This window comes from Muscardinus avellanarius, assembly GCF_963383645.1.
Source record: "Muscardinus avellanarius genome assembly, chromosome: 8".
In the NCBI taxonomy this organism is placed as follows: Eukaryota; Metazoa; Chordata; class Mammalia; order Rodentia; family Gliridae; genus Muscardinus; species Muscardinus avellanarius.
Genome location: NC_137794.1, coordinates 53,046,674 through 53,118,762, shown reverse-complemented (window position 1 = coordinate 53,118,762; position 72,089 = coordinate 53,046,674).

The window sequence follows — 72,089 nt, the reverse complement described above, 5'->3', positions numbered from 1 at the left end:
AATTAAAAGCACAAACAACCAATTAGAACACATGGAGAACAGAATCTCGCTCTTAGAAGATGATCATTCCAAAAATGAACGCATAGTTTCTAATCTAGGAAAAAATATCCGACAGCAGGAATCTGATATTGAGGAAATATGGGCCCATTTTAAGAGAGCTAACCTAAGAATAATTGGAATAGAGGAGGGAAAAGAAAGTGAAACCAAAGGGATCAACAATCTCTTCAAGGAAGTAATAGCAGAAAATTTTCCAAACATAGAGCAAGAGGTTGATACACAGGTCCAGGAAACTTATAGAACTCCCTTTAAACAGGATCAGAGAAGAGGATCCCCAAGCCACATAATTGTCAAAATGACCAATGGGGAAGCCAAGCAGAGAATCTTAAGGGCCACAAAAACAAAGGGCCAAGTGACATTCAGAGGCAAACCAATTAGAATCACTCCAGACTTCCCAAACCAAGTCATGAGAGCCAGAAGGGCTTGGAATAACATATTCCAAACTCTGAAAGAAAACAACTTCCAGCCAAAAATTTCCTACCCAGCAAAACTTTCTATCAAATTAGATGGAGAAATAAGAAGCTTCCACGACAAACAGAAACTGAAGGAATTTATGTCTTCAAAACCAGCGCTAGAGAAAATACTCAAAGAGATTAACTACAAAGAAGAAATAGGTAACACACACCAGAACTAGAGAAACAAGATTTTCCATCCAACAGACAACTAAGATTGGTTATCTGTGGAGATTCATTATTTATGTTAGTCTTTTACCTATCTCTAAAGGGTATTGTTTGCCTTTATTGTTGTTAATTTTTAGGATTTCTAGTTGGAATATTAATATACCTTCAGATATAGCATTTGGAAATATTTTATCCCATTCTATTAGAAACTGTTAACTCTGTTTACATTGTCTTTGGATATACAATATGTTTTTTATTTTTTAGGGAGTTTGTATACTCTTCTGTTGCCTGTGCCATTGAAATCATATCCAAGAAATCACTGCCAATTTCAATGTTGTGAGGTTTTATGACCCAGATTTTCTCCTAAAAGTTTATAGTCTTAAGATTTATATTTAGGTCTTTTATCTATTTTGAGTTAATATTTGTATATGGGACTAGGTACGGGTCCAATTTTATTCTTTTCCATGTAATTATTATTTTTCAACAATATTTAGTTAAAAGATTATTATTTCCACCACCAAATGTTCGTGGAAACCTTGTCAAAAATAACTTGACAATATAGGGAAGAATTTAGCTCTAGGCTTTTATTTAACTCCAATGGTTTAAATATCTGCCTTTACAATAGTACTACACTGTTTCAATTATTGTAGCTTTATATGGTTTGAAATCAGAAAATATATATCTTCTAGCTTTGTTCTTTTTCAAGATCGTTGTGGGTACCTAGAGTCCATATTCCTTATTAGAATAGATTTTTTTTCCTGAAAAATAAATATATAAATATATGATAGTTTCACCTAAAAATAGAAAAAATAGATTCTCTGGTAAGAAAGAAAGCAAAAAGAAATATTGAAATGTTATCTTTAAGTCATCAAAAGCTTGGTATCAGACAAATGAAACTGTTATGTGAGATTATTATTTTTAATTTTTGATAAATTGCTATAATACTAGATGTCAATCACTAAGCCAAGCATGGGAGGGAGGGATAGGGAGAGAATGGGGTGGGGATCGGGTGGGGGCTGACTGGGCAATGTGTGCATGTATGTCTACAAAAGTATGTATCCCACTATGATGTATGAATACAGTGCACCAATTAAAAAAAATTATAAGCCATCAAAAAAAAATATTGAAGCCGAACATGGTGGCACACGCTTGTAATCCCTGTGCTTGGGAGGTGGAGACAGAAGGATGGCGCAGGTTCAAAGCCAGCCTCTCTGGCTTAAGAGATCCTGTTTCCAAATAAAAATATAAAAATAGGTCTTGGAGTCTAGCCCAGAGGCAGAAGGGTTCCATCCCCAATACCACCAATATATATATGGCCAAGACGGTTGCGGTGGTGGCGGCCAGTATTCAGGAGATGCAGGTAGATCCTATCTAACCTACCTTGAACTTTTGAAGAAATTTCCCTGAAGGTGGACTGCTCCTGCCGTACATGCTTAGGAGTTTTGGACAACATACTATGTAAGTAAGCGCTCAGGGGAGAACTGGGATGGCAATGGTGGCAGTGGCAGTAGCAGCAGCAGCAGCCAGTGTTTGTGAGAAGCAGAGATATGATCCAATCCACCTTGAACTTTTGAAGAAATCTCCCCAAAGGTAGAATGCTACTGCTGTGCATGTTTGGGAATTCTGGAAAACATGCTGTGAGAAAGGTGTTTGGGAGAGAAACAAGATGGTAGGGGCTGCAATGACCAGTGTTTGAAGGGGTAGACAGATCCAGTCCAAACTACCTTGAACTTTTGAGGAAATCTCCCCGAAAGTAGACTGCTCCTGCCCCACATGCTTGGGAAGTCTGGACGACATACTAAGTGGGAAGTGTTTGGGGCATATCAGAGGGAGCCCCACATAGCCTTGTTGGGCCATCATGATGCATGTTCTGGGAGACACTGGCCCTCATGGCCACCATGTGCCTCTGTGCAGTGCTGGAGACTAGGATGCACTTGGGGCAGCAGAGCTTGTTCTCCATAGTGAAGCTGTGAACCTGTGTCTTTGGAGGGGAGACAAAATTTATTGCCACTAGCTATTCAGGCTCCCAGCTTTTGCAAAAGAAATGTTACGTTTTCCCCTATTAAAAAAAAAAAAATGGGAAGAAAAATGCTCGGGAGGACGGCCAAGATGGCAGTAGCAGCAGTGGCCAGTATCGGGAGAGGCAGGTAGATTCATTCTAATCCACCCTGAACTTTTGAGGAAATCTCACCGAAAGTAGGCTTCACCTGCCCCATATGCTTAGGAACTCTGGACAACATACTATGTAAGACAAATGATCGGAGCACATCAGATGAAGCCCTGCACGGTCAGGTTGGCCAGTGCCACTCGTCCCAGGAGCCAAGGGCGCTCCTGGCCGCCGTGCTCCTCTGTGCAGCACTGGGGCTGGGTGCGCTCGGAGCAGCAGAACCCGTTCTCTGTGGTGAGGCTGTGGTCCTCCGCTCTTGGTGGGGAGATAAAACACAGTACTACTAAGTACTTGGGCCCCCGACTCCTACAAAGCTGTTTTCTTTTATTAAAAAATATTGAGGAGGGAGGAAGATGGCGGTGGCTGAAGCTATGGCTACAGCAGTGACCACAGCCCCAGAGGTGATGGTTAGCAGTGGCCGAATAGGACATGCATCCCCCTGAGGAACCCTGGACAACAGATTTTGATTTAATAGCTGATTGGAATAATACACAGAAACATTTCCAGTCATGACTTTCTAAATGAAATATAGGAGAGAGAGTGGAAAATGGTGGAATTAGAGGCAAGATGCAGCGTGGTACCCGCCACTGCAAGAAAAGGTGTTTTTGGATGGACATCCCAGAAGGGATCAGAAAGCAGACTGCTCCTGCCACACATGCACAGGAATACTTAGCAACAACATACTCTAGGAGAGACCAAGAAGGCAGTGGTGGCAGCCAGTATTCAGGAGAGGCAGACAGATCCAATCCAATCCACCTTGAATTTTTGAAGAAATCTCTCCAAAAGTAGACTGTTCCTGCCCCACATGCTCAGGAACACTGGACAACATACTATGTAAAAAAAAGTTTCACGGAGATGAACCAAGATGGCGGCTGCGGCAGCCACCAGTACTTGGGAGAGGCAGACAGATCCAATCTAATCCACCTTGAATTTTTGAAGAGATCTCCCCCAAAATTGATTTCTTCTGCTGCACATGTGCAGGAATTCTGGACAACATACTGTGTAAGAAAAATGTCTGGGACAAGTTGGAGGGAGCCCCGTCCGTATTGCTGTGCTGGCTTATTGCACTGGGTATTCCAGGAGACCTCAGCTCATGGCTGCTGTGCTCCTCTGTGCTGTACTGGGGGCCAGGGTGTTTTTAGAGCAGCGGATCCCACTCTCCATGGTGAGGCTGTGAGACTCTGCTTTCAGTGGGGAGATAAAATCCATTGCTGCTAGGGAATTGGGCTCTCAGCTTCTGCAAATGACATGTGCTGTTTTCTCCTAAAAAAAAAAAAATATATATATATATATATATATATATATATATATATATATATATATGGGAAATCTATATAATTCATATATATAATTTATATAATTCATATATATATAATTCATATATATATATGAATAAAAATGGGAACCTCTATAAACATCCTGCCCACAGTGACAGGGCCTGGAGCCTGCCACGCAGTGAGGCCGGGTCTGGAGCCAGCAAGGCCTGGCCCGGAGCCTGCTGTGCGGCAGACCTGGAACTGGGGCCTGCTCCACAGCAAAGGGCCAGTGAATTTCTTCAACTGTATGGCCAGAAAGCACTAGAAGCTACCTTTGCCTTACCTTATCTCTCAGCAGATTTCTAGATCCAAGTGACCTCTATTAAAAAAAAAAATTTAGTTGTGAAAAAAGAAAAGTTATCAGCACTACCAAAGTCATCTCTACCTTTTTCTTTGTTATCTTCTAGGAGTTCTAAAGTTTTGTTTTACATCTAGGCCTGTGGTCCATTCTGAGCAAATTTTTTGGTGAAGGATATAAGCCTCATTCCTAGATTCATTGTTTTGCATGTGGATGTCCAATTATTTTAGCACCATTTATTGAAAAGACTGTCTTTGTTCCATTATGTTTCCGATGCTCCTTTGTCAAAGATCGGTTGATTATATTTATGTGGGCCCATTTCTGGGTCCTCTGTTTTGTTCTGTTGATCTGTTTGTCCATTCTCTTGTCAATAACCCACTTGATTATTGTAATTTTATAGTAAGTTTTGAAGTTGAGAAGTGTCAGACTTTCAACTTTGTTTTTTTTGTTTTTTGAATATTGTTATTCTTTCAGTCTTGCTATTCTGAGTCTTTTGCCTCTCTATAATATCAATCCTAGAATCAGGCTGTTTTCATCTGCAAAATACCTTACTTTTTTTATTGGAATTGAATTGAATCTATAGATCAAATTGTGAAGAACTGACATCTCGGCAATATTGAGGTCTTCTATACTAGAACACAAAATAACTCTCCATTTATTTAGTTCTCTAATTTTGTTACTTAGAGCTTTGTTTTCTGCATGTGATTCTCATACATACTTTGTAAAATTTGTGCCAAAACATTTTACAATTCTGGGTGGTAAAACAAATCACATTATGTTTTAAATTTCAAATTTCACTTTCTCATTGCTAGTACAGAAAAGCAATTGATTTTCATATAATAACCTTGGATTCTGCAAACTTGCTACAATCACTTATTAGTTCCAGGAATATTTTTGCTGATTCTTTAAAATATTCTACATGGATCATCTTATCATTGTGAACAACGACAGTTTAATATTTTTCTTCCCAATCTGCATAATTTTTTCTTCCTTCTGTTTTTGTCTTATCACATTAGCTAGTAACTCGGTACTATGTTATAACGGATGGGCGAGAGAGAACTTTCTTTCCTTGTTCCTGATCTTCTGGGAAAACTGCATTTCTCACTATTAAGTATGATGTTTGCTGTAGGTTTTTTATATTCATTATTTCTTGGGAAATTCCTTCTATCCTTAGTTCACTAAGAATGTTTTAAATCATAAATAGATGTGGAAGTTTTGAAATGTTTTTTCTTCATCCATTGACATAAGTGATTTTTCTTTTTTACTTATTGATGTGATAGATACTTTAATTGATTTTTAAATGTTGAACCAAGCTTATATGCCTGAAATTAATCTCCTTTATTTATTATTCATGATTCTCTTTATACATTGTTGAATTCTATTGGCTAATAATATGAATCTTTTAGTATCCCCCAAACCAAATTAAATGTTTGTTTTCCCCTACTCATTTTTGTATAGCATTCATGCTTTATAGACTATTTTATTTAATTTTAAAAAAGCTATCAAGTACCTGTTAAAATGATATAACTTTATTTTGGTTTTGACTGGCTAATTCATTTGTTGAAATCATATTATTAAGTTAAAATTTCCTTATAATAGAGCATTTAAACTCACTGAGATAAAAATGTAGTTTTTTGCTCACAGAGTTTATTTCTAGCCCTATATCTACATTCTTACTAGGGCTTTACACAGGGGTTTTGGGTGGTTTGCCACCACAGCCTTCACCACTGCTCACAGTGGCTAACTTGTGAGGTCTCAGGTGTGTGTGTGTGTGTGTGTGTGTGTGTGTGTGTGTGTGTGTGTGTGCGCGCTGACCGTAAGCTTTTAGTCACAGAAAATGATTTGAAAGTACCAAAGCTGCTCTTTGAGTTCTGAACAGTGAGCTGCTAACTTGATTGATTCTTACCAGATTTCATGTCTGAACTTTCCTTTAAGATCCAACTTTTGGGAAAAAATACAGAATAACAAGAGTGAGAAAATAAATCCTTATAAGTTCAGGATTACAAAAGGAAAATAATAACTGAATTTATTCAGCTACCCAACACAGTTAAATTTATCAATTGAACTTTACTATTAATAATTGAATTTAGTAAGCAAATTCAAATACAGTGTGTCTATAAATGACCCAGTGCCAAATTCTGGCATGATGGTGTTCATAATTACATCTTTTTTCTTTCTTATTTATTTTTATCTTTCATTCTTTTCTTTCCTTTTTTCTAACTTGGTTTTGAACCTGGGGCTCTTTACCACTGGGCTACATCCCCAGCTCATCTCATCTTTTATTTTGAGACAGAGTCTCCCTACTTGCCCAGGCTGTTCTTGAATTTGCCATCTTCCTGCCTAACCTTCCTGAGTAGCTAGCATGCACCACGGTGCCTGGCACATCATCCTGTTTTTTAAACACAGTGTTGTGCATGTGGCACAAAGTAGAAATTGATTTATTGAATAACTAAATGGTTGAGAAGCAAAATTTTCATTCAAGTTAGGGATTAGGCATTTATAATTATTCAATATTTGACATAAAGAAATAAAAAGCAAATCGAATACGATCAAAATGCTCTTCATCAGTAACCTATTTGCGTTTATTTCACAAAGGTTGGAAATGGAAATTTCCCATGATTATCTAAAATTATCTTCCATTTTTGAAGTTGAAAAGTCAATGTCGACTTTAATTATCAACTATATTTGCTGCCTTAAGTGAAGGTATTAATATTTTAGTCTATTTTGAAAGAATTTGTAATTAGTGCATGCTAAGTGTTATATATTAGTAAAGCTATATAATTTAGAAGACTGTAGATATGATTTTATCTTACTTAAGTGACCTTCTCTAAGATCTGGTCTATACATGGTTTGTTCAGAAGTCTGATCAGTTATTTTTCACTTAGGTGAAGTTTGGTTATTTCTGGAAGTTTTTTTTTTTTTTTTTGCAGAAATTTGGTCATTTTGTTCTTTTTAAATACTGTCCTGTCATGGTACTTGTCATTGTTGACATCACAAGAGGTGAGCACAAAAAGTGCAACCCTTATTCATCATTTTAAGCTTTCTCAGTAGACTAGCTTGCACTATTTATTAATTAATTTATTTAGTAGTACTGGGGATGGAACCCAGGGGCATTCTACCTCTGAGCTACACTCCAGCCCTCCCCTATTTTTTATTCTTTATCTTGAAACAAGGTGTCACTAAGTTGCAGAGGACCTCACTAGCACAATTTATTAAAATCCATTCTCTGATAGTTATATCTATATATGGAGGAAATCATTAAAACTTTGAATTTTGCAAATCGGCTTCCTCCACCTGCAGTTGATTCTTTATGTAAAGATTTCTCTTGAGATATACACTGATCATGTCTCCTATCATAATTCAGGATCAGTGTCACCTGAGTCTTCTTAACCAGTGATTTAGACTTGGGTAATTCTTGTGGTAAAGGACCACTTGTTCGCCCCAGTGTAGATGATATCACTCTAGTTCTTTGGGAACAATTCTAAATAACGCGATTTAAATATGAATATCAGAAGATGGCAGGCAAAAACATGCACATCAAATTTAGTGTCTTTTACCCAGTGGTTCTTTTGGAAATCAAAACTAACATTCTTCTTTGGAGGGAGAGGGTGGGCACAATTCTTACCAAACATAATAAAGATTGATTCCCTTTGTAACATTTTCTGTTATAACGGTTTGTTGGAATAATGGCCTCTGATGAATCGGGCCACTCTGCATCTATGACCCTCTGTGTTGCTGCTGCTCCTACTGCCAAGAGATAGAGTTTATTTTTTCACTCTGTTGAATCTGGCTGGCCTTGTGACGTGCTTTGTCCAACAGAATTTAGCAAAAGTGACAGTCGCATAAGTTCCAGAACTCAAGATACTTTGAAATTTCCACCTGTACCTCCTTGGGATTCCAAGACCAGCATGCTGTATAGAACCTTGCAATGAAAATTACCATGGTAAAGGGGTATTTCAGGTCTTCCCAGCCAGCAGGCAACACTAACTGGTAGATGTGAGATTGAAGCCACTTTACAGTTTCCCGCCCAGACTAGCTGCTATCTGGTTGTCACTGCCAAGTGAGCCCAGCTAAGATCAGCAGAAGAGCTATCTAATCAATTCACAGAACAATGCAAAAATAACAGAGCATTTCAGTGTTAAGATACTAAGTGTAGGGGTTTAAAAGACACCTGAAAAAAACAACAAAATGCTAAGTTTTGTCACATCAGAAACCTCAAAACATACATGCAATGTTTTCTAAGCCATATTGAACCTTTTTTTCCAATCACTTTTAGCTAATCTTACCCCAAACAATATAGCTGACTAGAGGCCTTCAATAGCTCATGAAGGATCCCTGAAGTTTAATTTGTTATACAGACCATCCCAGGACTCATTGCTTTATTGGGTCTTGGCTGCAGAGTGAAATGTGCTTTGATTGAACTGCTTTTCATATCCAAGGTAACCCAAATTACTTCACAAAGGAATGTACCAGAGGGCAGTGTCTCTGCAGGCCATAAAAGAACAATTATGTAATAGCTCATGCACCACTTAGAAATTTAGAACTTGTCTTACTAACAAGAATGAAAAGAGAAAGTAATGAATGAGTATTAGACCACAAATATAGAGAGGAAGCAATATGTTAATTAGACTAGCACCTAGGCTTTTCATGTAATCTTTATACTTTTATAATTCACAAATTAACATCAATGAAACGATAGTTAAGTGAGTCATAATTTACTTCTAGGAGTGTCCTGAATAATTACATGTACTCCTTATTTCCAAGTAGCAGACAAAAAATTATATATAATTTATTTTAAATTAATTCATGCCAATATCCTTTAATTTCTTAAATTTATTTAGAGTGACATTTACCTACATTTGAAGTACCTTCTGATACACTCTACATTTATTGGTGCCATAGAAAATAATTATCTGAGTCATACATATATATAATTCATACCACAATAAAATCACAAAAATGTGATTACTGAATTATATTTTCTCCTCAATCCTACCTCTTAAAATAAATTCCACAAAAATGAAGAAAAATAATAGAATGTATAAAGATTCCTAGCAGGATTCAAATGGAGAGGAATCCTAGCAAAAAAAGCTCTAGGATTCTATTGCCTTCCAAGGAACTGAGGAAGGAGAGAAATTCTGCCTCAGCTGATCTAGTTAGTTCTAGACTCCAACACCGAGAAACACTGCTACATTAGACTAGTTAGGGGTCAAAATTTCATTTTTTTTTTTTTTACAGTCTCATATTTTCTCCTGCTTTGCTTAAATAACACTCTTCCAAACAGACATGGTTTTCTTAATGTCACTTTTCACTTTACTGTGCCTGCACATGGAAGATTTAGGCTGCCAACCAGAAAGTTGGGTAAATATCTTTTCTGCAAGACCAGGGATTCAGCATTCTATATTAGTCAAATCAGAGAATCCGAATGTGCCAAATAGGCTCATTTCTGACTATCCTTCAAAAGAATTATGTTCCACAATCCTTGGAACATAACCCTTCATGCTAGGCTTCCTCTTCAAATGTTTCTGTATGCTGGGTGTGATGGCACTCAGTATTTGGAAGGCTAAGAGAAGAGGCATGCAGGTTCAAGGACAGCCTCAGCAACTTAGCGAGACTCTGATTTAAAATAAAAAAATGAAAAAAGCTGAGACCATAGAGGGAGAATGTCCCCGGGTTCAATCCCCAGTACCAAAAAAAATTTTTTTTTCATCAAAGCCTCAAAGTTTATTATAAGTTGGAACCCTTTAATGTGATCACAATGAAGTAGAGAACGGGGAATTAAACAGTAGTATGTTTCAGCAGGTTGCAGCTATATGGGCTAAGTGCTAAAGGGGTAGAAAAAGGCATCAAGCTAAGGCGGGTAGAATATTCCAAGCTGAAAGGATAACACTTGCCAAACCAGCTAAACATTAGCATGAATTGTTTAGGATATAGAAATTCCTGAGGATAGGAAGTTGACAAGATATCAGGCCTAGGGGCAGATCAGAGCTGTATTCTGAGGGGACTTTTGTGTTATAACAAGAAAGAAAAAGTTGTTTCGAATGGGACTTGTTGATGGTTGTGTGACAAGAACTTGACTTCTGAGTATTATGCTGGTTTAGTCCTTTTTTAAAAAATTCTGCTTTATTATGCATAAGAATCAAGTGATACACATGCGACTCATTGACATAAAGTTACTTATTGTCCAATTATGTGAAGTTAGGATGGTGAGTATTCAAGAGTTTGGCTTTTTAAAAACTGAAACCTGAATAGTTAGAATGATATATAACATATGGAAGCAAATTAGAAAGTCATAACTAATAGATCTAGCACTCATATTAATTAAGGATAATTAAAGAACAGGGTCTCTCTATTGAAATGATGAACTGAGATAAGAATCTGAATAATTGACAACTGGTATCCTCACTGACCTGAATCACCTGGAATATTTGGCTTTAATGATGTAATTAATCGCCTCCAATTCTTCCATTTTGCTTTGCTAGTATACCTCTGTACAATATCAGAACCAAATTGGCCAGAAAAAGAATAAAGTTCTTAGCAATGATGATCAGAAATGACTTCAAGGTACACCTGACATACAAGGGAATACTAGTCATGGGATAAATTCCAAAAGAAAAGTATTACTTTATTTTTAATGCATTCAACTTTAGATAAAACTACTCCTTATTTTAAGACAAATCAGCCATTGAAGTTATGCTTAAATTGCTGTAAAACTGTAAATTACCTCACACCAAATGAGGACAGTTTCCTTTTTCCTCATATATATTTTCTCATATTCCAGTTTCCTAATATAGCTTCCTCTGTGGATACTTCTACCTATGAAAGGATTCTTTACTTAGACATTTTATTTCTGCAGTGTTTTCTGGAGGGGCCTCATGTTTTTGTGAAGTCTGCTGAGAACACTGATCAAAAAAATCTTACTCCAGTACTTGCTTCCAGATAGAACTATTTAGAACAACTATCAGACATTGCCAATTTAGAGCAGAGACAGACTTAAAAAAATACATGTTGTATGTGTGTTTGCGTGTATGTGGTACTTTAAAAAGCTGGGTTAGAAGCCAGCCTCAGCAACTTAATGAGACTTCGTTTCAAAATAAAAAGTAGAACCGGGTGAGGTGGCGCACGTTTGTAATCCCAGCATTTGGGAGGCTGAGACAGAAGAATCGCGGCTAGTGGACAGCCTCAGCTACTTAGCGAGGTCCTTTGCAACTCAGTGAGACCCTGTTTCAAAATAACGAATAAAAAATAGGGCTGGAAGTATAGCACAGATGTAGAATGACCCTGGGTTCCACCCTCAGTACTGAAAAAAAAAAAAAAGTAATATAGGGCTGGGGGTTTATTTCAGAAGTAAAATGCCCTCGGGTTCAATCCCCAGTATTTCAAAAACAAAACAAAACAAAACAAAAATCAAGTTAACTCTCAAAATGTGTAGATAAAATAACCTCTTTTTTTTCACTGTGGCACTTAAAATTTAAAAAAGGGTATCAGTGTCATTTCAGTGGCATGTGGACATCAGCAGAGTAATGAAGAAGCCAATGAGTTTATGTGGTAAGATGTAATTTAGCCACAGTCAGTGGTTGCTTCCAAGAAATCTATTTACACCCAAGTATCCTCAGGCGAGTGTGAAGTGATTGAGTTTTAGTTATCCTTGTATGTAGCAAATTTCAATTATGATTCTTACTGTAAATTGTTTGAGTATCACTGTGCTAAAGTTCTTCAAGCTTATAGGGACCAGAGATTTAAGAAGAAAGAATTTCAGTCTTACTGATTCTAAAATCCTCACTTTACAGACCCCCCCCCATTGGCTGGAAATTGCTTGATTCAACTAAGAATTCCTGCTGTTTCTGAAGCTTAGATGGGGTGCCCGCTTAAGAAACAATTTGTAGAAAACAACAATTAACAATCTAAGTTTTTTCATACGGTGTACCCAGATTCTCTTGGGAGTCTTTCACCCACAATTTAATACCTAATGAGATCTTGCTACCTACTCACTACTTTTATGTCACACATCAGAAAGACCGAGGTGTGCATGGCAGCATAGGAGTTGGAAAATAGGTTTCAGCTCAAGTGCCAGTCCCAGTAGACTGTTAGCAGGGCCTTGGTTGCAACAATCAACAGGAAAAAGTGGCACAACTCATCAGCACTGTCTTACACACATGTAGGAATGGAGGACACCGCAGACATCTTTGCCCGGCTCATTAGAATAGGCTCTTAGGAAAGCATTTGCAAAGTGAGCCCAGACATTCACATCATTTGGTCTTTCTTCCTCGGTTTTAAGAGCCAAGTTCTTCTACTTCACCTACAATGCTTCTTTGAACACGAATACATGTAGCAAACATTCCTTTGATTACTTCAAAGTCCCCAAGTAGGAAGCAATATATTCGCTATTGATTTGCCATAAAGGCCCCAGGCTTTAGCTAAGTATTATCTGTAATGTTAAATTAAATCCTTTTATTTCAAAATGTCTATATTTTATGACAGGAATGTTCAGTATAGTTATGTTTCTGAAGAAAACATTTTCCCGAGTGTAAAGTGATTGTAATCACACTTTATATTTTAATTTCCTGTGCTTTATATATAAAGAATAGTTTAATATTCATCTGTCAAAACCTACAAAACCATTAGTATCTTTTGGAAAATTTTTAATTAGCTAATTTGCTTTACCACCCTCTACAAAAGAAGGGGAAAACCCACATTTGTCATTTTAGTTTAGAAAGAGAGGAGTATTAATGGAAGGATACACTGTGTAAGTAAGTGATAGAGTAAGTTTGAGATCATTTTCTAATGAGACATTCTAGGGCTGTACCCTTCTCACAAGCAGGGCATCTTCCAGTACTGTTGACTTTTTAGCACTAGCGCAGCCATAAGATTTCTTGCTTGTTGGTACTTAGCACATCTTGTACAGTTGCACTGTCCAGTTTAGTATCTACCAGCCAAATGTGGCTAGTAAATAAATTCAAACCTAAGATCCAGTTACTTAGTTATAATAGCCACATTTCAAGTGCTCAAGAGCTACAGAGGGTGAGTGTCTACCCTTGCGGAAAAGTGTGGTGCAGATCTAGGCATTTTCACTGGGATAGGAAGTTCTACCAGGAGTCCAGTTCTGAAGCCTCTCCTATTAGAGAAAGATGGTTCACACTGCTCCTCTCTCACATATAAACATCCACACAGCATAGATGCAGGCAGAGGCAGACTTTTCTAGCACATTTATCTTATACAGATTGGCTGTTCTCCGCTTGTTATTCAGATTAAAATATTTACATATAAGCCCGGCGTGGTGGTCTGCACTTGTAATCCCTGCACTTGGGAGGCTGAGACAGGAGAATCGAACAGGTTCAAAGCCAGCCTCAGCTTCTTAGTGAGGCTCTCAGCAACTTAGTGAGACCCTGTTTCCAAATAAAGTATAAAATAGGTCTGGGAGTATAGTCCGGAGGTAGAAAGCCTCTTGGTTCTACCCCCAGTGCCACCAAAAAATAAATAAAAGAAAGAAAGAAAGAAAGAAAAAATTACATATAGATGTAGTCAGAATAGTGGGTTTTTTTTTTTTTTTTGGTACTGGAGGTTGAACCCCAAGAGTCTTCTATTTCTGAGCTACACTCTCTGCCCAATTTTATTTTTTATTTTTTATTTTTTTTGCAATATTGGGGATGGAACCCAGTGGTATTCTACATCCAAGCGATACCCCTGAGCCCTATTTTCTATTTTTATTTTTTTATTTTGAAACAAGGTCATTGAGTTGCAAAGGGCCTCACTAAGTAGCTGAAGCTGTCCACGAACTGTGATCCTCCTGTCTCAGCCTCCCAAATACTGGGATTACAAGTGTGTGCCACCATGCCTGGCTTATTTTTTATTATTTCTAAACAATGTTTTTCTAAGTGGCTGAGGCTTGCTTTGAACCTGTGATCCTCCTGTTTCAGCCCCCCACGTACTGAGATTGCAAATGTGTGCCACCACACCCAGTTTGGTGCTCTTATTTTAAGCTTGAATTTCATTATCCTTTTGTTTCACACAGTTATCTATGCCTTCACAATGAAGCTGTGAGTTCATGAAGGCAGCCAATCTGGCATATATTTCCTTAGTATTCTGTACTATTTTCCCTTCTCAATTTTGGTACCTCATGGACATTTGTTACTTGTTGAACTGAACTAGTCTGGACTAAAGATTTTAAATTCTAGAGTAAAACTGGTAACATAATATATAAAGTTTAATTTATAAATTTAAATTTATAAATATATAAAATCTGGTAACATAATATATAAAGTTTAATTTATAAATTTAAATTTATAAACATATAAAATCTGGTAACATAATATATAAAGTTTAATTTATAAATTCACCACAAGAATAGATTAACAATAATAAATAATGTAAAACAATTAGAACAATAAAAGTTATGTGAAAGTGGTTTCTTTATCTCTCTCAAAATACCTTATTGTACTATACTTGTCCTTCTCCTTGTGATGGTATGAGGGGACATGAAGTGAGACGAAGAGGTAGGCATGGTGAAGTTGCATCAGGATGCTGTACCTGAGCTACCCAAATACAAGCACTGCAGGGTCATGACAGTAGAACAACCAACACAGCTGATAAGTGACTAGTTGGATGGTAGCGTATATACCGTGGACACACTGGACAAAGACATGAGTCACATTCTGGGCAGGATAGAGTGGAGAAGTATGAGATTTCATCATGTTACTCAGAATGGTACATAATTTAAGGTGACAACAGATAACAGCAATGTACTGTATATTTCAAAAACTAGAAGGACTTCAAATGTTTTCATCATCAAAAGATGATAGATGTTTGAGGATATAGATATTTACCTTAATTTGAACTTTACACACGTTTACCTGTATAGAAACATTACATGGTACCCATAAATATGTACAATTTTTATGTTTAAATAATAGTAAATGAATGGCACATGACTTTTAACTTTTAAAATACGTTTAAACTTGTAAGAAAAGTTTTAGCTTATGAATTGTTTATTTCTAGAGTTTTCCCAGTTAGTATTTCTAGACAAAGGCTGACCATGGTATGTTAGTCAGCTCTCCATCACTATAAAAAAGATACCAGGAATAAATAACTTGTAAGGAGAAAAGATTTATTTTAGCTCATTGGTTCCTGAGGTTTCAGTCCATGGTCACTTGGCCCTTTTGCTTTGAGCCTGTGGGGGCCAGCACATCATGGCGGAGCGCATGGAAATAGAGCTGCTCACCTCATGGCAACTGGGAAGCAAGAAGAGAAAGGGAATGGGGATCAGGGTTTCAAATACCCGTGTCCAGGGCAAGACCTCAAGGTCTCACTTTCTTTCACCAGACCTACCTTGTAGAGGTCCCACCATGGCACAATAGCACCACAGGCTGATGATCAAGCCTTCAACTCATGGGCTTTTGGAGGACTCCAAACTGCAGCACATGGGTAACTAAAACTCAGCAAGTGGAACCTCAAGTAAGATGCAGCTACTGTATATAAAATGGAGCAGCTTAAATAAAGTTTTTGAAGGGTTATAATGTTCTAGGACATTTTGTTAAAAAAGTACATCATTTAAAGACATAAAGAATAAAAAGGGTCAAAACTTATTTTTGGACTCTCTATATTTCCAAAAGATAATTAATGCATATGTATTTAATGTGCCTTTTGGACAATAAATAAATTTGGGGAAAGTAGCACAGTAAGGTCACCCCATATCCTGTAATTATAGTTTAAATTGAACAACTTAACACTCTGAAGCTAGTTTTTTTAAAAAAAAAGGACAGAAGTAATTCTTTGAAGTGGCTGTATGTGCCCAAGCGTCTTGTTCCCTTGAGCAAAGAACAAGAAAAAAGGTTACATTTATTAGAGACTGGAAAATATTTGTACCATGGGACAATCGCTTGCTTGCAACATTAGGAAAAAGTTATAAAAATGTTTTATTTGCAGTTTTTAACGGAATCATGGATATTCTGACCTTTATAGTCAGTTCTGCCTTTGGATTGTCTCGTACTCAAGAAGCACGCCCTGTGTAGAGGAGAGGTCTGGGCCCTTGTCTGGCTGCAGATAGAGCTGGCCTCCATTGCTGGAGCCTGCATTCACTGCCTCGTGTCTGCATATGTCTGTGAGGTCCATGGACTAACAGCAGCCAGGAAATCAAAGGCTCCAAGGATGGTTGACTGACTCAGGGAATAAAGCTCTTGAAAAGACATTACCTCTGGCTTGGAGCATACGGAATCAGTCCTGCAGCTCTCAAAGGGGTGGGAAAGAACCTTCCACAGGCTTGGCATGGTTAGTCTGTGTGTGCTGAACCAAAAAACCAACTGAACAAAGACAACTAAATTTACAGCTCCAGTTAAAGAGCCGAGAGGTGAATCTAGGGTGCAGAAAGCATTCAAATTTACAGGGATCTGCACATTTTTTTATAAGTCCTTATTCTAGGGTGCAGAAAATATTGTATATATGTCTAGTTCTATCTATCTTTATATCTCTATAGCTCTCTGTATCTCTCTACATTCATTCTTCTGGCCCAACTGTGGCTAATCTCTGAAATAAACTGATTTCTAAAAGAACTGATGAACATGAGTAATAAAGGTCTGATTTTTAAAAATAGAGTTTACATAAGGCTTATAAGTAAAAATTTACTTTTTTGGTGGCCATTTACTGTTACAAGGACACTGAATTTTTGGGAGCTAACTTGACCCTTTAATAGTCAGCACATAATAAACATCTGAAGTTACAGATTTCTTCCAAAACTTGTCTTTTTAGTTTTTTATTTTGCACAATACCCTTAAAAATGAAAAGACTATTTACAGGTTGCCAATGTACCTAGATGATTATGAAGGCAAGTGATTTGAGTTTTGAAATTAAAGTCCAATAAATTAAAATAAGTTAGTAAAAAAGAAATAATATACAACAGTGGTAACTAGGGACTCTATATCCAGACTGCCTAGATTTAGAAATGGGTCTTTCTGTTTATGAGTTAAATGATGCTTATCAAATTATTTAACCTTCCTACATCTCAGTTTCCTCACTTATTATCCCCTTTTGCATTTAGAATAAAAACATAGCTCACTGCTACATTAATTTGTTTAATATAAACATACTCTTTAAAGCTAAAGCAAATCTTACTGTGATTCATTGACTTTACTATTTCTGTTTGGGATATATACAGTTAAAAACTTGTTTATAAGAAAGTCAAACAACAGGTTTGATCTTCTGAAATGAAATCTAGATCTATGATTAACCAGTGGATATGAAAGAATTGTTGACAAAACACAGGCACCGAAGCAAGCGTAAGAATTTCTCACAAGCCATAATTTGTTTGAGATAAGGTATAACCAAAAGAGGCCTTATCAACAAAAACATTTCCAGTTCAGGTTTCTGCACAAGACAGTGCAGTAACATTACTGAAAAAAGAAAAAAAAAAGACTTTCTTTGTCAGTGTCTTTTCATTTATCCAGTTGTAAAAGTCCTTTAGGATCATAACCCATGAGATGTTGGGGTAAATACTTCATCCTTAGCACCAACCCTTTGCCATTATGTGTATTCTTGAGGCAAAGGCAAATGGGTTAAATGAGGCAATGATAGCACCTCTTTGATAGCATTGTTGACTGCCATAAAAATTAGTAGATGGAAAGCTTTGGAATAGTGTTTGACACATAGCAAGCACCATTTATATGATGGAGTTAGAATTGCTTTTGTAGGTTAAGCATTTTAAAGTAGACATCTTATTTGAAAAACATATTCATTATTGTTTGGATCGGAAATGGGTCCCAAAGACTCATGTATTGAAAGGTTGGTCTCCAGCTGATGGCTCTATTGAGGTGGTTGAACTCTAGGAGACAGGGCCTGGTGGAATGAAGAAGGTCACTTGGGTTGTGTATTTGAAAGGTACATATTGTCCCCTCCATCCTCTGCCTCTGTCTCCTGGTCACCCCGAGGTGAGCAGCTTTGCTCCATTACACACTCTGTAATGATATGCCCAGCAAAGGGGCTAAGCAACTATGGACTGAAGCCTCTGAAACTGAGCCAAAGTAAATCTTCTCTCACTTAGTTGATCTTCTCAGGTATTTTATGATAACAAAGGCTGAGTAATGCAATGGATGTCACAGGAATTCAAGTGGTGAATATTATTCCCCCAAACTCTCTCAAATTGTTTGCTTTTTTTTAGAAATAAGGGCATCATTTTTTTTTCCCAAAGACAAGACAATCCAGCAAGAGTTATGATAAAAAATATGCATTTGGTATATGGCAATTTATAATTTATTTTACCACCTTTTCGATTTCTAGATATGACATAGTGTTTTAAGTTTTAAGTAAATTTTTGACAATTTTAGTTTTAGTTGAATTATGTTTTGCGTAATAGTTTTAAGAACCTCATATTCACTGTAATAAAAGGTTAGCTTTATTTAAAATGCCTTTTCTTTTAAGTATGAACCTTTCATTTGACACATTTTTCTTCTTGTAACCTTTATTCTGACACTTGTTACATAATATAACAGTTATATTTGTTTATTATAGAACATTTAGAAAAATAAGAAAGCTCGAAGAATCAAATATTACCTATAATAACAATGCATAGAGAAGAGCATTTCTCAAATGTTACTGTCATTATTAACCTCTTTGCTCCACGCACATATGTTATACTGATAAAACACAGACTGACTGGTACAATACCACCTCCTTTTTTTTATTTATTTATTTATTTATTTATTTTTTAATTTTTATTTTTTATTGGTGCAATGTATTCATACATCATAATGGTACAAAGAAAATACTTTTGTAGACATACATGCACACATTGCTCAGTTAGCCCCTACCTGATCCCCACCCCGTCCCCTCCCCATCCCTCCTTCCCATGCTTGGCTTAGTGGTTGACATCTAGTTTTATAGCAATATATCCAATATTAATGATGATAATCTCACAAAACAGTTTCATTTGTCTGATACCAAGCTTTTGATGACTAAAAGATAATAGTTCAATATTTCTTTTTGCTTTCTTTCTTACCAGAGAATATTCTTTTCTTTTCTTTTTTTTTTTAGGTGAAGCTATCATACATTTATTTATTTATTTTTCAGAAAAAAATCTATCCTGATATGGAATATGGACTCTAGATACCCAAAACAATCTTGAAGAAGAACAAAGCTAGAAGATGTATATTTTCTGATTTCAAACCATATAAAGCTACAATAATTGAAACAGTGTAGTACTGTTCTAAAGGCAGATATATAAACTATTGGAGTTAAATAAAAGCTTAGAGATAAATTCTTCCATATATTGTCAAGTTATTTTTGACAAGGTTTCCACGAACATTTGGTGGAGAAAATACTAATCTTTTAACAAAATGTTGTTGAAAAATAATAATTACATGAAAAAGAATAAAATTGGACCCTTACCTAATCCCATATACAAATATTAACCCAAAATAGATAAAAGACCTAAATATAAATCTCAAGACTATAAACTTTTAGAAGAAAATCTGGGTCATAAAACCTCACAACATTGAAATTGGCAGTGATTTCTTGGATATGATTTCAATGGCACAGGCAACAGAAGAGTATACAAACTCCCTAAAAAATAAAAAACATATTGTATATCCAAAGACAATGTAAACAGAGTTAAAAGTTACTGATAGAATGGGATAAAATATTTCCAAATGCTATATCTGAAGGTATATTAATATTCCAGCTAAAAATCCTAAAAATAGCAACAATAAAAGCAAACAATACAATTTAGAGATAGGTAAAAGACTAACATAAATAATGAATCTCCACAGATAACCAATCTTAGTTGTCTGTTGGATGGAAAATCTTATTTCTCTGGTTCTGGTGTGTATTACCTATTTCTTCTTTGTAGTTAATCTCTTTGAGTATTTTCTCTAGCGCTGGTTTTGAAGACATAAATTCCTTCAGTTTCTGTTTGTCGTGGAAGCTTCTTATTTCTCCATCTAATTTGATAGAAAGTTTTGCTGGGTAGGAAATTTTTGGCTGGAAGTTGTTTTCTTTCAGAGTTTGGAATATGTTACTCCAAGCTCTTCTGGCTCTCATGACTTGGTTTGGGAAGTCTGGAGTGATTCTAATTGGTTTGCCTCTGAATGTCACTTGGCCCTTTGTTTTTGTTGCCTTTAAGATTCTCTGCTTGGCTTCCACATTAGTCATTTTGACAATGATGTGGGGTGGGGATCCTCTTCTCTGATCCTCTCTAACAGGGGTTCTATAAGTTTCCTGGACCTGTGTATCAACCTCTTGCTCTATGTTTGGAAAATTTTCTGCTATTGTTTCCTTGAAAAGATTGTTAATCTCTTTGGTTTCACCTTCTTTTCTCTCCTCTATTCCAATTATTCTTAGGTTAGCTCTCTTAAAATGGGCCCATATTTCTTCAATGTCAGATTCCTGCTGTTGAATTTTTTTTTCTAAATTAGAAAGTATGCGTTCATTTTTTGAATGATCATCTTCTAGGAGCGAGATTCTATTCTCCATGTGGTCTAATCAGTTGTACTTTGAATTGAGGCCTTTACTTCACTAATTGTATCCTTTATCTCTCTTTGGCTCTCTCTGAGTTCTTTTCGAAACACCTCTATTATTTCTACAGTTATTTTCCTGACTTGATCTTCTAGAAATCTCTGAATTTCTGTTTTATCGGGTTCTGATGTTGTGGGGTTGTGGGCATTCATTGCTCCATTGTTATTCCTCTTTCCCATGATTTCGGAAGTTTGTGCCTTCTCTGGGTTCTTCCCTAGGTCACTACGACTTCACTTAAGTTGCTATGGATCTCGAGTCTGTGGTATCTCAGTCCCCACTACTCCTTTACTGGGTTGTATCGCAGAGTCTCAGACCCAGGGAGTCAATCGAGGCTGCTTTAGACCATGAGAGGTGCCAGGTTGGGCGTTCTCCTATGGTGTAATATCTCTGCCACCACCACTCCCCCACTGGGTCAAGTCACTGGGCGTACAGTACTGGGATTTCTCCTCTAGGGGCCGCAATTTGACTCACTGTTGAGTGCGCAGATGGAGCTGTCGTGGACTCGGTGATTTTGCTGCTGCTGCCGCTGGTAGTAATATGGTGCCGCTGCTGCGCCCTCGGCCATGAGGCTGGCATATTTCTTCTCTGTTTTTGAACTCTACTCTGAGTTCCTGCAGTGTGCGCTGAGCCCAGCCCCTGGGAGCTTTAGCTGTTCCCTGCACAGAGAAACCTTCCGAATCCCGCCCGGCTGTTCCTCAGCGGCTCACCTCGGCTCGCTGTCTGCCGCTCCTCTCTGGAGCTTGGTGGGCTGTTGAGTGTGTTGGTCTGGTGCCATCCGGTGAACTCGCTGCTCCCGCCGGCAGTAAGGCGCTGCTGCCACGTTCTCGGGCGTGAGGCTGGCGTATCTCCTCTCTGGTTTCTGGGCTCCGTTATGAGTTCCCTTCCTCTCTGGAGCCTGGTGCTGCAAGGCAAAATGGTGCCTGCCGCTCACCACCTCCTTTTAGAGGCGCATAGAATATGTAGTGAGAAGCAGGATGCCTAGAGATCATCAGTGGGGACTTGGGCCAAACTGCAAAGTTCAAATCCTGACTCTGCATCTTTTTAAAATACTGAACCAAATGGATCATATATCTTCATTCAATTTCATTTCCTCACCTATACATGTAGAGGATAACAATATCAAGGAATTGTTGTAAAAGTTACTTAATATTCTTTAGTAATAGGATTTTATTGCTTTTAACAACATAGAATGAAGTTTTAATTTTAGATATTATTGGTCATATTAATGGTAAAAGTTATTAAGTAATTTTTTGCTCTAAGGGTTTTAAGGGAAGCATAGCTTTTAATGATTGCATTATAAGTAATGTAACTATTTAGTTAGCTTTCTACAATTCTAGGTGATGGAAAAGCCATTACAAAATGAACTTAATAATGATTCTTTTTGTCTCACACACCAAGAGGTCTTGAGGTGAACTTGTTTCAGCCTTTGGGGCCCTGTTCTTCCCTCTCTCAGTATATGGACAGCTTGCATTGGGCAGGATGCCCATACAATCCCAAAACAATGCACCTTTCCAGGTATTGCATGCAAATTCATCAAGAAAACCAAAGGTCCTGATTAATAACCTTTATAAGAGCAAGGGAAACTGTCAGGGGCTGACTTGATTTCACATTTCATTGGGCAGAAAAATGTCATATGCTCATTTGAATCACACAGTGAAGATAGAAGTGTTTTGACAGGCTTAAAAATTTCTGGCCTTGGCACTGAAGTCTGTGCCTGCCACATACATGAGGTAAAATAAGGCTCGATTCACATGAAGGACATGTGAAGGAGAGAATGGCTGTTCGATCATCACCCAACAGTGTCTGCCACATTGTTACCATGTTTTGGGTCATATTTTAAACCTTTTTTGTTATAAGTATTATTATGATTTCATCCTTGAACAAATTATTTGTGCGTATCTTTGCTTGTGTTCCTAATTCAGGTTTCTAGAAATGGAATTCTTAAGTAAAAGCCTCTTGGTTTAAGTCTCTGTTATGGTTTGCACTTAAAATATCCCACTGGACCTTGTGGAGATGAGGCAGCCATGTTGGGAGAGGTACTTTGTTGCAGAGCAGGTGATCCTCCCAGTCGGCCTTGGGATTATATATGACTCCATTTCCCTTTGCTCTCTCTCTCTCTCTCTTGCTTCCAGCCTCCATTATGTGAGAGCAGAGAAATTACAAATTCTCTCTCTCTGCTTCCTGGCCTGATATGAACCAAATCTCTGAAATCTCCAGAACTGTGAGCAAATAAACTGCCTTACTTTTAGTTGTGGTGGTCAGTTGTTTTGGATTACAGTAGTGAGAGTGTTGATGGAAAGAGACTCAATGTATGTTGTCAAGTTACCTTTTCCCCCCATACACAAAATAATTATAGCAAGAGCCTTCTCAGCCACAGTGCATGAGTTTGTCCATTTGCTTACATACCTATGGACACAAAAATTCCCATTTTTAAGGTCTTTTCCAGGTCAAAATTGTTATCATTTATTTTTATTAATATTTCCCTGATAACTGGCCCCTTCTCTAAACTCTTTGCTTCTTATATATTGATTGCAGATATTTTTAAAGTTTTCTATGTAGATAACAATTTTATTGATTGATTGATTAATTGATTGGTTGATTGATAGTACTGGACACTTAACCCAGGAGTGCTATACCCCTGAGCCATACCCCTAGTTATTTTTATTTTTTATTTCTAATGGGGTCTTGCTAAGTTTCCTTGTACTGTCTCAGGACCTGCAATCCTCCTGTCTTGGCCTCCCACATACTAGGATTACAGGCAAATGCCACTGTGCTTGGCTTACAGAGCTAAAGAAACAATTTAAGACTATGTTATTCCCTTGTACTCTGACTGATATTTACTTTAACAAAATTGTCTTCACTGTGTCAAGATTTAGTTTTGTATAGATATGCCACCTGAAGTTAATGTGGCAAGAGGCAGCTATTGTCTTAATGTTTGTAAGAATGCAGATTGTCTGGGCTCAATGGGAATTTTAATTAAGACACACTGATTACATGTGTTTAGCATTGAAGGGTCATTCTGTCATGTGAGGGAATTAGAATCATTAGAATCTTGAATCAATATCTTAAAAGCAATGTGATATGAATAACATAGCGATGACATAAAATGTCAATATAATGATCCCATAGAATAGCTAATTTGCTAATTATTTCCTGAATAGATGACAGGTCAGTACTTCTTTTAAATGAAGGATATTTAAAAATGAGGGAGATAATTTTTTTAAAAAGAGAGATGATTAAGATATTGATGACAATTTGAAATAGAGAAAAGCTATGATTGAAAAAGGAAAAACTAAGGGCACACAATTACTATTCACTGAACATTTATTATGATCTGGAAATTTATGCATGATATATCTGTTCATTCAAAAATTATCTGATGACCACTTCTTCATACATGAGGAAGCTGAAACCTAGAGGAATTCATCATCCTGAGGTTGAGCAACAATGAGGGATGTGCTGGAGTTCAAGTCACCCTTGGAATCTGGGGCACCTTCACTTTACCAACCAAGGGACACCAACCAAGGGGACAGTGAAAATTACAGTTGCTTATGCCATTAGTGTATATTTGAGTGAGAAAGGGTTAAGATAATTTGCTTGTGATGGGATTTATCTTGTCTTGATATCTGTGTTAAATTCAGCGTTCACATGGATGTATCTTTTCACAAGAATGCCACTTTCTTCTTTTTTTGACTTTCTTTCCTTGACTTTTCAAAAATCCAAAAGGATCCTTTCAGTGTCATTCAGGATTTATTTTTGAAACAACATGGGGTAGGAGTGTAGGGACAGATAACTACTTGAGAATGATTCAGTTATTACTTGTGTTTTGTGCCTAATTATATCTTTAATTTAAAAAAAAATTCTGCCTGCTTTTCCAGTAGAAAATAGACAAAGGAGTTGGGCAGAAAAAGGACTTTGAAAAATACATACAGTGAGTTTAATTTTACTGGTAAACAAAAAGAAATTGGGAACAAAGTATCTACGCATATCATTTCCAACTTATAAATTTAAGAATTTTTGTTAAAATTACAATGTATAGCTGGGCATGGTGTTGTCCATCTGTAATCCTAGTACTTGGGAGGGTGAGACAGGAGGATCACAGGTTTGCAGCCAGCCTCAACTACTTGGTGAATCTTGGTAACCTAGCAAGACTCTGTTACAAAATAACAAAAAAATATTTAAAAAGGCTAGAGGTAAAATGCCTCTGGATTCTAACCATAGTGCCAAAAAATTATAATGTATAAAAATTACAATGCTAATCACTGGCATAAATTTAAGGAAGCAGAAATTACCATACTCAGGTGATTAATGAAAATACTGATACAACAGACTCCTTTTCTGGAGGGCAATTTGGCAATATATAACCAAAATATCCAATATCCATTATGGTTCTATGTACACAGTGCAGATTACAGAGTAGAGAATACAGAACACTCTCTACCTAGTCTGTAGCAGAAAGGGATTTATTACAAAGTACTAAGAAACTTATGGAATCACTAAAATAGCTCAAGAGAATAAAGCTGAGCTTCTGTAAATGATTCTGCTATGGCTTGGATGTGGTTGAGTGTGTTCCAAAGCATTAATGTATGAGAAGCTTGGTCCTTGGTATGGTGATCTTGGTGGGTAGTGGAACATTTAAGAGGTCTTACTGCAAAGTTTTCAGGTCATTGAGGCATGGCTCTTAGGATTAAGATAGTTCTATTTTAAATATATTTTTATTAGTGCATTGTAGTCAAATATCACAATAGAATACAAGACTTGTGAGGATATCCAAGTACACATCGTCCAATTAGCCTTTATCCAATCCCCATCCCACACCCTCCCCATCCCTCAATCCCATGCTTGATTTAATGATTAACTTTGATATATTTGTTTATGTACATCATGTGTTTTAAAGAGATTCCATCTTCCCCCATCCCATCCCCTCTGATTGGTCACCTTAATTGCTTCTCCATAGGGCCCTTTCTTCCACTAGATTTCCTCCTATTACCCATTTCTTCCTAGTTTTTGCATATTAAGGAAAGCATCTGATTTTTTATTTTTCTGTGATAGTTCTCTGTGTATGCCACATTGCAAGTTCTGATCACACTCTTGAAGGCCCTGGCACCAGCCTGGCCACCTGGCAAACTCTGATCCTGGCCTTGCTGGCTCAGGCACCAGCCTTGCCTCATAGCAGGCTCTGATCTCAACCTTTGATACCCCAGCACTGGCCTTGCCTTAAGGCAAGCTCCTATCTCGGCCTCACTGGCTCCAGCTATAGCCTCAGCACATGGCAGGTACCAATCCCGGCTTTGCTGACCCCAGCACCCTCCTTACCCCTTGGCAGGCTCCGATCCTGGCCTCGGAGGCTGCAGCACTGGCCTTGCCTCACAGCAGGCTCCAATCCTGGCTTCGCTGGGCCAGACACCAGCCTCACCCCTTGGCAGGCTCTGATCCCGGCCTCGGAGGCCCCAGTACCAGCCTTGCCTCATGGCAGGCTCCAATCCTGGCCTCGCTGGCCCAGGCACCGGCCTAGCTTCCCGGCAGGCTCCTATCCTGGCCTCAAAGGCCCTGGTACCGCCTTGCTGTCTTGCTGTACACTGGGCTGTGGTCTCTGTCACTATGAGCAGGTTGTCTACAGATGTTCCCTTTTTACTTCCTTTCTTTTTATTGGTGGTACTGGGGTTCCTGGAAAACCTTTTACCTCCAGGCTCTACTCCTAGAGACCTAATTTTTTATATTGTTATTTGGAAACAAGGCCTCTTAAGCCAGCAAGGCTGGTCTTGATCCTGGGCGATCCTCCTATCTTTGTCTCCCAAGTGCAGGGATTACAAGCATATGCCACCACGCCCGGCGTTCTTTGATTTTTTTTTTTTTTAATATGAGAGAGCAGTACATGTCTTTTGCGAAAGCTTGGACGCCAAATACCTAGTGGCAATGAATTTTGTCTTCTCTCCAAAGGCAGAGGTCCACAGCTTCACTTTGGAGAGCAGGCTCTGCTCTTCCACGTGTACCCTGGCCTCCCGCTCTGCACAGAGAAGCGCAGTTGCCATGAGGGCTGATGACTCCCAGAACATGCAGTATGGTGGCCCATCACAGCTATGCAGGGCTCCCTCTGAAACCCCCCAAACCCTTTTACCACTTAGCATGTTGTCCAGAATTCCCGAGCATGTGTGGCAGGAGCAGTCTACTTTTGGTGAGATTTCCTCAAAAGTTCAAAGTGGACTGGACTGGATCTGTCTGGCCCTCCAAATTCTGGTCACTACCACTGCCGCTGCCACCACTGCCATCTGGGTTCTCTCCTGAACACCTTTCCCACACAGTTTGTTTTCCAGAGTTCCTGAGCATGTGCAGCAGTAGCAGTATACCTTTGAGAATATTTCTTTAATTATGAGGTGGATTGGATTGAATCTCTGCCTCTACCAAATACTGACCACTGCTGCCGCTGCCATGGCCATCTCAGTTCTCTTCCGAGCACCTTATTCACACAGCATGTTGTCCCAAATTCCCGAGCATGCGCGGTGGTAGCATTCTACCTTTGGGGCGATTTCTTCAAAAGATCAAGGTGGATTGAATCAGATCTCTGCCTCCCTGGAATACTGGCCACTGCCATTGCCACTGCCTCCACCATCTCAGTTCTCTCCCAAACACTTTTCCCACACTGCATGTTGTCCAGAATTCCTGAGCATGCATGGCGGTAGCATTCTACCTTTGGAGCAATTTATTCAGAATATCAGGGTGGGTTGGATTAGATCTCTGCCTTTCCTAAATACTACCCTCCACAGCCACTGCTGTCATCGCCACCACCGCTGCCACAGTCTTCCTCCTGGTTCTCCGCTGAGCTCCTTCCTTACATGATATGATGTCCAGAATTCTTAAGCATGTGTGGCAGGAGCAGTCCTCCTTTACGGGGATTTTTTTTTTTTCCCAAAAGTTCCAGTTGAATTGGATAGGATTTGTCTGCATCTCCTGAATCCTGTGCCACCGCCATCTTGGCCTCTCTCCAGTATTTTTTTTTTTTTAATAAGAGAAGACAGTATGTGTGTGCGCGTGTTTTTGTTGTTTGTTTGTTTGTTTGTTTTTTGGTGGTACTGGGGTTCCTGGAAAACCTTCTACCTCTGGGCTACACTCCCAGACCTATTTTATATATTATTTTTAATTTGGAAACAGGGTCTCTTAAGCCAGCGAGGCTGGCTTCGAACCTGTGCGATCCTCCTGTCTCCGCCTCCCAAGCTCAGGGATTACAAGCGTGTGCTACCATGCCTGGCCAGTATGTGCATTTTGAAGAGGTTGTGAGATTGAGCATTCAGCAGCAATGAATTTTATCTCCCCTCCAAGAGCGGAAACCACAGCCTCATCACATAGAGCAGGATCTGCTGTTCTGAGTGCACCACAGCACCCAGCACAGCATAGAGGAGTGCAGTGGCCAGGCATGCTGAGCTCCTCGGGACCCGCGGCTCAGCTTCCCACCCAGCGCTGCTTGGCTTCCCGCCTGGAGCTGCTGGGCTCCCTCCAACACGCCCAGATCATTTTTCTTACAAGGTATGTTGCTAAGAGTCCCAGCATGTGCTGCTGAAGTGGCCTTGTCTCTAATCCCTTCTGGGATGTTCTTCCAAAAATCACTTTTCTTGTGTGGTGTGCGCCTCCTTGTCATCTTGCTTCTAATTCCACCGTTATCCACTTTCTCTCCTGTATTCTAGATAGGAAGTCACGGCTGGAAATGCCTCCTTAAGTTGTCCCAATCAGATATTAAACCAAAATCTGGTGTCCAGGTCTTCTCCGAGGAATGCATGCCCTTTTCAGTGGCCACAGTAGTCACTGCGACCATGGCTGCTGTCATCTTGGACCTCCTCCGATAACCCTCAAACAGACTCGATTAAGATAGCTCTTGTAGCACCTAAGTTTCCATAAAAGTGATTTGTTATAAAAAGAACAAGATTGGTTCCTTCCTGCTCTCTGAATTTCTGTCTTGATCTTTGATCTCTTCTTTCTCCTGTGCAGGCTCCCACCACTGTGATGTTATACACTATAACATCCTCACCAGAGCCAAGCTGATGCCAATATCATGTCCTTGAATCTTCAAAAATGTGAACTAAATAAACCTCTGTTCTTTATGCACTACTCAGCCCCAGGAATTTTGTTATAAAAAGTGGAAAATGGACTAAGACAACTCTCAAAGATATCTGTGAAACTATTCACAAAGGGCACACCATGAACATGATCTGTCAGACTAGGAAGCCAGTCTTAGAGAAAGTTCTAGAACCCAGCCACTCTGTCACAACTAATGTTAAGTGGATACTTTGAGGACCCTTTTTCTCCCAAGTTGTCTATTCAAGGTTCAAAAAAGTACATATCAGATATATATCTAGAATTCTAGCTGATATATGTTACAGCTTTTCAGTTTTATCTATAGAAGAAGACACTCAAGAAGGATATTGGACTTAACAATGGGAAGCCAAGCCTCACACTCAGCAATTCTAATGCTAGATAATGATCCCAGAGACGTGATTATGGATGTGCTCAAATATATAGCTAAGAGAATATTCATCATAGTATTATTTATAATAATAGGAAATTGAAAATAATTTAAATGATAAAAAATAGAGCATTGATATTAGTCCCAGAGTTTTTTTGAACTAGTGAACATGAGATTATAAGAAAAAAATTTAGATGACCTTGGGTTTGGCAGTAAGTTTTTTAATATAACATTAAAAAGACAATTAATGAGAAAAAAGAATTGACACACTGGATTTCATTAAAATTATAAACTTCTGCGCCATGAAAGACAATGTCAACAAAATGAAGCCAAGATAAGCATGGTGTTGCATGCTTGTAATTCCAGTACTTGGGAGGCTGAGACAGGAGGATGCAGGTTCACAGCCAGCCTTAGTTACTTAGTAAGGCCCTCTGCAACTTAGTGAAACTCTGTTTCAAAGTAACGAATGTAAAAATAGGGCTGAGGGTTTAGCTCAGAGGTAGAATGCCATGGTGATTCAATCTCCATTCTGGCAAAAAGGAAAGAAAGAGAGAAAGAAAGAAAGAAAGAAAGAAAGAAAGAAAGGAAGAAGGAAACCAAGCAGAAAAATAGAAGAAAATAAAAGAAAATGAATCCATATATAATGGCACATGCCCATAATCCTAGTGCTTGTGAGACTGAGACAGGAGGATCACAGATTTGAGGACAGCCTTAGCAATGTAGTAAGACTCTCAGCAACCTAGAGAGATCCTGTTTCAAAAAATAAAAATAAAAAACAAATAAAAAGGTCTGGGGTGTACCTCAAAGGTAGAATGCCCCTGGGTTCAATACACACACACACACACACACACACACACACACACACACACACACAGAAAGAAAGAAAGAAAGAAAAGGAAAGGAAATAATGAAACCAGAGTAGAAGAAAATCATCAGAAAATAATTATTTGAGAAAATATAGAAATGTTTATTTAAACCTCAACCATGAGAAAACAATTTTATTAAAAATGGGCCAAAGACCTTAATAGACTCCTTGCCCAAAAATATAAGATGGAAACAAAAATATAAGATGGTACAATTTTTTCTCCTTGGAAAACAAGCCACATTTATCTAAAATTATTTATGGTATGCTACCTTCTTCAGAAGTTGATCATTGTAATTGTATGAAAAAAGTTCTAAACATCCTAATGCCATTTGAAATTGAAACGAGATACACCTGCACACCCATTAGAATAGCTAAAATCCCAAACAGTGACAACTCCAAGTGCTGGCAAGGATGTACAAACAGGAACTCTTATTAATTGCTGATGTGAATAAAAAATGATGCAGTCATTTTGGAAGGTGGTTTGGCCATTTCTTACACAGCTGAACTGTTTTATCATAGGATTCAGTAATCACTCTTCTCGGTTATTTACCTAAATGAGCTAAAACTTATGTCTACACAAAATCCTGAACACAGTCATAACAGCTTTGTTCATAATTGCCTCAGATTGGAATAAAAAAATTGTCCTTCAAGGGATGAATGTATTAATTAACAGTGGTACATCCAGACACTAGAATATTATCTAGTAATAAAAATGAGCTATTAAATTATTATAAAATATGAAAAAACTTAAATTTAATTGTTAATGAAAGAAACTGGTCAGAAAAGACTACATTCCTTCAACCACATGACATTCAGAAAAAGGTAAAAATATAGCATAGTAGAAAGATATGAAGGGAACAGGAAAGAAAGAGAGATGGACAGATGGAGCACAGGGGACTTTTACACACTCCCAGACCTATTTTTTTTTTCTATTTTTATTTGGAAACAGGGTCTCTTAAGCCAGCGAGGGGCTTCAAATCAGCCCGATCCTCCTGTCTCCGCCTTCCAAGCACGGGGATTACAGCTTGTTGCCACCACGCCTGGCATTGCATTATACTTTAATAATGACTATATGATATTACTTGTCAAAAACCATAGAACTGTACTTTAAAAATAGACCAGCTGGGCATGGTAGCACATGCTTATAATCCAAGTGCTTGGGAGGCTGAGACAGGAGGATTGCGCATGTTCAAAGCCAGCCGCTGGTTTAGGAGACCCTGTTTCCAAATAAAAATGTAAAAATAGGTCTGGGAGTGTAGCCTGGAGGTAGAAGGGCTCCCAAGAAGCCCAGTACCACCACCACCAAAAAAAAAAAAAAAAAAAAAAAAGCCAGCCTCAGCTACTTAGTGAGGCTCTCAGCAACTTAGTGAGACCCTGTTTATAAAATAGCACTGGGTTTCACCCACCAGTACCACACACACACACACACACACAAAATAAATAAATAAAAATAGACCAAAAGTGAATCTTAGTATAAACTATAGTCCTTAGTTGATACTGTATTATATCAACTAAGTTAATAATCGATCAACTTAGTTGATCAATGTATCAACATTGATCCATCAATTATAATATATATAAAATGATTAATGCATGATAATCATATTGGATCTGGGGCTGAAGGTACATCCCAGTAATCCTAGCTACTTGGAGAGCTGAATCAGGAGTACCACAGGTTGGAGGCCAGTATCTAAAACTTAGTAAGATACTATTTAAAAATAAAAATAAATAATAAATAATAAGGGCCGAGGGTATATCTCAGTAGTAGAATACCCTGTGTAGATAGGGACAAAGACTAGAGGGAACTCTCTATATTTTCTTCTTAGCTTCTATGTAAGTCTAAAACTGCTGGAAAAGTCTATTAATTAAAAATGAGGTCACAGAACATTATTTAATTTTATAAAAGTACTTATAATAGATTGAGTGACTAGATCATATAAAATTCTGTGATTCTATTTTTATTGTAACATATGCACATGCAGTAGTGTGTGTATACATATACACACAAGCACACATGCATGCACACACACATACATAGACAATTTACTTAAGAATAATACTAGAATATTTAACCCAAAGATTCAGTGTCCTTGTCTCCAAACTATAGAATGAGAGCAGTTTTTTAATCTGAATTTCCCAATATTTTACAGTGGAATTTTTATTTTTTATTTTTACTTTTTGGTTGTGCTTTGAATTAAATCCAGGGGGCATTATACCTTTGAGCTATACCCCCATCCCTATTTTATTTTATTTTTTTAAAATTTTTAAACAGGGTCTCACTAAGTTGATTAGAGTCTCACTATTTTCTAAGGCTGTCCTAGACCCTGCGATCCTCCTGTCTCAGTCTCCCAAGTATTGTGATTATAAGTACTGTGCCACCATTCCCAGCTATATTACTTGTTTCTTGAAAAAAAATGTTTTTGGGGTAAAGACTCTATCTAAATACTTCAAGTAGTAATTGGAAAATTTAAAAATATTATTTGGGCCGGGCGTGGTGGCACACACTTGTAATTCCCATGCTTGGCTGGTGGAAACAGGAGGATCACACAGGTTCAAAGCCAGATAGGCTGGCTTAAGAGACCCTGCTTCTTCCAATATATATATATATATATATATATATATATATATATATATATATATATATATATTCTGGGAGTTTAGCCTGGAGGTAGAAGGGTTTCCAGGAACCCCAGTACCACCACCAAAAAAAAAAAAAAAATATATATATATATATATATATATATATATATTCTATTCTATATTTATTCTATTCTATTGTTTAATTCTATTGTTTAATTCAAAATGTGGTACAATTTTTTCCTCCTTGGAAAACAAGCCACATTTATCTAAAATTATTTATGGTAAGCTACCTTCTTCAGAAGTTGATCATTGTAATTATTACCAGTTTGTTTATTTATTTATTTATTTATTTATTTATTTATTTATTTATTTTGCGGTACTGGGGATGGAACCTAAGGGCATTCTATCTCCGAGTTACACCCCCAGCCCTATTTTTTATTCTTTATTTTTTTGAAACAGGGTCTCACTGAGTTGCAAAGGGCCTCACTAAGTAGCCAATGCTGTCTAAGAACCTCGATCCTCCTGTCTCAGCCTCCCAAATGCTGGGATTACAAGCATGTGCCACCAGGCCCGCGGTGCTCTAGTTTTTCTGCATAGATGTTAGGCTGCAATGTGAGCTCACAGCATTTGGAATTGACTGCATCACCTTCCCATTTGTACTTGTCCTCTGCCGACTGTCCTTATATCCCAAAGATGCAGTGCTGCCTCTCAGTCTCTTAGAGTCAAAATCAGAAGCATCTTTCAGTATGCTTCCTCTAGCTTCCACATAAGAATTTTCTCTGGCCTCCTCAGCTTATCCATCATGCAATGTGTCCTCTTTCAAAAACTGCCAGTAGTTGCTTTGCCTGAGGACTGAGATTCACACTCGAGTGTTCAAAGATTTCTTGTCTGGCCTCATTTACTACTTTGAGTATATCTTCTACAATAATCATGTTTCTGTCCGGTGTTCCCTACCACAGATGACTTTTATTTTCTTTACGTTGTGGTCATCACTAAGTCTGAACTTTCATTTCATACCTCAAACTTGGAATTTTTCCTCAAACTCATTCATCTACCTTCCATGACTGTGGCTATTGAAATTCTATTTTTTTTTCTAGACTTGACTCCGTTTCTTGAAACTTTTCCTGTTTTATTTTCATAAGAATCCATCCATCTCCTCTGTGCTCCTCTAGAACTGTGCTGAGACTCCATGACAACATTTTTTTATAATGTCCTTTGTGTCATCTCTGTGAGTGATGCCCTCATCCATTTTCCCTCATAGACCAAAATACCCTTAAGGATAGGGACTATGCTCTTGTATCACCTAAAACACACAAAGTGCAGATCTTCACACAATAAGTGGCTGTTAAATTGAATTGATTTAAATTACATTAGAAGTCATTTGAAAGTGCTAGCAAAATACCATTAATGGTGTCTGTGTAAGATGCTTTGAATTAAATGTGAGGACAAATACATTAATGCTAACATGCTCTCAAGCAAACACCACTGGCTCTGCAGTGAAGATTCTCAAACACTGGCTTCCCTGCCCGAGACCTGTGAGTTGAATGCCTGATTCCGTACATTTAGAACAAGTGCACTTTTCTTATCTGAACCAAGATCAGAAGCTCAAATCATCAGAGCAGTATAAGAGAAAGTGCAATAAACAAAATTGGAGAATAAGTGATCTGAGATCAGTTTATGTGTAAGAATGTGTCTGTGTTGCAATAATGAGAGGATGGGGAAGGAAGAAGAGGAAATCAGGTGTGACCTACTTCTCCCCTCCCCTTTCCAATGCCAAACTAGCAAACAATGGAGTATCCACATTATACTTTTGCTGAAAAAATGAATCTCTCTCTAAAAGTGATTATTTGATCATTATAATACAGGGGGACATGGAAAATGCTGTTTGACATCCCTGCAGGAAAGAAACTGATATGTTAGTATTCCAAGATTCTCTGTGAATTCATGAAAGTTATTAATAATAACTAATTTTAATTTATTAGTAATGAAACAAACATCAAATGGTATTGCCTATAATACATTTTTAAGAATCTGTTATTATCTCCTATTACAGAAACATGTATTCATATAGACACCCAAGATGCTGTCCATGGTCCTTAGGCTCACATGAATCTGAAGCAGCAAAATCCTAGATGGTAAAAACTAGAGGAGGAAGTCTTTGCTGTGCAGTGCAGCATCTTCTCATAATCATTTAATTTTCCACTTGATTCAAGAAGGAATATTTTTCTTAATTTCTTTTTTTCACATTTGCATATAAAGTTGTGGCCTATACAGACTAAGCTGATGACCCCTTTTACACTAACTGTTTAACGTCAGATATATTTCAGTCTAACATCAGATATATTTCAGTCTAGTTTTACATAGCTGAAAAATAAGCTTTGTATAATAGTAAAACAATGTAAAAAATCATTAACTTCTCAGAAGATCATAGTAGCTTGGCAAATATCTGGTCTCTCTCTCTCTCTCTCTCTCTCTCTCTCTCTCTCTGTATGTGTGTGTGTGTGTGTGTGTGTGTGTGTGTGTGTGTAAGAGAGAGAGAGAGGCTTTTTGTTTAATTTATGCATTCAGCTGAATTTTGTTACTCTATTTTGGACAGGGAAACAGTGAAAGAAATCTTAAAAAAGAATGTTATTCATGTTAAGACATATAAAATACATGTAAAATGTTAGCTTTTTTTTAGTTAAAAAGATGAACTTTTTAAAATGTACTTAAAATACTGACATATTCCAGCCTGTAATTATAAAGAAGTATTGGATTTCTTAATAGCAATGTTGTTTAGATCAATGGTTTTCACTGTCATTATATCAAGTAAAATTCTTGAATACATTGAAAACAACATACCAAGCAAACAAAATAATTTTAATTCTAGAAACAAAATTTAAGACTTTCTTTTTCCCTCTGTGTTGAGATACTTGGGCTGAGATTGGACTGGACAGATGATACAGTGCAGTCAGCACTAGAATTTAAAGGCGCGATAAGATCAACTGTAAGAGTGCTACTTCTAGTTTGAATTATTTCCATTTATCATCTTGTGTCACACCTGAAATACTACCCAAATTTAGTGTATATTTGGATGTGTGGTAATCTCACTTTATAGGGAATAGTCTAGTGATCCTCACTTACTATCAAGATGTAATGCTGATGATTATATTAATATGACACACCACATCAATTCTTATTAGAGATATGCAGGCAGCGAGATGTTTACATTTCAGTTGATGGTCCGAGTTACCTTTTCGCCCATTTCTCATTATGTTGAACCTTGTGATTATCAGTGGTACTTCAAACTCCACTTGCCCAAGTTACACATTTGGCATTTTATTAAGGCAGGTCTTGATATATTGAAATGTTAGTCTTTCTCTAGCTTGTTGTAAATATCAAATAAAAATGCATATCAGAATGTATTAGTCATCTTAAAGTCCCATAATTATAAGATGGGGCATTCTATTTATGTAACAAATATTTACTTAGCATTCACTATATGTTCCACCTTATTGTGGGTACTGGAGTTAAATTATTAGAAGAAAATTCTTGCACCCATGAAGCTTATATTCTAGAGACAGGAGATAGATAATATGGCAGTGTTCCATGATATTAAGTCTGATGGAGAAAAAGAGACAAAAGAAGGTGGAACAAGAGTGGCAAGGGCATATATTAAGAGCTGAAATTTATAATAGGTTGGTAAGAAAAGGCCTTTTGAGAAGATGACTTTTGAACAAAGGCCTAAAACAGTTCATGGTAGGGGGGGTGCAGAGGAAAGGACTTTCCAGGCAGAGGATGCAGGTTGTGTGTTAAATTTGAGGAACATCAGAGACTAGTTTCTAGAGCATGGGCAAAAGTGGTAAGCTAAGACAGATATGATGACGGGGAAAAGGATAATGGCTTGTAAATATATAAGCATGAAGGCTTTTGGGATTGCCACGTGATGCTTTTGGCCAACAGTATGCGAACAGCAGCGCCTTTGTTATTCTGAGGAGCCCAGGAATGCTCACCTTACTCTTCTTTACCTCTGAACTATGACTGACAATATTACAGTTGGTGGCTCCCATAATAACCTGGGTCCTGGGGTGTTGGAGGTAAAATGATATGGAACAGAAGTGCTTGTTATGATATACAATGTGAATAAGAAATGTAGGAAAGCCAGGTGTGGTGGTACATGTCTGTAATCCCAGTGACTCTGGAGGCTGAGGCAGGAGGATTGCAAGTTTGAGGTAGCATGGACAACTTGGCAAGTCCTTGTCTCAAAATAAAAATAATAAAAAAATGGCTGGGAATATAGCTCAATGGTAGAGTGCCCCTGGAATCAATTCCCAGCACAGAAAGAAACAGAGGAAGAAAGACAACTAGTTTCCTGGAAATGGTCCCGTATTTTATAAAGGCTAGATTCTAAGATTTCTATTTTCCCAGAATTGACAAATTGGCCCAAGTAAAATATCTAAAGAAGTTAGGTCAATTCTAGGAAATTTTTATCATTTCCACATTTAATACCTCACAGTTCTCATTGCTTTTGCAGCTTCCTGCTCACTCCAAACAGACTTCTGAATTTTATTTGGCTTTCAAGTTGCTTTTGGTAGAAAGGCTCTTCTGCAGCTGACTATGGGATCTGGAAGTGGGAGTGTTCTGGTGATACTGAAAGTTATGAGACTGGCTGAGGCATCAAAGGGAGTGAATGAAATAGAGAAGAGGGTTGAGAACTGAAATCTGGAGCATTCCAAAATTAAGAGCTATCCATCAATAAAAGAAAAATTATACTCAGTATAACATTAAATTGTATTTAAGACCACATCTTAAAATTTGTCTATTATGCCTAGCATGGTGGCGCACGCTTGTAATCCCTGCGCTTGGGAGACGGAGACAGGAGGATCGCGCAGGTTTGAAGCCAGTCATGCTGGCTTAAGAGACCCTGTTTCCAAATTAAAAAAAAAAAAGTATAAAAATAAGTCTGGGAGTATAGCCCAGAGGTAGAAGGGTTTCCAGGAACCCCAGTACCACACACAAAAAATGTCTATTATTAGCCGGGCATGGTGGTGCACGCTTGTAATCTCAACATTTGGGAGGCTGAGACAGGAGGATGGGGTTCATTACCAGCCTCAGCTACTTAGTGAGGCCCTTTTTTATGCTTTTTTTAATTTTTATTTTATTTTTATTTTTTTATTAATTTATTTTTTAAATTGGTGCATTGTAGTCATATATCAATCACATTGGAGTACAAGACTTGAGAGGATACACAAGCACACATCATCCAATTAGCCCTCCTTCAGCCCCCATCCCATTCCCTCCCCCTCCCTCCATCGCACGCTTCCTTGGTGATTTACTTTGATACATTTGTTTATGTACCTCCTGCGTTTTAAAGAGGCTCCGTCCTCCAGTATTACATACCCTCTGATTGGTCACATTAGTTGCTTCACTATAGGTCCCTTTCTATAGCTCAACCTCTTCCTGTTGCCCTTTTCCTCCTAGTTATTGCTGATTAAGAGAAGCATCTGATTTATATTTTCTGCGATATTTCTCTGTGCATGCTGCGTTTCAAGTACCGATCCCACTCTTGATGGTCCCAGTAGTGGCCTGGCTACTCAGTGGACTGATCCAGACCTCGCTGGCTCAAGCAGCGGCCTTGCCTCATGGGAGGCCCCAGGTCTAGTCTCACTGGCCCCTGCACCGGTCTAACTCCTAAGCTGGCTTCGGTCCTGGCCTTGGAGGTCACAGGAGTGGCCTTGCCTCACGGCAGGCTCCAATGCCGGCCTTGCTGGCCCCAGCATCGGCCTCACCCCTCGGCAGGCTCCAATCCCGGGCTTGGAGGCCTCAGTACCAGCCTTGCCTCATGGCAGGCTCCGGTGCCGGCCTCGCTGGCCCCAGCACCGGCCTAACCCCTCGGCAGGTTCCGTTCCCGGGTTAGGAGGCCCCAGCACTGGCCATGTCTCACGGCAGGCTCCGATGCTGGCCTCGCCTCACGGCAGGCTCCGATGCCGGCCTTGCTGGCCCCAGCACTGGTCTAGCCCTTCGGCAGGTTGTTATCCTGGCCTCGGAAGCCCCAGTACCGGCCTTGCCTCATGGCAGGCTCCGATGCCGGCCTCGCTGGCCCAGCATCGGCCTCACCCCTCGGCAGGTTCCAATCCCGGGCTCGGAGGCCCCAGTACCAGCCTTGCCTAATGGCAGGCTCCGGTGCCGGCCTTGCTGGCTCCAGCACCAGCCTAACCCCTCGGCCGGCTCTGATATTGGCCTCGGAGGCCCCAGCACCGGCCATGCCTCACGGCAGGCTCCGATGCCGGCCTCGCTGGCCCCAGCACTGGCCTAACCCCTCGGCAGGCTCCGATCCTGGCCTCGGAGGCCCCAGCACTGGTCATGCCTCAAGGCAGGCTCCGATGCCGGCCTCGCTGGCCCCAGCACCGGCCTAACCCCTCGGCAGGCTCTTATCCTGGCCTCGGAGGCCCCAGTACTGGCCTTGCCTCACGGCAGGCTCCAATGCCGGCCTCACTGGCCCCAGCACTGGCCTAACCCCTCGGCAGGCTCCGATCCCGGACTCGGAGACCCCAGCACTGGTCATGCCTCACGGCAGGCTCCGATGCCGGCCTCGCTGGCCCCAGCACCGGCCTAACCCCTCAGCAGGCTCTTATCCTGGCCTCGAGGCCCCAGTACCGGCCTTGCCTCAAGACAGGCTCCAATGCCGGCCTCACTGGCCCCAGCACCGGCATAACCCCTCGGCAGGCTCCGATCCCGGCCTCGGAGGCCCCAGTACCGGCCTTGCCTCAAGGCAGGCTCCGATGCTGGCCTCGCTGGCCCCAGCACCGGCCTAACCCCTTGGCAGGCTCCGATCACAGATTTGGAGGCCCCAGTACCGGCCTTGCCTCAAGGCAGGCTCCGATGCCGGCCTCACTGGCCCCAGCACCGGCCTAACCCCTCGGCAGGCTCCGATCCCGGCCTCGGAGACCCCAGCACTGGTCATGCCTTAGTGAGGCCCTTTGTAACTCATTGAGACCTGTTTCAAAATAAAGAATAAAAAATAGAACTGGGAGTGTTGCTCAGAGGTAGAATTCCCCTGGGTTCCATCCTCAGTACTGCAAAAAAATTTTCTACAATTATTTTTTTATATATTCAATATTTATACTTTTTTCCAGTGAGCTCATTTGTTAATTTGGCTGTGAGATCCTGGTTGGTAAAATTTTCTCTAGTATTCTAATAATTTCTCTTCTCCTTCAGATGAACTGAAAAAGTCAATTTATAAAGCATACTTTCAATATAAGTGAAATTTAAATATGAACAAAATAATAGAAGCTCTTGAAACTAGTACATTTGATCTTTTCTGATTCTTGTATCAGTTAGTAACCTAGTAAGAATGAGAAATAGTCCAACTGAGGAAATTCAAGGAATGTTTAATGAGGAGACAGTTCACCAAGAAGAGGCCAGGGAAAACAAAGGAAATGTCATACCTTAGGGCTAGAAACTTGAGACATCCTTGCACCAGACGGGCAAAGAAATGGGGGAAATATCTAGAACCTGGAGATACCTGGCTAGGTGTAAACGGCAGTCTGCAGGGCTCCTCCTCCTCAGGGGAGCATCTTGATGCTCCCTTCTGTCTTTTGCTTTTGCTTCCCAATGAGAAGCCAGAAAGCAAGGCAACTTACTGATTTATTCTCACAGTCGCTCTCTAGCACAATAGAGATCTGGATCTCCTCTCTACCTCCATTCCCAGAACTGACAAATGGCTCCTGGGTGAACATGGCAACGTACTTACTGAACCATGAAAAATACAGCATGCCTTTAGCATTACTCACACAACTTAAGTGAACTTAAATGTAAGTTCATCTAATAGAACTCTGATATCAAAGCTGGTAAAACTCTAAAGATATAAATTGGACTTGCCGAAATTCAGGATATGAACCTATCCTGAACGAGAACTTCAAATATTTCCTCTTATAAGCATTTTTTATGTAAAATTTTATCTTGTGTGGAGGCTGATACAGGAGGATCACAGGTTGTAAACCTAGCAAGATTCTCAGAAACCTAGCAAGACCCTGTTTCAAAGCCAAAATTTAAAAAAGGGCTGTAGGTGTAGCTCAGAGGTAGAATGCCTCTGGGTTCAATCCCTAGTAACACACACACACACACACCATACATACACACAAACACACTTTTAAAAATCTTGTCAGATTCACACACAAAAGTTATTTTGGGAGTAGTTTACCACATGTATAAATATCAGAAAATGAGATGAGATGGAAAGTTGGTAACCAATTTATATTAATTTCATAATTAATAATATAATATTTGTAAGAGCATAATCTAAATTGAATCTAAATGAATATTTTTCTCACTTTTGTTTTGAAGCAAAAATTTAGAAGCTTAGATGCAAGTTTTAATCTCACTCACTTTTAACATATAATTGATATTGTGATATAATTTCACTGTAAAAACCAATAAAGAAATCAGAATGCCAATGTATATGGAGATTGAGCTAGACATCTCAGAGTAATAGGCTACTAAAATATCATGATTACATAATTGATCTTGTAAACAATCCAAAATACTGACTTAGAAATCTTCCCGAAAGGCTCATGGTGACTGTCTATAGGCCCTGACCTGAGTCAGGAGGTCTTTGAATAGCTTATTGCCTTTCAAAAACTCTTTTCTCTTTTTTACTTTCCCTCATCAAAGTTGTCTTAATTTTCCAGTGACCTAGAGAAAAAACATTGAAATGATGTATGTATTCAATTAATCAATCCATCCATCCATCAATCAATCAATCAGTTATTAAACATATACTGTCTTGGAAGTAAAGAAAAATGAGGCTGAATGAGTCTCATGGAGAAACTCAATATATATGGCATGATTATGCCATAAGCCTTATAGTAGATCTTTGCTCAGCGATGGCTGGAAGTCCTAATAGACACCAAGAGACCCTGTGTATACACATGGTCTGAAGAAAGACACTCCAGAGAAAGTTATCTCTTCCTTTTCAAACAAGGACCACATTCATTTGCTCTCTCACATGTTTCTTAAAAGTCGTTCTTTCTTTGTTTTTATGGTTACAAGCACCCTAGATGAGCACATATTACCTTCGATTTGGCCTCTGGCAGTAGTGCCTTACTTAGTCTCCTAACCTCTAATTTCTCTTGCCAACAACCCACCCTACCAATTATTGACAGATTGTTTCTCTAGAATACGGTGTCTATACTGCATCTAGTACTCGGCCTTCCCACCAACTCTCTGCTCTATACAACACTCATACTCTTGGGTATGTATTTATCTTGTTCTCTCCTTGCTCATTCCATCTATGGAAGGCTTGACAATTCTTCAAGAGCCAGCTAGAAATAAATTCTCTCTCTCTCTCTCTCTCTCTCTCTCTCTCTCTCTCTCTCTCTCTCTCTCTCTTTTCTCAGTACTAGGGGTGGAACTCAGGGGCTTTCTACCTCCGGGCTATACTTCCAGACATATTTTATATTTTATCTGGAAACAGGGTTTCAATAAGTTGCTGAGGCTGGTTTTGAACCTGTGCAATCCTCCTGTCTCAGCCTCACAAGCGCGCTGGGATTACAAGTGTGTGCCACCACGCCCAGCTATAAATGCTCTCTTTTAAGCACACTTGTAATCCCAGCATTTGGGTAGCTGAGGCTGGAAGATTGCGCAGATTCGAAACCAGTCTCAGAACCTTATTGAGGCCCTCTGCAACTTAGTGAGACCCTGTTTCCAAAAATAAAGAATAAAAAATAGGGCTGGAGGTGTAGCTTGGAAGTAGAATGCCCCTGGGTTCTATCCCCAGTACCGCAAAAAAAAAAAGTTTGTATTTTTTTCATAGTACTTATGCTAATCTGCTTTGTTTGATATTTATGCTTTAACTCCCTTGCTAGATTATAAACTTTTTGAGGGACCTGTTTACATTATTTATATATTTTTCTGTGTTCCTCAAAGCAACCGGTGTGAAGTCTTTACAGATGAGGAAAAGGGAGATTCAGATGTTTTTAAGTCAAATCATGCACACACTCCATAAATATCAGAGAAAACTAGAGGTAAACTCTGCCTTGATCTAATATTAACAAACTTTAATACTAGGTGGAGTGATGCTAGAAGGGCATTAAATTAGTCTATGAGATATACTTAGTGATTAAAGGCACATTTCAGTGAAAGCAACAAATGTTATAAATTTATACTCAGTAAGTCAATATAGCAAAATATCACTGAAAATATTTAAGGGCCTTATATGTGTCCAGATGTCTGTTGAATTCTATAGTAAACATGCCCTTTTGTAGCGGAGATGTTGCATAGTGGAAAAGAAGTCTGTAAAGACTTCACTTCTTTTTTAATAATTTGAAATTGCATATTTTGTTTGAATGTAAAAAAGTCATGCAGAGTATATTTTGATACACAAAATTCCTTAAAAAGGAGCTTTCAGAAAGAAGGAGAGACTTGGTAAACTGCATGTCACTATCAGCCATTGATAGCCAGTGATTTGTTCCGAATCCAAAGGCTAAACCAAACCTCATGCTGCTGTATGTCAGATACAATTGGTCCACAGTCAAAGTTTTACAGCTCAGACAGGGCACACTTTATCCTTCAGGCTGCTACTTAAGATAGCTATGACCCTGAGGAGAACCAGTCAACAAAACAGACAGACAAGAGGATGTGATTTGTATGCATCCCTGAGCCGCTCACATCACCCCTGACCTACAGGTCAGGCTGCAAATGACAGCAGGGTGCATGCACCTGATCAGACAGAATATTCTCATTATAAAGCCTGGGAAGAGGGAGTAACTCCTCTGTGTTTACCCACAGAACAGACACACTCTACCTATGAAATGAACAACAACAACAATAACAACAATAACAAAATACTGATTTAACTCAACAAGAAGATGTGACTGATTAGTAACTACTTAATAAAATTTTAAATCAACCATTTACTCTGATAAACTTGGATGAACACAATCTGATTAGACAAAATTAAGTTCATCAAAGGGAAGAAGCAGTTTGTTTTATCAGAGGAGCCATCTGAAGAAAACTAGACTGGAATGAGTAACGCTATTGGACAATAAAGGAATTATTTTCTAATATGCATGCCCATGATCATTTATTTAAAGAAGTTTTGTTTAAGCATGAACCTGAAATAGTGGTAAAAGCCAAAAAATTGTACTGTCTTAAACTTCTGGAGGTGGTGAACATTTTCATATTTTTAAAAGAAGTCTGGATTTCTAATGTGATCTATGTTGGTGTGACAATTCCTATGAACAGGTACACCAACTCATTATGTGTGGTCATTAGTAGTAGTAGGAAAGAGGACCTCTGATTTGAATTATTAGAAGTGGCTTTGCCTGTGGCCAGCAAAACAGAAGAGATGGCTTCTGGAGATCCCCCAAAGAACTCTGATTCCTAATGCCAATCTCCTAAAAACCGCGGAGAATCATCTCACAATTGCTCTGACATACCCAGGTAAAATCTTACTGTCCAAATTGCAATAATTGTATACAGAAAAAGCCTATGATAGCACAGATGGTATGTAAAGTATTAATTATGTTTTTGAAATACTTGAGTAATGAGAGTATACTATACATACATAAACAATAAACATATATACACATATAGATACACGTACATATATTTCATTATAAGCAATGCCTATCACTCTATACACAAGAGTACTGAGATCAGAAATTAAATCACACAGACAGACCCCGTAGGAAGCTTAAATGTAACATCAGTCAACAATGACCAGTTTGTGTATCTTTAGCAGCACAGAATGAGAGAGTCAAGTAATTTAACTTACCATCACTAGGCATTATATTTCTCTTAGACTCTACGTTCATTGTTTCACAGACAGTGACTTACTTATTATCTTTGCTTCCTCAACATGCAGCACAATGCATCTTGACTCCAGGAAAGACCTAGGCTTGAAGATATGCAATTGATCACCCATCACTTTCTGGCCCTGTTATTCACAAAGGCAAAGAAAGCAGAATTTCTTCTCTCCCTTTACCATGCAGTATGGCCTCTTAGGGTTTTTCTTTTTTTGGCCAGGCATACCCTTCATGTGATAGCAATCAAGTTTTAAATTTACTGTTTAAGAGATTAGGCTGCAGAAAGTTCATGGAGATAAAGGACAGGATAATCAGTTGTGGCATGTTCTCTAATCACATGATCTTAGACAAATTACTTAAATGTTAGGAGTCTCTTTTATAAAATCTAAAATACAGCAATAATAGGCATATCTCATAATATTACAATATGGGTTAAATGACAGTATATGGAAAGTTATTTGTAAGTAGCAATGTTATTAAATATGAGTCATCATGTTATTTTTTCTCCCTTTTGGAGAGATCCAGCTGTTATCAGTTTACAACAATAATATAGCAATATATAACTCTCCAATTCATAATGATTTTTGCTCCATGGTCTGCATGCCATCTTGTAACATCAAATGACAAAGAAAAGAATACTGTGTCCTCTGGCACAAGGCTGCCATATTTAAAAGACTAAAAATATAAGTACATGTTTTCATTTTAATTTCAGATACATAATAAATATTTTAAAATAAAAAGGTGCCTTATACAATATTCAAATTTAAAGTATTTTATGTGACAAAAATACTTTCGTATCAAGAAAAAATCTAAATCCTTGATTATTTTTAAACTAGTTTTGTTCTAAAACTGTCCTTCTACCTTCCCTTTTAAGTAAATCTTAGCATTGTTTTCTCATTTAAACTTTCTAATTGCACTGGTATCTTACTTACTAAGCAACCTTAAAACATTTGGGGGAGATATTAAGAATGTAATTGAGAGACTGAAAAAATGGAATGCTATTCTATTAATGTCTAATCAGTCCTTTCTTCCATCAATTCTGTATTTGATAAATATTACTAGGGTACAAGCTGGTTGACAGATGTCGCATCAGGCATTATTATACTCTTAGAGCCACTCAACATTTTGCACTGGCTTCTGTATTGCTAGAGCTAGAAGTCTGCAAACTATAGGTTCCCAGGCTGTATTGCAACCTCCTTATTAGGTGTTGGCTACTGTGATGCACTGCAGGAGACTAGAAGGTAAGGAGAAGGGAAAGGCTCTTTTTCCCTTCCATCAGTGTCTAGCAGTTCTGTCATGGGTGATGGGTGTGATTATAGATGGCTATCGATGGCCTTCGATAGCAACAGCACTAATTTTGAGTTCTTGGTTACATGCAGTGTGGTTGTAGCATGACTCCAGACATGGCAGTGTCTGAAGCCATATCTCCAGGTAATTGCAGTGGGGTAACGTCATTATCTATGAGATGGCAGCAGCTTCTTAATCTTTACATAAAAATATTCTTATACCTTCTGCATATCTAGTTCTTTCAATTAGTTTGTGTTCCACTTTTTGTATTAAAAATCCTAATGTTTGCAATACCTGGAGTGGTTTCTGTTTTCTTCACTGGAAATTTTTCTTTACTGAACTATTGGTGGAAAAGTTTGTTAGTTACCACTGCCAGCTTAGGCCATCTTTGGAGTCATTTGATACAAAAATAATGGGGAAAAACTAGGACATGACACTTTGGAACCACAGAGACCTTTTATCATGAGGACTTGGGGGAGGAATATGCAGTTACTGATGAGAGGAGTCTTCACGTATATGGCAATTAGGGAGAAAAATGTGTGGTCAAATTTTGTGCCCTTAGCCAACCATGAATAATGTCTTGATCAGACTTTCAGCAACATAAATGCACATTATATGTAAGAAAACAAGGTCAATAGATATCATTCATATAAAATATAAATATATTTCCTTAGAGGAAAAGTTATTGGCAGATAGCTGCATTTCACATAATTATTTTGTTGAACTGGATTCGTCTGGTTTACTTCTTTGCTCCCGGGTGGATCAAAACCTTAACTAATATAAGGTTTTCAAATATTTTTTATTTAATCTATTGTAGTGTTTCATTATTCTATAGTTGAGATGTTATTTCTTTAAATTAATTGTTTTCCTGAAACTTCAGTCTATGTTCTTTGTCTTTCTTCTTCACTTGAGAAGAAGAATGCATCTGGACTTCTCTTTAACATGTGGCATATTCCTGGACAGGATCAATTGGTACCTCCCTCCTCTCGAATTCTCCTTTTGTCAGGTGAAGAAATCCCAAGCCCATTGACCTTTAGGCATGATTGTTGTTTCCATTACTTTCCATAGTTCTCTGGGTGTAGTAAAATTGATGTAAGTTTGTCCATCTTTTCTCTTTTTTTTTTTTTTTTTTGGTGTTCCTGGAGAGTGAAACCAGGGGCATTTTACCTCTTAGCTACCTTTCACCTTAGTCCTATTTTATTTTTTTATTTCTTGAAACAGGATATCACTCAGTTCCTGAAGGACTTGCTGAGTTGCTTGGACTGGCCTTGAAGCTGAGATCCAAGTACTGGAATTATAGACATGTACCATCATGTCCAGTTAAGCTTGTCCATCATCTAACTGTCCCATTTGGAGCTAAGGTTTCTCTAATTTTCTTAAAGAGTGCCACCTAAGCAATTACTCAAAAGAAAAACATATTTGTTTTGCTTTTACACGGACAAAAAAATCTTGTGAAGAATTATCTGCCTTAAATATGACTGGAGTCTGATCAACCAGTAGCTGTTGGTCTTGACTTCATAATGCTTTCTAAATTTATACCATGGTGGGCCAAGTGCTTCAAAATGATCTTAGTTCAAAGCAGTGTGTTTTTTCTTTTTTAAGGTGCAAGCTAAAGTCTATAAAGCCAAATAAGTCATACTTAACAACAAAAATTATAAAATATCTTGAGATAAGGCTTGAAATGGAACAGATGAGAAAGGATTGGTAACTAATGGTAACTAATTTTAGTCACTTAATCCTTTTATCCTTTTTTTTTTTTTTTTGCGGTTCTGGGGATGGAACCCAGGGGCATTTGACCTTCGAGCTACACTCTCTGGCCCATTTTTCATTCTTTATTTTGAAACAGGGTCTCACTAAGTAGCTGAGGCTGTCTGTGAACTGTGATCCTCCAGTCTCAGCTTCCTGAATGCTGGGATTACAAGCATGTGCCACCACGCCCAGCTGTTACTTAATCCTTGAATCCCTATAAATGTAAGGCACTTAAAATTTAAATAACCATAAAATAGACCCCAGAGGGGAAAAAGCTTATTGTTTATTTCTGTAAAAACATTTATTTGACAATCTTTCAATACCTGACTTTGCTACTTAATGCAAGATATAAAACTAATTATTAAGTAAAAGCAATAATAGTTCATTTAAAATATTAGGTAATTTAAACATGATAACAGTAATAATAAATTTGAAATGTAATTGATAATGCCAAAATGCATTATAAAGAATACCTGAGAGGGAGAAAACAAAATATGCTTTATTTTGAAGTGCTCATCTATACTTTACATTGCAGTAACATATAATATGCTACAGACTTTCTGTTATGAAAAATCATGCCAAGAATCACATAGATTTTCTTTAGATTAATATGTTATTATGCATATTTAATACATGTATATTCGAATAAACATAAAGAAAACTGCCGGGCGTGGAGGCACAGGCATGTAATCCCCGCGCTTGGGAGGCGGAGACAGGAGGATCGCGCAGGTTCGAAGCCAGCCGCGCACGCTGGCTTAGGAGACCCCGTTTCCAAATAAAAATGTAGAAATAGGTCTGGGAGTGTAGCCCGGAGGTAGAAGGGCTTCCAGGAACCCCAGTACCACCAAAAAAAAAAAAAAAAACCATAAAGAAAACAAAATATTATCTCGAAAATGTATTAAAGACAAAATACAGAAGAGATTCATCCATGTCCAGAAATAAGTTCTTAAGTATTTAAGCCAGCAGGCTTTTCTTTAAATTCCTTCAATTAATAAATTTGTGTAAAATGTGGTCTTTACCCACTGTAAAATTCCCAAACTATATCCAAGTTATTGAATTTTAAAGTTTGTAACGTTTATATAACTGCAGAGGTTTAATGTGATTTTTCCAGTGCTTAGTGAGGTAGTAGTGTTAATGCTTTTAGATCAATATTAAGAAGCTTTTTATATTGCATAATAACTTTTATTCTATTGACCTGATATTGTTTACTTAATCTGTAGAGCTTACTAATTAAGAGTCATTGGATAGTAGTCTGATAAAAACTGGTTTTAAGAAATGTAATGTTGGACTCAAAGCAAATAACATAAATTAGAAATCACTGAAGTTATAAAACTGGTGTTTTCTTCTTTTTGTATCCTTACCTCCTTCTCTCTCCTCCCCCCTCTCTTTCCCCTCTCCTCATTCCTACATCTCCATTCATTGAGTCTATATTGATTGGAAATTTTAACATTACAAATTCAATGCCAATTTTTTATTACTGCCTGTAAAATATCACAAAATCACCTATAATAATAAGTGGGAAATGGAATTTAGGCTTTGGAGTCAGATTTGAATTGGAATTCTACTTTTTAATAGCTGTAGATCCTGAGCATGGTATTTAGCCTCCAAAAGTCTCAGTTTTGTCACCTGAAAAAATACACTCACCTTGGATTTTAGGTTGAGAATGATGCAATGTGTATAAAATATTTAGTACTATATTACACACAATGTTTCCACCTTTTGGTGATATTTTGCTGTGCTTCAAGTACTGTTGATTGGTAATTCCTTTTCTTTCTTGACTTTTTTTTTTCAGTACTGGGGATGGAAACCAGGGCCTTCTACCTTGGAGCTACACCCTCAGCCCTATTTTTTATTCTTTACTTGGAAACAAGGTCTCACTAAGTTTCAAATAGCCTCACTACGTAGCTGAGGCTGGCCGCGAACCGCAATCCTCCTGTCTCAGCCTTCTTTCCTTTTGCTTATGAAGTATGAGATTGTTAGACGATCTACAAGTTTCTTTCCAGATGCAAAATCTGCATATTTATAACCCCTTCGTTCTTCTGGATGCTCCTGTCCTGGGGGCGCCTATCCTGGTCAGCTGGCCTTTCTTCACCGACTTGCAGATGAATGTGTTAGTGAGAGATGTAAGAGTCATTGAACTGGTGAGCCAGGCTCCAGAGCTTTTGCAAATGCAGAGTGGAATAACAAATCTGCAGTTCTAATTCACTAAGTACTTTCATATTTTAATTAATAGGAGTAATCCAAATAGGCCATGGAAATGAATTAAATAGAAACAGCAGCAATGACATACCTTTTCTTTCAGGAGTATAGTCAAGAAGGAGTGACGTAAGATTTTTTATAATGACAGGTCAAGTGATGATAATTAGAATTCAATAACAGTAACATTAGTAGAACTGCTACTATATAGAATATAGCCGTAGACTGTGTCTTTAATAAATTAAAGAAGAGAAATAAAGGTGATTCAGGTCAGATGCTAATATCAAGAACTTCCTTCCAGCTCCTCTAGTATATCCATTGCCTGTCCCCAATGAGCTTGTTGTCAAAGGACACCACAAACATCTTGTAGAAGAGGATCTGTGCTTGAGCCTTTGTTTATATTGGCTCAGGTTCAGTTTAATTACCTGGCTACCAAAAAAAGTGAAATTTTGTCTCGAAGAGTCCAGTAGTTTGTAAGTTAAATTTGGACATGCTTCCGACCACCCCAAACGTGGGAAGCTTCATGGGTTAAGAAGAGTTATCTCTTTATTTGGTAAAGTTTGTTTCTTTGTTTATGGATTGAGCCCAGGGGCATTCTACCTCTGAGATATACCCCAAGCCCTATTTTATTTTATTTTTTTTTGTTTTGAAACAGGGTTTTACTACCTTGCTGAAAATCTCACTACTTGCTAAGGCTGTTTTCCAACCTGTGATCCTCCTGAGCCTCCCAAGTACCAGGATTACAGGTATGTGTCACTATGCCTGGGTTTGGTAAAGTTTTTAATGAAAAGAGCATTTCATATAGAAAAATAAATTAAGGGATTGTTTAAAAAATTAACTGAGTTAATGTTTGAGAAATGAATTTACAACTTTCAACATAAAGTCCTTCCTCCTATCTCCAAAAGTTATTATGTGAAAAAAAAATGGAGATTCTAGTTTCTGGTAAGAATTAATATAAAACTTGTCAATTTGAACTTTTGCTCTCTGTAGATTGAATGAATATTCTTAAAAAATTCAGAATTCATTTATTCCATGAGTGTGGTCAAAGGTTTAATTTCAGACTGTTTTTAAAAATCTTTTGCTTTCACCAGTCGCATCTTAAAATGTATATAAAATTTATTATGGTCACTCATATGTGGCCTGACATAGTTCTTTCTTTGATGATCCATTGTAATAGCTGAACAGTTTCTCCCTAATCAGAAAGTCTGCTTTCAAAGGACACTATTCTCTTCCTCCTTGTCTACACACAACAAAATCCAACTTGACCCTTGGACAGATACTGCAAGTCCTCTGAATTTTTACCCAAGAGTAAGACAATTGTCAACAATTAAAACAAATCAAAGCAAGAATAGAGTTACTTTCTGGTGTGGTGGCTGTGGATGGAGATGGTTTTTGGTCTTTGTAAAACTGTGCTTCTGGGCTTAGGGTTCTTCATTTCCTTTCATTCATCTAAAATGAGTGAATACATATGTAAATAAAACATCTACAAGAATTCTTATGTAAATAAAAAATATAGCATTCAGAGAAAGAAAAGAGCAGTTGATAAAGGACAGTCAGTGCTGTGGGGCTTTGTGAACAAGGGAGGGGAGGATTTCTTTGTGCCACAACAAAACATAACCCTGCTCAATAAAGAAAGAAGACAGAAGGCTAGCTTCTGTGGAAAGCTGGGCTGCATGTAACTGACCCAGAGGAGGAAATCCCGGTTCTGTCTCTGGAGCTCCTTAGCTGTGCCACATGGATCTCCTGTGCATGCAGGATACCTGCCCCTGTGCTTTGCTGACCCAGGGCTGCACAGCAGGGTACATTTCTAAAGCAAAAGAGAAAACAAAGCCAATCAGAAGCTGTTTCTATTGAGTTCTATTATTACTTCAAAATAAAGACAAGCAAATAAACAAATTATGCCTTTAGTAAGTTGTTGGGTCTTTGTTCAAATGCTTCTGGCTACTAATCAGAGAAGAATATACTCCTTCTCTCCTACCTTTTCAGATTAGTGTCCTAAATGTACAATTTTAAGTTCTCCCCAGAGATGGGCACTTTAAAAAGCAAACAAAACAGGGGTATTTTGAGCAAAATATGAATCACTCTTCAAAGTTGACAGACTCTCAACCACAGTGTTTCTATGGAATATCACCCAGCCCCATGACAACTCACCCCTTGGCATAAACTATGACAAGTTACACATGGGAGGCAACATTCTGTGAAATAATCACAAAAATAAAGCCAATAATCCAAAAATTATGAATATCAATTTTTTAGAGGTTAGAGTAATAAAAATATCTAATTATTGTCTTGTGTGTTTTTATATACAAAATCTCAGGCAGAATGATAATTGCAAAAATATTGTGTCCTTCTGTTGCTAACCTGACATTTGCTGCACAGCAATTGTTAGTTTTAAAATATATGAGATGAAACATTTCTTTCAGAATTGTCAGGCACTTGGTTGAAAACATAGGCTGCATATTTTAAGCTAATTTTTCTTGCATCCTCCAATAATATAAGCCTGCTATGACCTTAAAAGTTAAACAAATTTGAAAAAACTTTATAAACTTAAAGTAGCTTTATAGAAGGAAACTATACAAAGCTATTCTGATACTTCACTTTGAATATATATATGTATAAAACTATATATATAGTTTATAGTTTTGAACTAAAAATAGGAACCCCCTTTTTACATAGCTTTAGATTTTTTAAAAGAATATTTCAACATATCATTCAAACATGACATAAAAATGTCATTTGTCAAAAATTAAACAAAATGTTAATGAAAATTTTAATAGCTAGAAATCCTTTAAACAAGATGAAAACAATAGGTTAAAAACTTCTCCCAACGAGGGAACTTTACCCAGACAAGAGCTCAATGCAAAAACTATATAAAGATTCAAAGATTCTGTTTAGAGTTGCTTTATATCTAGTATAATTATTGCTGATGCTTTTTAGGGTGAGAAAAAATCTGATAGTAGGTTCCAGTATGATTCTCACTGATCCCTGTAACAATTTCCATGTCTTCTCAATATAACGCAGTTAACAGAAAAAGTATTTTGTTTTCAAAATATCACACCTGCAGTCGTCCACCCTTGGGAACCATTCAATTCATGGGTAAACATTGCCCACATACATCAAAAGTTTCCACTTTTTCCAGCTCTTTTTAACAACAGGGTCCCTCCCCTCTCCCCAGGCTCCTTGCAGCTATCTAGGGAATCTTTCACTTTTTGTCCTTTCCCGACCCTTCTGGATCACATTTTCTATTCTTATTCAGGCCATCTGCTCTCAAGGAAGGTAAAACTTCTGCTAGGAAAACAATCAGCGATGCTAGCAATTAGGTGCTTTTGTGAAATCGCCTTTCAGCCGCCGCCTATGAAGACATACGCCCTGTAAATCGTAATTCAAATTATGATTGTAGTTTAAAAATCGTTTGTAATTGATACATTTCTGGCCACAGCCTCCCCTTTTCCCCTGCTAGTGGTACGATCTTCTTGTTCTTGACAGAAGTCTTTCTAAAGACCTGCTCAAGCCTCACTAAGCAGCTGTGAGTTAGGTCATTTTCCCAGGAGTTTTACATGTGGAAAACTGGGCATTAGTAAGGCCTCAAAAAGGACACCATCTGGCCCTCCTGAAAAAAAGGATCATGACACTTCCTGTGGTACCAACAGACCCTGATGAACCAGAAAGGAATTCAGCCCTGGACTGTGATCCAATAGAGACCGCCCCACAATCACCTCCGTGACAGCCAGCTCCATTCATCTTAGCAGTTATCTCATAGCACAATGGACTTTTGTGCCACGCTGTTTACTGAGGGCGGAGTAAAATCCATTTTGATTTTTGTGTGTAGTCTCAGTGCCTGTCCTCTTTCCTGGAACACATACCACATCAGGAGAGCGTGAGCTGCACAAAGAACGGTTCTTTCAGTTCCCATTCAGACTTCTCAATTCCCCTCCCACTGTACACAGGCATCTGAATCAAAACGCTGGACTCTTTGAGGCGTCCAAAGAGATTTTCTCTTGGCCAAAAAATCCTCTCCTACTCACTTTTAATAAAAATTATTTAAACTATTCAGATTAGTAGTCTTTCTCTTTCTTTTCTTTCTTTTCTTTTTTCTTTCTCTTCTTTTCTTTCTTTCTCCTTCCTTCCTTCTTCTTTTCCTTCCTTCCTTCCTTCCTTCCTTCCTTCCTTCCTTCCTTCCTTTTGAAGGAGAAAATTAAAATTTAAGTAGATTAGAATATCCTTCCTAGAAATGTTCTGGGGCCATTAAAAAACTACAGCAACATGAATAGCAAACCAGGGTTTCTTTTACAAAAAAAGAAATGCCTAACCAAAGCAATAGAAAAGAGGATGTTGGTGACATGTTTATCATTTTTTATAGTTTGCAAAGTTTTTACATGTTTCCTGCTTTAGAGTATGAAAACTGGGAAACTCTGATTAACATAAGCAAATCTTGAATTCTTATTTTTAACTTTTCTCTACAGCTGAATATATTACAAAAGCAAATAACAAAGAGACTCCACAACTCCGTTAGCATCAGCAGCTGGATGCGTGTGCTTTTTACACATAAAGTATTATTTGTGGTGGAAGATTGGAACCTCTGAAAATGGCCTTCCCAGAAATGAACTGTTGCCATTCAGAGTAAACAGTAGCTTTTGTCTGAGGACTTCTGCGTCATTTCAGAGCACACTGAGGAGCAGTTGGTCTGAAAGGTGCTTTCTTAAATCTGAGCACCCTTCTCAATTCTAACCAGATTTGTCTTCATTATCCACCCTCCATCTTTTTTCTTTCTTTCTTTTTTTTTTTCATTCTTGCAGCTTTAAGATACTAAACCTCACTCACACTGCCACGGGGGCTGGGAGATTCATCTGTACATGGACCTGAATCCTCCCCCACTGTTGGAACTTTCAATAGAAAGCCATATTGCTATACAAAGAGACTTTGGGGTTAAAGTAACATGGTTAAGGCCTGCTGCTTTTTCTCTTCTCAGAATTGAGCTGAGGGAGGGGTGCAAGGAGGCGCCCCTTTTTCCAAATAAGACTTTTGCCTATATTGTGAAGAATTTTATTAAGGGGTTCTTTTTTATGTCTTTTTTGGAACCGGGGATCGAACCCAGAGCGCCACACCTGCAAAGCAGGCGGTTTGCCACTGAGCTACATCCTAGCTCCCATATTGTGAAGAATTTTAAAAAGGCAACACAGGATGAGTAGAATTTAGTGAATGACAGCATTTATATGATTCCAGTTCATTTGGAAATGCCCAGGCTCTATTGTTGGAAAACCGTAACTGTTCCTCATTTATTAACATGTGTGTCCAAGGCCTGATCATAGACCTTTTCCTTTCATGTAGAACTATAACCATTGGGGTTATTCATCAGGTGCTAATGAGAGAACCTTTACTGTTAATCCCTAGCGAAGTTTTCTCTGGGTCCTCTGATGCCCAGAAGCATATCATAACTACGACGCTCAAGTTCTTGTGTATGAGGTTTCCCGTGTAATTATGCAAATCATGCCTAATAGCTTGATTAGGCATGAGGTGTGTGTGTGTGTGGGGGGGGATTCTATGCTGAAAGGTCTAAAAACAGGATATGAAATAGCCAGCACCCCTTTGCCTGAAATGTCCGTAGTTACGTACACAGTTTATCCTGTTAGAGTCAGTCGTTTGAGGCCAAAGCCAGCAGTTAGGGCCACAGACACCAGCACCTGAATTTGGCTGTAGAGAGTTGGTGGCAGGGATCCAAGAAGTCCAGGTTATGGGGTGAGCATAGACATTTGAAAAACCACCTCTGAGGCTTTTCCCCAAAATAGAAGGAAGAGAAGAAAACAGAGGAAGACGCTCAGCAGGGGAAAAGGGTGGGGGAAGGCAAGCACAGTTTTCCTTAATGATACTGAACATGCCACCAGAAAAGGAAAAAGAATCCCGACTGTACCAGGCAAATACATGTGCAGGGATTTGGGACACAGATTTGTTCTTCCCTTCAAGATCACTAATGCTCGGTCTAAGGGTAATGGAAGATTTCTTTTCTCTCTCTCTCTTTTTTTTTAAACAAAAGAACAATTGAAAACCTGGTAGATCCTAAAATAATTAATTTTACCTATTATCTCTTCTGACACTTTTCTTAGCATTGATTTTGCAGCATTAACATATTTGCCTAGCATTAAATGATTTTAAAGGATTAAAATGTTAATTAAAAACCGCAAGTGACGTCTCAGTTGCTGGGAAGGCTGGGGAGAGCATTGTCTTAACTGAAGGCTTGTGTGCGGCTCCTTACCCCCAACCTGCCAAAGCAGCTCTGTTTTGAGGCCACAGTGCCCTAGGAAGAAAACGGCAGAACCAGAAACAATTTGCTCCTTTAAGGATTTGAGAATGCTTATGTTGGAACTTCACAAAGGCGGCGTTATGTCCTTGAACATTCTAAAGATCATTGTTAATAGGATCAATTTTTGTGTGCTATTCAACTGGATCGCTCATAGGCCTTAAGAACCACTGCGTCTTAGCAGAGGGACATGGTGAGGATGGAGGTGGGGGTGGGGGGCAAAGGAAGGCCCAGCAAATTCCATGCGATCAGTTCAGCTGCAATAATCTCTTTTCTCCTTCTTGACGAAGCCACACATGAGAGCACTCTGGTGTCTTTCATCATTACTTGTCACCCTTTTGTGTGGAACAACTTATATCCACAGCCATTCCAGCAATTAAAATGAAAAAGAACCAAACAGTATTTTCCCTGAATGCTCGGAGGCCGGTGCCACCAAGTGCCATCCACCCTATTGAATGTTGGGCACCTAATGCCATTAGAGCCCTGAAAGTATTCTGTGGAAAAAAAAAGTAAGTTGTTACATGCAGAATGCGGAGAATGATTTAAAAAAGATGAAATCTTTTAATGCTTTGGCAGCAGCTAGGTTGCCTGTAATGGGCTTTCTCCATGATATTGTGAACTAAGCCACTGATGGGGATTCAGACTCTGGAAAAGAATGAAAACACTGGATTTTAGTGGGCAAGTAGTCAAAGAGCAAAATCAAACTAATGAGAATAAGTCAATCTTGGGTCTGCTGGATATATCTTCTAAAAATAACAATAAACATTTTATTAGCCTGATCTTCACTACTTAATTTTTTTTTAAACTTTAATGTGTTCAGCCCATTTCCAGGGAGGTGACATTTATTTTAACTCCCTTTTTTTAGGAAGGGCAAACTGAAAAAAAAAAAAAAAAAAGCAACTTATTCAAGGCCACAGAGAGAAACTTAAGATGGATACTGGTGTTAGTTCAGGATCACACTCTACAGATAATGAAGACCCAGCAGGTAGCTTTTCTTATTCTGTATGTCAACTGTTTTTGTGTGATTTCTATCTAAAAAATTTAGGGCCATTATAAGACTGTCAGATTGGAAGTCGTCTATTTTTATTTCCATTTATGGGATAGCTTTTAGAAAATATCATCAATAAAGCTCTCTGAAATTACAAGGATGCACTTTTCCAAGCATAACATTACAAATTACTTATAGATCTTTGTCCTGTTTTGTAACTTAATTGGAAGAAAAAAACCCCAAGATTTTTGTTCGAAAATGTAATTAACATGTAGGGTAACATGCCACTGAAATTTAGAGGGGGTTCAAGGACTGGAGTGGATCAGAAAGAACTCTCTGGAGACTATTCTTAGATATGGAGGAAGTAAAAGAGGGACTGAGTGAGAGCAAGGGTGGGTTTGAAATGGTTAAAATGGTGAAAAAAGGGCAGGCAGTTTATATAGGATACATGTGTGTGCACAGAGACAGTTGGAAAGTGCTTAGTACTCCAGTGATTCTGATGCCAAGTAAACTTGTTTGACTGATGCAGAGGGGCTGAAGCCAGAATTCCCAAATGTGAATTTTACCCTTATATGAGGAACAGCAAAGCTACTGAAAAATTATTGGCAGTGGTGGGCCGTCCTTAGCTGAGTCTGACATATTCCTAGGCAACGCTCAAGTGACCTAGGGCAGAGACAGGAGTTGTAGTGTAGTTCAGTGTTTCAGAGATGAGAATGATCAGTTATTTCACTGCATGAGAGAAATGCCAGAGTCATCCTGCTGAAGTCCTTATTAATAATCTTTAGGACTACATGGACCAATGAATGGGGCTACAGCCTGGGGGGACGAGGGCTAGCCAGGTTATGGTCCAGAAAAAATACTTTTGTGACACACTCTTAGGATACCTTTTTTTTCCAAAAAAATAGAGAAATTATGTTTCTTCCATTTTTGCAAATTGAGGTTTGGTGACATCTATATATAAAACCCCTTAGGAATGGAAAATTCTAGAACTAGAAAAGCAAATATATATATATATATATATATATATATATATATATATGTATATATATATGTATATATATATAATTTATATATATATTTCCTCTTATAATTTCACAAAGAAAGCTGTGTGGGAATTTATTGTAGCTTTTGTAACTCTTTAAAAAATAAATTTATAATGTATAAATGACAAGAATTACAGATGAAGCCCTCTTAAGGTTCTCCAGAATGTCTTTGCTTCTAAGAATATGAACAGTAACAACAACAACAATGAATCTGAATAAATTAAATGGCCAGGCTGGGTTGATCCAGGTGGTTCTGCTGCTGAATAATGACTGAGATAATTCTTTTAAAGTGACCATATTTCTTCTGTGCAATTTTTGGCAAAATATACGACTTTAAAATTATCTGTGGGGAGTGGCTGACAATTTGCCCTTAAATTTTGTAAACTTTCTTGAATGCTTAATTGTTTGCTAAGATGTCAGCTGCAAGATTAGTGGAACTGAAAAAAAAAAAAGCCCACCATGCATTCACACTGGCCCTATGTCTATTTTCATTGTGAAAGGAACTGGCTGGAGAGTGTTGCAAACACTTGAAACTATGCATTCTGCATTACAATGAAATGGTGCTGTATTACACAATACTCAGGGCTTTTATTTTATTTTATTTTATTTTTTTTGGACATCATATCCAAACCCTTTGACTACCAAGCAAGAGCAACAGATGACAAATACTAAGTTGTGCTAAATTCCAGAACAATTATGTTAAAATGTATTTCTTCTAGTCTGAATCCCCTCCAATTTTTGCTTAGTAAATAATTAGATTGAAAGCCACATAAGGACTCTTTAAAAAATATTGGAAGGAAACTGAATTAGAATAAAAAACCAAAAAATAAACCACCAAACTTCACATCAAGAATACAATGTCTGGTGATCTCTCCATAGGCTCAGTGTGTCACAGTTTAGTGATATTCAAGAATGTAGCATTTGACTTAGTTTTCTACTCATCATGAGAAAGAGGCATGCTATAAAGTAAATTCACAGAGTTTATTTTCTGGTTCTCCTAAATATTGTGAATACAGGACCTTTACTTTTATTATACTATAGAGACTTCTGAATGTATTGTTTATAACTCCTCTCAATAATTCTATTTTTGAAAATCAACAAATTATTTTAGAAGGACAATTAAATGAAATACAGAAAAATCATTTGGTATTTCAGGAAGAGATAATATGCCTATGATGCAAATTTTAAATTTCCAATCACCTTTAATTCTAGTGGAAGAAGTAGAATTAAAACTCAAACACAAGCCTTTGTCTCTAGTTCTTTATCTTCAACTCCATATCAACCACAAAATATGTTTGTTATCTAACATATTATAAAGAATGAAAACAGTCCAGATTTCAATAGTCCTAGAGTTAGGACTCCATTTTCCCATGTGTATTTTCTATTTAGCCTTTATGATCCATTCAGTTTGAAATCTTTTTTCTTCTGGATGTCTGACCTATGAGACATTTGGTTATTCTTGTATTTTGTTGCATTAGCTGTGTTACTTTATTTGGGTTGTTGTTAAAAGGAACTCTGCTTTTGTAATCACTCATGACAAATCTTGGCATATAGCAAGTGCTCAATAAATGTTTGCAGAATAAAGAACTGAGAGCATGAAAGATTTGAGTATACATCTGGTGTGATGGGGCTGGGAGCTCCTGGAGGGCAGAGAGGTTCATTCTACTTCTGCTGCTTTGCTCTTGGTGTCTGGCAACTGGAGATGACAGCTTATAAACAAAAGTGATGGTGATGATAACTGCTATGGAAAGGAGAGACAAAGAGAGGAAGCCAGAAAGTACATGAGAGAAGAGAGGATAAAAGAATAGAAAAGGCAAAACAGATTCAAACTCAATTCCAACTTTTCTCTTTTATTAAGTCTAACTTTCCCCTTGGGTTTCTTTTTTGTCAAAGGAAAGACTGGAGCATGGAAGGCAGGAAATACACAAAGTAGGAGGGGACAAAGTATGGCTGTAATTGTGGTCAACATTTCAAATCCAACTTTTCTAAAGAGTTACTAGTTTTAAATTTAAATGATATTTTGTATTCTGAAATTATAGAAGAATTGGAAATGTAGAGATTTTCAAGAATAGATCCCTTAAACTTGAGGAATTATAATTATCTTTCCCTAATGAATACAGTTAACAGGCTACAAACTCAAATGTGATACATTGGCAAAGAATAGGGCCTGCCGTGAAATTTGAAAGGGGTCTGTGCCATTATTAATCTGCTACCCAGGCAACACTTTGGGGGCCTTAATGAATAGCCTCTAATTGGCTGAGGCTGGCCCACATACCCAGGAGCCATTCACCACATCCACTCCCCATCCCAAGATTGCACATCTCTCCTGCATCTGTAATATAGGAAGATTATCCTGCTTACCTTAGAGAATGTTTTCACCAATTGTCACCAGAACTTGTAGTAATAATTACCCATGAAGACTCTTAAAAGTATATTTCTGGTTTTATAGATGTAACCTAAGCATAGAAATAAAAATAATAGCTCCTAAATTCAAAATAGCTTATATTAGCCTATTCAAATATAGATGACTATAGTGCCTGGTAGTACAAACCTGTAATCCCAGTACTTGGGAAGCTGAGAAAAGAGGATTGCAGGTTTGAAGCTGGCTTCAGCAACTTAGTGAGACCGTTTTAAAATAAAATAAAATAAAATAAAATAAATAAAAAAGTAAATAAATAAGTAGAATAAAATAAAATAAAAGTAAATAAATAAATAAATAAATAAAATAGGGTGGGGTATAGCTGAGAGGTAGACTTTTTGTGTTCAACCCTCCAGTACCCCCCCCCACACACACACACGCCTAAAAACATGCACACAAAAAATAATATAGATTACTTATTCTCTGGTGTCTCAATAACATGGCTTCTCAGGAAATAAAAATATAGTAGGTTTTTCTTTGTTGCTGTTAAAATCCCAACTTTTGAGATTTTATTTTTATGGGCTTACTAATTGAGTCTTAGGTCAAAGAGGTGATTCTTTAATTCATCTGCCAGCTATAGAGAAACACTCAAGAGTCAAGGATCATGGTTTCCCCAGTTTCCAGTCTTAGGTTAGTGTTGTGTACTCTTCTAAAGTCCCTCAGGGCAAGGGGCATCCCTCTCTCCTCTCCACATTCTCAGGCTTCCAGGAGAGTCTCATCAGATCATCAATAACTTTTCCTATATTTTTCTTAGATACTACCAAGGATCTCTTCAATAATTAAAATTATTTTACTATTTGTTTATTGTTTGGTGGAGGACTTCATATAAGATATGTAAAGGTTTTTCAAAAAGCTATCCATAGTTGAATGTTGTAATGGTTTGGGTTTAGAATGTCCCCCTAACCCTCACAGAAACCAGGCAGCCATGTTAGACATGGGGCTTGGTTGTCGAGGAGGCTCTCCTTAGGGTGTGGCTTGGGGAATATATATGATTCCTTCTCCTTTACTGTCTCTTGCTTCTGGTCTCTATGAGAGTAGAGTTCTTCCTCTCTTCCTCTCTGTGCTTTCCATCACCATACTTTGAGCTCTGCCAACAAAACTGGTCTAACATTGGCTGATCTCTAAAAGTTTCAAAACTGTGAACAAATAAATCTTGTTCTCTTGAAGAAACTGGTGGTTAGATTTATATTTTGGGTGTTCTAGTAAATATCAGAATTTACTTCCTCTAAGCTGTGTGGTTAGTTGCTTTGGGTTATAGAAGTGAGAATATTAACTAGAACAAATGGATAGTACAGTTGAGCTAATGTGTACAAATATTTTGGTAGGTACCTTTGGTGAAGGTAACATGGCTCCTTACTATGATCTCCTGCCCATTCAGCCCTCTAGTGTAAATATAAAAACAACTCACTGGCCTGGCCTTAGGGCCTTTCCCAGGGACTGCCGGAGCCAGCCGGCAAAAGTACGGGTTCTGAAGAGAGGAGTGAGGATGAAAAGAATTTTATTCAATGAATTTTATTCATAGAATACTTTATTCTCTCATGGAAGGATCGCCAGTACACTCCCGGGTCGATATCTCTACTGACCGATCCCGGTTTTATTGCTCTCGTCCTATTTATACCGCTCCCGGTCAACCAACCCTGTGACGTCACCACCTACGCACGTAACGGTCAAACCAATCAAGCCTGTGCCGTCACCACCTGTGCGCTTAATGGTCAAAGCAATCAATTCCACCTGAGCTTCTCTCAGACGTTGAACTTTCCATGACCCCAAACCTTATTGGCTCTGGGCAAAGGACAGTCAGAAGTGTTCTTAAAGGGGAAAGCCTTAATGGCTCCCCACAAGGGACAAAGCCTCCACTAGGTACAAGCACTTCCTCCATCACAGAGTTCAAGGCAAGAACCCCATTGAAGTTTATTGTTGATTCTGAGAAAACATAGTGCTGTGCTGCCTCAGAAGGCTTGGGAAGAAACAGAGACCTTTGTGGAGGAGTAGAATAAGAGGTGCATGGGGGACTTAAAGGGATGTGGAAGAAAGGACTGATTGATGGTAGAAAAGTATTGGAATCAAGGCTGGGTCAGGTGACACTCTGATGCTGTAAAAGGTTTTGCATATAAATGAGTCACATATGAACATCCTGGAGAGAAGAAAGACCAAAAGGGTTTTCTGGAATAGGGCAACGTGCCATTAATGTATTTAAAAAGTAAATATTGGAGCTGGGTGTGATGGCGCACACTTGTAATCCCCACGCTTGGGAGGCAGAGACAGGAGGATTGCATAGGTTTGAAGCCAGCTGCGCTGGCTTAAGAGACCCTGTTTAAAAAAAAAAAAGTCTGGGGAGAGTGGCCTGGAGGTAGAAGGGTTTCCAGGAACCCCAGTACCATCAAAAAAAAAAAAAAAAAAAGTAAATACTGGATAAGCGACAGTTTCATTGAACTTGGTTATGGTTAAACTTGCATTTTTCTGACTCAGAGCCTATCTGAAGTTGGTTCTCTTGAAGAAACTGGTGGCTAGATTTATATTCTTAGTGTTCTAGTAAATATCAGAATTCTAGAAGGGTATAACTGTAGAACTACAGAATGCCCCATGCCATTGCTAAAAATTGTCTGTCTGTATGTTTCTATGTATGTGTATGTATTTGTGGTACTGGAGATTGAACCCAGGAACATTCTACCTCTGAGCTACACCCCCAGTCCTATTTTTATTCTTTATTTTGAAACATGGTCTCACTAAGTTGCTGAGGCTGGCCACAAACCTGTGATTCTCCTGTCTCAGCCTCCCAAGTGCTGGGATTATAAGCATGCACCACCAGGTCTGGCTCCAAAAAATTTAGAAATTCATTTTTCATCCTTGCAAATAAGTGTTTATACATCATTGAAGGGGGGAAGGGAAATAACTAGACATTTGTGTCCAGGTGCAAGAGGAATACATGGGGGATTGACAGGGCAATTGGGGAGAGATTGTGGGATAGAAGAGGCAGAAGCATCAGAGTGATTTTTGAAATCTGAATGCCACAGAAAAAGAAAACTCTAATGACAGCAAAACCTGTGTCATAGCTTGATTTCATGACAGGACTGTAAAGGTGCAAAGTATCTGTGCACCTGGCAGCCCACTAAGGCTTGTCTGTTATTTTTCTTGCACCTAAAATGTCACATCACTTGCACTATTTTTTAATTCTTTGTCAATGGACAGATAATTGGCAGGAAAAAACCAAGAACAGGGATTTTCTTAAAACATACTGGTTATGATTTACAAGCTTCTGATTTTTTCCTGTCATGGAGAAAAGTACCCGAGGATAAAAGCTGGGAAATGCTTGGTTAGTCTCAAAATTCCTTCTTTTGTATTATATCTGCAATATTCAATTATCTCCAAGAATGTTTTAGAACAAAATTGACAAAAATTTGAAGTAGCCCACAAAGTGTGATATTTGAGATGTTACCAGTAGAGCAAGAAAATCTTATAATTTTAAATTAGCCAAACTCTCATGCTTTGGGATTTTATTACAAAATCAAAGTATAAGACAACCTTTTTCCTTTTAAATTATATTTATTTTATAATTAAAAATCACATATCTTGGTTATATTTGAAACAATACTGATGTACACAATGAAAAAGTTTTCCGCCCTCACCATTGCTGTTTCCATGAAACCAACCCTATAAATGCTTGTATTTCAGATCGTTTCTCATGCTTTTTCTAACATGAGTAAACATATCTATATACATGTGTCTTTACTTTCTATAAAAATGGTGTCATATGGCCATATTGTACAAATGTCTCTGAAACTTGGTTTCATTTAACCAATAATGACATGCCATGAACATCCCTATAGTTACATACATAATATTTCACAGTATAGAGGTACCACCATCTGTTCAACCATTCACCAAGGAATGGACAAGTTAGTTTCACACCATTTTTTCCCCAGTGACGGTGGGAAACATCCTGAGAAAAAAATTTTTGCACGTGTGTCATACTAGGGATAGAGCTCAAGGACATTTTGCCTCAGAGCTATACCCCCATCCTTTCCTCCTTTTATTTGTTATTTATTTATTTATTTGTTGTTTTGAAATAGAGTTTTGCTACGTTTCTGAGAGGAGAGTCTCACTAAGTTGCTGAGGTGGGTCTTGAACCTGTGATCTCCTGTCCTAGTTTTCAAAGTATTGGGATTACACATGTGCACCACCCATACCCAGTTTCGAAATATTTTATACGGTTTGTTACTGCTTCATCTTCGAAGATGTAAGTCAGCCAGAACTAGCATCCATATGGAGCATAGCTGGAAATCAGGACAGATTCAGTAGTTGCTCCACTAGGTACATTTAGAGTGAGAAGCTGGTTTTAAATGTAAAAAGAGGTGCAGATTGAAAACATGTAGGTTTGCATTACTTCAATAGCATTTTCAGAGACTCAGAAAACTAGTGAATAAAATCTAACAGGTAAGCAAGATATTATACTTTTATGGTGCTTTCTTCCAAGAAAGGCCAAGTGCTTTTCAGTCATACTAATTGCAATGAGTTGGAATAAAGCTCTTTTTATATCAAAGAGAGTGGAGAAGAGAATGATAGAAAACGAAGCCTTCCAATAGTCAAAATAGAAGAGATATATGCTGGTTGAAGAACACTCAAAATTCCAAATTCAGAATAGAGGCAAAGGACTTACAAAGTGTCTTACAAAGCACTCACTACCGAGTTGCTAGAGAAACCGGGGCACAGTGAATGACCCAGGGGCAGGGCTCATGACACAGTGTAGCCTCAGCACCAACTCCAGACTAGCCTGATCTACCCCTCAGCATCCACCACCTACCACACATGTCTAAAATGAACAAATGGCAGCAGGACCCCTTTCCCTTGGCAGGGCCAAGAGTTCTGGAAATAAATAGCTTAGGATAGAATTAATTTAGAAAAATACTTAGAATTGATTTAGAAAAAGACATATATTTGGAATAAAGTGAGGTACACCTTTATTCTTCATTGGAGACTTGCTAGGATAAAAGATGATTTTTCTGAGAAAGTTCCAAATGTAGTAAGTCACTCAAGAGTAACAAAGCAGATGGTGGTAATTGAGAGTAATCAGTTGAATGGTCTAGAGTGGTCCACCAGATTCCAATCTTATCTTCAAAGTTAATCAATGAATTTATTTGCAACTTATTTTCCCTTTCCTTCTTGGATCCCAGATTATAAATAAGTGAGAGTAGTACTAGAATAATAATAAGTGAGGTGGTACTACAATAATCTCTTTTTCTGTGTAATGATGAAAAGACTTCATAATCATCTTGTTTTTGGAAGTGGGGCTGAGGCTGGCTGAACTGTCCAAAGGCATTGAAGATGCCTTGGACGATTCTAAGTTCTGAAGTGTTGCAGGACAGGGAAGAGAAAAAGAGTCAGTGGTCACCTGGCTGGCTCTGCCTTCTCTGCAGACTCCCTGGAGGCTAAGGGCTGACTGTGGGCAGGTAGGCGAATGAGTCATTCTCCCTCCCTGTTTAGTAGATTTCATTTTCTTCTTCAGAACCATACAATTGAAGCTGTGTCTACTTCCACCTTTTCTGATGCTGTTGAATCCAGTGCACTGCTATTTTGTGACAGCTCAGTCCGTTTCACACTGTGAAGGAAGCACAGCAGGTGTTTCTTCAACATTCTCCCTGCTTCTGTCCCCTCCAGGGCACAGTGCTGAATACATTCTTGATGAACAGCTCAGTGACTTTTCCTCCTCCTTTCCTGTTGGCTTCTCTTTCTACGAGAAATGCTAGTATTTCTGCATGTGAAACAAGCATAATCAGAGGAAGCATTTTTATGACACTGGCAAGGTATTTTGCTTCTAAAATCTATCTAGTGACATTTTTTTCTCCCCAAACCTACACTTGGGTTGCTTATTATTTCCTTGGGGCTCATGGATTGCTGCCAGTCCTTGCTGAAATTTTCTGTAGGAAAATGAGGAAATGCACACACATCACCAGGATAATTTATTTCTTGTAAGTTTAAATTCAACCAGTTTAAAGGATTGTCTTTTATTTTGAGATTGTGTGTGTGTGTGTGTGTGTGTGTCTGGGGGTTGAACCCAAGGATGTTCTACCTATGAGATACATTCCAGCCCTATTTTATTTTATTGGTGCCTTGTAATTATACATCTTGATAAAGTTCAGGGTGATGGAGGCATACGTGCACACAGTACTCCTTGAGCCCTCCCTCAGTTTCCACCACTCTCTCTCTGTCTCCACCTTCCCATGCTCAGCACATTGATTAGCTTTAATTAGTCTATTTTTATTTTAAGACAGAGACTTAATAAATTACCACACTGGATTCAAACCTGTGATCCTCTTGTCTCAGCCTCCTAAATACTGAGATTATAGGTATGAGCCACCACATATGGCTCCCATGAAATCCTAATGTCTGAAAATTAATTCTTCTAGATCTACAGGATCTTTTGCAGGGCAGCTCAGGTCTAGCTCCAAGTCTGGCAGATCGGGGCTAACTTTCAAGAACCACTCTGTCTTCTGAGTTCCTCCTGCATTTATCACCTTTGTCACTCACTCATTCATTCAAAGCCTAAGTCAAGAACTTGCTACAAAACAGGTGCCAAGCTTTAAATATGCTTTCTGTTTTCATGTATCTTGCAGTTTGCTAAGAAACTTTGGAGCTGGGAACACATTTGGTGAACCTGAAGTTGGGTAGAGGGAGACGGACATAGCAGGGGCCAGCTATGCCCAACTTTGTAAGTCATATTTGGGATTTGGTGTTTTATCCTAGGTTCAGTGAATAGACAATAAATGGTTTATGCAGGAAAATTATATGATGGCACAATGTACATTTTAAAATATGAAAATGGGCAGGATGGAAGGCAAGGATGTTAATAATAAGCAGGTTCCTTAGAACCCATGTGTAAGATGATGGTTATGATTTTGGAAATAAAAAAAAAGTGGCTAGATTTGAGAACAGGTCTGTGGCATATCATGTTTATTTTGTAAGGACCCTTAGTGTGAAATGTAGTTCTTAACGTTGTTACTTTCCCAAAGAACCTAAAATATGCACCGCAGGTTTGCAATATTGTGGGCAGTGATTCTAAGGTGCTGAAAATATATTGTTAGTTAAGATATGCTTAGTGTTCATTCTATAGGGTTTACAGTCTGGGAAAGGCTATAAAGAAATGAAGGGGCTGTTACATTGTCTAGTGATTAGGCTTATGGTAAACATAGGCACACGGTACAGTCCAAGAAGGAGAATGACAGTTCTGTGGCTAAATATTAATAAAATATTTGAAAGACAGGAGAGCTGTTGAAGAAAGTCTTACATGTATTGAGACCGAGGAAAAATCATGAAATTAAATAAATTCACATGATTGAATGAGTTATGCATTATTTAAAAGTAATTCAAGCAATTAGTATAGGCAAGAGTAAGGACCAGGTGGCTTGGAGGACAGGGGGTGCCATGGGCATGTTCCGGATAGAAGGAACAGAACATGCAAAGGCATGAAGATGAAAGAGCTTGGTATGGAATAAAAGTTTCTGATTTTGACAACCTGCTGCTTCTTGGCACTTCCCAACTCAACCCACTGTGTTATCATTATCTTGTATGAACACTCAGGGGTAAATGAGATGGACATGGACGGGTTTAATTACATGAAGTGAGAGAGAGCTAACTAGCTGTCTGGAACAGTACATTGTGACCATCCTGCTCTGGCAACCGATGTCTAATTTCTTGCTGCTGAACACTGGGGGAACTGTGTTTCCTGGTTGGCACTCATTGAGTTGATAAATTTCTGCCTTTGGTATTCCACATTGACTTGCGTGCAGAACATTATGTAAATTGCTTATACTTTGTGCATTGTAAGGTGTTAATTCTATAGTGGAAAGAAAAGGTAATTCCTGAGACTAGACAATCTCACAAGTAGCCTACATTATTTTTAGTGGTTTCCTGAAAGTTTTTTTTAAAGATGGAAAACTACAGCAAAACAATGAAAGCCATGAGAGAGAGATTATAGAGACTAGGGAATAGAGATTCCAACTACAAATTGTAGGCGCTCTAAAGGAAGAAATAGTTGAAATACCAAGCTGTTCTAATTATGGTAGGTTTATAATATGTTTTAATAACTGATAAAATAGATTAGACAACCTTCTATTTTTTTCAAAAATCTTCTGGTTATTCTTTCATGAAACCATGGCGATTCTTAAAAATATATGCTTTAGTTCCGGGAAGATGGCGACCGAGAAAAGCGGGGCTTAAGAGCCCCGCTAACAAACAATCTCCATTACCACAAAATCAGCACCTTTCATAGCCAGAAAACACCATCACCAGAGAAACAAAAAAATCACCAGGCTCCAGAGAGAAAGAGGACTGAGAACAGAGCTCAGAGCCACAGAGGAGATAACCGGCCTCACGCCCGAGGACGTGGCAGCAGCGCCATACTGCCGGCGGCAGCGGTGAGTTCACCGGACGGCTACAGCAAGCCGAGGTGAGCTGCTGCGGAACAGCCAGGCGGGATTTTTCAGCGCAGGGAACATCTAAAGCTCCCAGTGGCTGAGCTCAGCACACGCTGCAAGAACTCAGAGTGGAATTCAAACCAAGAAGAAATAAGCCAGCCTCACGGCCGAGGGCGTAGCAGTGGCGCCATATTGCCACCAGCGGCAGCAGCAGCGAATTCAACGAGTCCAGTACAGCTACATCTGCGAACTCAAGAACAGTGAGTCAAATTGCGGGCCACAGAGGAGAAATCCCAGTACTGTACTTCCTGGGACTTGACCCAGTGAGGGAGTGGCAGTGGCAGAGATATCACACCATAGGAGAACGTGCAACCTGGCACCCCCCATAGTTTAAAGCAGCCTCTATCGACCCCCTGGGTCGGAGACTCTGTGATACAACCCAGTAAAGGAGTAGTGGGGACCGAGATACCACAGACTCGAGATCCAGAGCACCTTAAGTGAAGTCTTAGTGACCCAAGGGAAGAACCCAGAGAAGGCACAAACTTCCTAAATCATGGGAAAGAGGAATAACAATGGAGCAATGAATGCCCACAACCCCACAACATCAGAACCCGATAAAACAGAAAATCAGAGATTTCTAGAAGATCAAATCAGGAAAATAACTGTACAAATAATAGAGGTGCTTCGAAAAGAACTCAGAGAGAGCCAAAAAGAGATAAAGGATGCAATTAATGAAGTAAAGGCCTCAATTCAAAGCACAAACAACTGATTAGACCACATGGAGAACAGAATCTCGCTCTTAGAAGATGATCATTCCAAAAATGAACGCATAGTTTCTAATCTAGAAAAAATATCCAATAGCAGGAATCTGACAATGAAGAAATATGGGCCCATTTTAAGAGAGCTAACCTAAGAATAATTGGAATAGAGGAGGGAAAAGAAAGTGATACCAAAGGGATCAACAATCTCTTCAAGGAAGTAATAGCAGAAAATTTTCCAAACATAGAGCAAGGCTTCAAAGTTGATTTTAATAAAAATCTATTCTTTACGTGTATATACTTATATATTATAATTATAAACCCCTAAAATGGACAGATGTAATAGTCATTAAATATTCATTAAGGAATTAGTTAATGCTTTTGATTATTGCTTGTATTAAAAATGTAGAATTTTAAAAGTCATCTAAATGTGCTGACCTGAAAATGTTCTTGTTATTTTTAAACTTCTTTTTTTAAATCACAGGAAACATAATTCTTATAAAGAACAGGAACATAGATGAGATAAAAATGGCTATCTAGCAGTTAGAATTTGAGAAATATTTTGACAGAAAGTACACATGACCTGCAATTGTCACACTTCACACTAACTTTTTGTGGTAGGTAACTTCTTTTAGATAGAATAATTCAAGTTTTGAACTAGTTTCTTTGAAATTGAGCTCATTTTTGGTGAGAATCAGTGCCCTTTCTCCATTTCTATGCAATTTACACACTCCAATCTTCAGGAAGAAGCCAATTTAAACTGGCAACTTTGGAGATATAATAAACTTTATAGATATGTTCAGTGAATTGGAACCTCAAATTTATCTCTAAATGTTTTCAGGGTGGATTGGAGATTTTTCATCTTCTTTTTCTTTTTTTTCTCCCCAGATAATGCAACAACATAATTCATTAGATAGACTTCAGCTTTTTGATTACTAGTAAAATGGTTTTAGCCTTATTTTATTTGTCTATAAAGATAAGGGGGTTTTTGCATTAATTAGAACTAAGACTTAAAAATATACTTTACTAGCTGGGCATGGTGGCACATGCTTGTAATCCTAGCGCTTGGGAGGCTGAGACAGGAAGATCGCACAGGTTCAAAGCCAGCCTCAGCTACTTAGGCTGTCTGCAACTTAGTGAGACCCTGTTTCCAAAAAAGATCTGTGAGTACAGCCCGGAGGTAGAAAAGCCCCTGGATTCCACCCTAGTACCACTATATATATATTGCCAAAAAGGTTAATAAATGGAGCTTCCTTCTTGTCCTCCAATCTTCCCAAATATCAATTCAATTGGATAAAGACACTTTCTAGAGATCTAAGTTCTAGAGCAGAGGTTTGGCAGAAACTTTGTCTCTGAATTATGCTGAAAGACAGCATCTGCGTCTGCAGGTGAAAGGAAGGTGTTTTCCTGAGAACACTTGACCTCATGGTGGGCCTTCCACACGACATCCACACACACCAGGAACAGTCAGAGACGGTAGTTTCATCTTCACACGTGAAAAGCAGGCTTACATGCTAGCATGCATGTGTATGTGTTCATATGCCCATATATGCACGCAGTTTACCAAATATTATGTGTCACCCCAAGGTTGGGGTATCGACTGAAACTGTATGTGCATTCACGGGAGCAAATGTCCCACTGGGTCAGATCACTGTGGCTAAAGAAGCTTCTGGGTTGTTTTTGTTTGTTTGTTTTGTTTTTGCATAGTATATTCACTCTCCTTTTAATTGGATCACAAGGGGGTTATTAACATTGCTCTAGCTGAGGATATGGAAACTCAGCAGCCTAAAAAAGTCAAGAATTTTGCTAAATTGCCTAATTCATGGTAACATTCCTCTATTTTCTTATTGGCCATGCATGTATATGCATGTATGTATGTATGTATGTTTGTGTGGTTCTGCACTGGGAATGCTTTCAAAAATTGCTAACCAGGACACTTGAACAGATACTTTGCTTTCTTTATCACTCAGCTTAAATTGTCGCTAGAGCACCTGGCATTTCTGTATACTCCAGATTCTACTTTTCTATGGAATCAGACTTTGCTCCAAAAGTTGCCTTGGCATAAAGTATGCTGAAATTGCATTGCGAGTGCTAAAGTCCCCCTTCTTCACTCTGCTGAGCACTTTCAAGGCAGAAGAGATGCATTGCACACAGATAACCTTATGATCATAATATAAAGATCAATTAATTACTGTTAATTTGCATGCATATTGTATTACATGAATGATGCATTTAACATATTGGCCAATAGAGGAAGACTTCTCAAATCATCAAAATAAGGATGCAAGATGCAAAAAGACTC